The sequence below is a fragment of the Gopherus flavomarginatus genome, chromosome 5 (genome assembly GCF_025201925.1).
Source record: "Gopherus flavomarginatus isolate rGopFla2 chromosome 5, rGopFla2.mat.asm, whole genome shotgun sequence".
Classification (NCBI taxonomy): domain Eukaryota; kingdom Metazoa; phylum Chordata; order Testudines; family Testudinidae; genus Gopherus; species Gopherus flavomarginatus.
The window spans coordinates 26,131,469-26,200,839 of NC_066621.1; the positions used below are offsets into that span (position 1 = coordinate 26,131,469).

General features: G+C 49.6%; 1 protein-coding gene across 1 annotated transcript; it reads right to left on the reverse strand.

The window, feature by feature from the left end:
- Positions 1-4,161: 4,161 nt before the first annotated feature.
- Positions 4,162-24,245, reverse strand: PSMA5 (proteasome 20S subunit alpha 5). The gene is made up of 9 exons (XM_050956432.1): positions 24,081-24,245; positions 19,354-19,420; positions 15,920-16,046; positions 13,634-13,701; positions 12,474-12,581; positions 12,309-12,367; positions 11,238-11,340; positions 9,631-9,717; positions 4,162-4,610 (listed from the first exon to the last, which is right to left on the reverse strand). The coding sequence occupies exons 1-9, from the start codon at positions 24,107-24,109 to the stop codon at positions 4,533-4,535; spliced, it is 726 nt and encodes a 241-aa protein (XP_050812389.1). The 5' UTR covers positions 24,110-24,245; the 3' UTR covers positions 4,162-4,532.
- Between the last annotated feature and the right edge of the window lie 45,126 nt (positions 24,246-69,371).

Genomic DNA, 69,371 nt, shown 5'->3' on the forward strand with positions numbered 1-69,371 from the left:
ATCCAAGGTTCTTGGCTTTCTAAGGCAGAAATACCAAGACTGGTTCAATGAGAGTGACCATGAAATAGACCGGCTAGTGGAGACTATGCACACCACACACACATCCTACATTTTGGATAAAAAAAAAAATCAGCAAGGAAGGCCTGGTAGCATCAGGCCAAAGACTGCAAACCTGATGAAGAACCAGTGGTGGGAGCAGAAGGCTCTAGAACTGCAGGAAGCTGCTGACAAGCATGAAATGAAGACCTTCTATGAAGGTCTCCATGCTGTGTATGGCCCAAAATCCAGTGGTACAGTCACTGCCCTCACAGCCGATGGTAACCAGTTGCTCACAGACAAAGGCAATATTCTCTCGCTGAGCAAAGTACATTGATCGTTTCCTGAACTATGTCTGACAATGCCATTGACTCACTCCTGCAGTGTCCTGGCCTGGAGGAGCTGCCGTGTATCTTTCTTTAGACGAAGTTAAAGGCAGCTGTCCACAGGCAAGTCACCATGCCCTGATAGCGTCGCATCAACCTGAAATGTACAAATGTGGGAGGTGCCCACCTAATCAGGAAACCCACCAGCCTTTTCAAGGTTCTGTAGGAACAGGGTATGGTGCAACAGGCATATAAGGAAGCTTTCATAGTCCATCTCTACGAGAGGAAGGGAAGCACATCTAGCTGTGACAACTATCGCAGAATCTCACTGATGTCTGATCCTTGCTCAGGTTGTCCTCAACAGGCTTGTCTCTCACCTAGTTGACTCAGTCACAGTCTGGCTTTGGTGCTGGCTGTGACACCCTGGACATTTTTTCAGCCTGACAAACACAACAGAAGGCTAGTGAACAGAACAAGGACCTGTACATAGTGTTTGCTGGCCTGGCCATGGCCTTCAACACGGTGAATTGCGAGAGCCTATGGGAACGCCTTCTTAAATTTGGCTGCACAGAGAAGGTGATTGCTACCATCTTCTCATTTCACAGTGGCATGACGGCCAGGGTGATGGAGTGTGGTGACTCATCAGAAGCCTTCCCTGTCACCAATGGCACCAAACAAGGGTGAAGAATGGCTCTCATTCTCTGAGATTGTCTTTTCAGCCATGCTGTTGCTCGCATTCCAGGACTTTGATGGAGGGAGAAGTACACATCCAGTTCAGATTGGATGGGGGTGGAGGATGAGTCTATTCAATCTTAGTGACTCAGGGCCCGCATCAAGGTAATCAAACAGCTATTAGGACAGCTCCTGTTTGCTGACAACTGTGCCCTCATTGTCCTTGGGCATGTGTTCAATCAGCTTACCGCGAACTGCTTTGCTTATGCCTCAGCCTCAAAATGCTTTGTTTTTACGATCAGCCTGCACTCACCAGCACCAGATCATCAGCATCATGAGCATAAAGATCCCGGTGTCACAATTAACAATACATCCTTCAACTCAGGCAGGAAATTCTGCTACCTGGGTAGCACACTTTCCAGCAATGCCGTGTTGGATTATGAGATCACTCAGCACCTGGTGAAGGAAACTTGGCATTTGGCAGGCTCACCCACAGGCTCCTCCAAAGGGAGCATGGAGTCTACCTCAGAACCAAGATAATCTACCATGCTGTTGTACGCACCCAACTCTTCCATGTCTGCGACACATGGACATTGTACCGATGCCATATCAAACAAGCGGAGAGCGTCCACCTTCACTTCCTAAAATCCATCTGCAACAAAGGGCAGGACAGGAGCCCCAACACTTAAGTCCTTGAGAGGTGTCAAATCTCTGCCATTGACAGCATCCTCATCCAGGTTCAGCTTTGCTGGGTTTGGCACCTTGTCTGCGTGGAGGCTTCCTAGATACCAAAAGCAGTGCTCTACAGCCAGCGGAGCACAGGAACCCACTCTAAGAGTCGACCTATCCTTAGATATAAAGACACCCTGAAGGCCAACCTCAAAGCATGCTAGTCACTGAAACGTGGGAACTTGTTGCACTGGACAGATCTAGACGGAGAGGTCAGTGCCATGAGGCTCTCTCTACTTTTGAGGAGTAGAGTGAGAGATCTCTGCAGGAGAAGAGAGCAAGTCAGAAGTCCAATGCCTCAAACTCTCCCCTCAACAACCACTACACTTGCAAGACATGCAACCGTATTTTGCAAATCCAGGATCAAATTCACTTCCCATGTGTGAAGCCATAAAACCAAATAAACACAGCGCTTAAGTCAAAACCAGCTGAACACTTGTCCATCGAAGCAACAAGAGAATCCAACATACAATTACTCTAGTATCGGATATGAGGGAGCCTCCATGAACAGTAGGTACAGATACAAAGTAATAAAAATGATTAGGGTTATGGAATAGCTTCCATACAAAGAGAGCTTAGACTGGGACTGTTCAGGTTAGAAAAAAAGTCATGACTAAGGAGGGATATGATAGGGATCTATAAAATCATGACTGGTGTGGAGAAATTGCCCATTCCCTCTGAAGCATCTGGCACTGGACACGGTCAGAAGATAGGATACTTGGCAAGATGGCCCATTGGTCTGACCCACTATGGCTTTTAAAAAAAAAAAAAAAAAAAAAAAAAGGTCCACAGACAATTGGCTGGAAAATCCAGCCTCCCACTCTTGCTACTAGAAAGAGATGATGCTGTCTGGACATTGCTTTGGGGTTTACCTTATGTGTCTATTCGTGTTCGATTTGAAACTTTCATGCTCCCAGCAGCTGGAAGGATGAGTTTTCCCTCTGCCTAGCCTTCTGGAGGGCTCTGCTATTCTAACCTTACCCAGCCTCCATTATGAGGTCTTCCTCCTGCCTTCAACACCCCCTGCCTCCCTTTGCTGCTGCTCAGACCATTCCCAAGCAACAGCAAAAGAAAACTGACCCAATTCTTGGTGTTTGGACTTCCACAAGACAAGGAATAGCAACAGTGAAACTGATCAGTCTTGTCAATTTCACGCTGCCGCTCGAAAAAGCTAAAAGCAGCCATGAAATTAATGCTGGAGACAGAAACAGCTTTACTTCAGAGTCACAGTGGAAAGATTTTTTTCAGAGGCGTACGAATACTAGTTTTCTGTTTCAGTAAATGCTACAGAAATTGATGTCTTAAGCATTCCCATTTGCAAGAGCAAGTTTTCTTCTCTGCACTACTCAGAGTCTCTCAATGCCTGTATTAAAAATGCTACCTCAGTTGCTTATTTCACAAAACACAAAAGTTTTAATTTCTTCATTATGAAACTGTTTAATTTTTCAAAATAAGACAGACAAAGTGAAACTTCAGATAGGTCCACCCTCAATCATATGCAACGGTTTGAAGAGTCACCCACTCAACACAACTGTAGTCACAGGCCTTTACTGGCAGGAACCACCACCACAGCTAATTTCCTAAATTCTGAAATAGCATTAGTAAAATAAGACCTTGATTTCACAGGAACAAACATTTTTGGTTTGATGATTAAGAAGAGCTTCCTTTTACTTTTAACAATCCAACACACATTGATCTCAATCCCCAGTACCCAGATTGTGCAGCAGAAGGTACAGCTCCTCTGGTTAGAGAAACTAATGCTGTGTGTTACTCAACTGGGAACAAAAGTGAGACAAATAATGGGTTAAGATTCACTCTAGATAAGCAAAAAGGACACTGATCTAAATGACAACCACCAGAGATAAATGTCCTGTTAACAATCAGACTAGTGTCAATACTGCACCCATAAATCTCAATGCAATTTCACATCTGGGAAAAGTCGTTGCTCTCTGACAATTAACTATGAAAATAAAGTCACAGGACTTTGGTACATTAAAATTCATTTCCAGTTAAGGGTATAAGTATCCTACCATGCTCTTTGGTCCTACTTTTAAGGCTCCTGTTAAGAAAGAATGTCAAATCCAGTTATTGATTTCACAACCTTCTACAGAAGTCAAAACTACAGGCAAGCCTTGGACACATGAAGGAGAATGGGCGAGATGAATCTGGATTAGCAGGGGGTCTTTTTGACGCACTGGATACACAAAGGGCAATCCGTCTCAGGTAAGTGACATTGGATCAGATGTTTCATTACAGATAGTATGTTATTACAGCATTCTCCACAAGAGGGAGCTTTGCCATTGGAGTTGCCAGAAAGGATCTTCCCCAGAGTGGGTCCTGGAGGTCATGCCACGTCTGGGAACACCAGACCATACTGTTCAGAGAAGCAGTCTGCATAGCAGGGCAGGGAGAGCAGTTTTATTAGGGATGCCAGATTGCAGAACATACATTAGATGTAGGGCTTACTGTATTACCTTGCAGCAGTTTAACAGCAGAGGTCATTCTATATCTGTTCCGCATCTCCCCCCACCCCAGATCTTCAATACAAGAGAATCAAGATAGAGTAACAAAAGGATTTATTCTCATTTTCTTATTGTAGATTGTTTATGTACAGAACCTGTAAAAAAAACCATTAGAGCCTTCTACAAAGAGCAAGCACATAACGCTGCTGGAAATAAAATCACGGGCACTCAAAGCAAACTGACTTCAGTTCGCTTAGACCAGGGAATGAGGCTTTTGAGGGAGTCTCTCTCTCAAGCTCTGTGTTTTTCAGATATCCTTGATGACTTCTTCAAGCTCTTCTTTCGTGTACATGTGAAACTTCATTCCGGGTTCCACCGTTGCAAGCTGGAAGGAGAAGAAGAAAGGGTTCAGTGTAACTGTTTGCCTGCATACGTGAGGAAGTGACAGCACAGGGCATGGAACAGAGAAACTGCCAGAGACGGAGCAGCTGTTCCTTCTCGGCTGCCTGATCCGCCAGCCCAGCAAGATAATTCCAGCCTGTAACATGTTCTTTGATTCCCAAAAATAGCTGCCTGCTGCAGAAATAGCTTCTAATTGACTCAATCTCTTCATCGTAGCAGCAGCTCAGGGAGACATCTACTGGGAACGGCTCAGGTTCAGCTGCTTCTCCCTCTGCAGGGACAGACCGGTTAGCACTAATTCTTCAGCAGACACTACAGGAGCCAGGGGAAAGACAAGCTGCAGTTCAGCCCAGTCCCATTCTAATCAGATTCAGGTAAACATCTTTTGACCAACATCTTCAGGAGACAAGATTAGGGAGCCAGCTGCCCTCTTCTATAACAACCAGGGTTACGAGTCCTGTCCTGTTATATAGGCATTCTAAAATTGAGCCTATAACAAATCATATCATTAGGGGACAATTTGTTAATACTGAGCTTGAGTATCTTTGGGAAATTGGTAACCAAAGAGGCAATTTGCACCTAAGTCATTACTTCAAATACAGACCTGGTCAGTAGTGAACATCAGTCACTGCCATTTATCAATCAGTTGTTTAGTGGCTCACGTGGAGATAGCAAGAGGGCCAGGGATTCAAGGGTACCTGGGCTGAGAGGGAGTTCACTCTCTTGGAAGTGACCCCAGGAGAACAGGACAGAGGCACATTATCAAGATAAGGCAGAGCAAGGCAGGGCAGGGCATGGCATGGATCTCCTGATGCTGTTTGGATCAGAGGAATTCAGTTTCTAGGGCAGACTGCCTGGACCCTTCATGGATCAAGCACCAAAATATTAAGAAGAAATTGGAAAATAAGCAACAGAACATCTGAAAAGCCATTTAATGGGGCTGACATGGGAAGACAGCAGTAAAGAATAGAAGCAGTGGCAGCTGACAAGGGGGACTGGGGAGCACCCGTGGCTGCTAGTGTGTGTGGCACAGAATCTTCATTCCTTGGACCACTCTGGGATGTACTGAGTTCTGGAAGTGGGGCAGAAGTCTTCACTCTCTAGGGAACGAGGAGTATGCTGCTGCCACACATCAATGGAAGAGGAAGGACTGGGCACAGAAGTGCAGAACAAAAAGGGCCTAGGCCCTGCATGTCCTGGAGCTTCCATTGGTCCCCACTGGCGCTGCTTTGTGGTCACTCACAGACACCAGCAGGGGAGCAAAGAAAGTCCAAGATGTACAAGATGAAGAGTATAAAAATAGGTCAAGAACTTTTAAGGCCAGCATTTTCTAAATGATGAGTCCCAACACGGGACACCTTAACCAGGCCTGGCTTTCAGACAGCGGGCGGTTGGCACTTTCTGAAAGACAGCTCTGTTTAAGAAGTCTCATGTTGGGCACCTAAAAATCACTAACTGCTTTTGATAGTTTTGGCCTAAGATACTGGACCCACTTTGACTGGGTAACCCTTTAAGCATAACTCTACCCATGCCCCCAAACCACCATTCAAAGACACTAGTGAACGACTCAAATTTGTCTAAACTCTAGACCAGTGGTTCGCAACCTATTTACCGTTGTGGGCCGCATATGCCGCTCTGTGTGTTATGTGGGCCACAGCCACACAATATATATACTATCTGTATGGCCCTGAGGATGTCACATGGGCCGCAGCTGTGTGCTGACTGGGCCGCAAGCAGCCCATGGAACACATGTTGAGAACCACTGCTCTAGATTTTAAAATTTGTCTGTAAGGAAAGAGGTTAAATAAAGGGAAACAGTCACACTGAAAAAGTGAATTGAGAGACGTTTCAGGTGCTGCACTGGCTCCTGAACCCTGCTGTCAACGTATATTTTTACCTGTTCCTTTACCACATTTTCATGCTGTTTTTCTACACCCCACTTCTCTGTGAAAAAACCCAAACACCGTGGTGTCAAATGTAAAAAACCCCACCTCAAACCTTAACACTCTCTTCAGTTTGCCTTCTAGCCTTTCAGACATAGTAATTAAGTCAAACATTCTCAACTAGAAGGGTGATTTCAGTCTACAGTGCCCCTTTAATCCTCAGTACACTATTCTCACACTTAAACCTGATAGTGATTCCTCAATGCATACAGAGCTACGCTGAGGACAGTTAAGCCCTGTTAAATGAGGACCTGACATAAGTATACTGTATACATTACTCTGCATTGATTTCTTCACACACTGTACTACAAGTCAGTCATCCAGAAGAAAGCTTTACTGACCCAGATACTGGATTTGTAAGATAGTCATAATGAGCAAACATGCTTGTAAATGTGTGGCCCCTTACTGGGCACCCCACTGTAGCCTCATAGTAGCCCTGCAAGTGGTCTCTTGCCTCAGTTTCCCTCTATTCCTCAAATAAACTCAGTACAGCCTTTGGAATACATAAGTAGCCCTTGCTGCAGTTTTAGTTTATTACCAGAAGTCCTGCTACCTACCATAAACCAAGATGCCCCCAGCACAGTCCAAATAGCACATTTGTCACAACAGTCCAACACCAAGTACAGCTCTGGCTTTTCTCAACATGCGCCATCTCACTGCCTCTAGCTGGGGATTCTCTCCACCTTTGCTTCTTTTCAGGAATAGTGCCAGCTCTTGCCTGAGACATCAGCAGCCTCACCCATCTGTCCTTCAACCCCCTCTGGCTTTCCAGCTTCAGCTCTCCAGTTCAGAGGCATCACCCTCTGCCACTCTCAGCCATCAGCACTCTGGCCTGAGGAAGTTTGTAGGGGCCCCACCTCCAACTGCCTTCTTGCCTTCTGCTTTCCCCAGCCTGATCTGGCTTCAGGGGCATCTCCTCCCTGAGCTCTCAGCCCAGCTCTGCTCTTCCTCTGAGCTCCTTACTCTCAAGCCTCTGGACTCTCTTCCATTCTGAACAGGATCCTGAGGTACAGAGCTTTCGTTTATAACTCCTGGGCAGCCTCACCCTCATTACACTGAACTAGAGCACATCTGGACTGAAAAAGGATAGCCGAGTCCAACTTCATTTAAGGGGCTTGCAACCCTGTTAAAATGCTCATGACATAGTCCTTGCTAATTGAAACTTTTCTGGGTGTGGCACAAGATTGTGCTCTGAGTGTGCAAACTCAATCTGGCACGTCCTCTTCCATCTCTCCTCTGAGCCTCATCTCAGAAGGGCTCACTAGCAGCATTGACTATTAGACAAGCAGCACAGCTAGCGTCAGATGCCTATTGCTAGTAGCTTCTGTTGCTCAAACGGTTGCTAGTATCTAATGTACTCATTAAACTTCTCTCCTATTGCTGGTACTGTTCAGGAACAGCACTTAGGGAAGTTTACTGGACCTCAGAGCATTTATACTAGACCCAAAGTATTTCTGTGCTTTAGTAGGGTGTGCATACAAAAATGTAAAATCACATCATTCTGACCGTCATCTTGCTTCGCTTCCCCACCTCACGTCCGTTATAATTTCAGCAACTGATCCTTCACAGACTGCCAGAGTTAAGGCACCTGCAGCTCACAACTCTGAGAAGTCAGGCCCCAGGCATCTCAGGGTGGGCAGTCAAAAACAGAGGCACCCAAAATTAGAGTGTGTGCCTACTACTTTCCGCTTGAAAGTTACCAGCTAGAGACAGCAGCTGTTGAAATCACATCAGTAACTGAAGAGAGAGAAGAGCAAGTTAATAGTCAGAATGACATGATTTTAAGGTTCAGTTATCTTGGAAACTGCCAGAAATAGAGACAAATGTTATACACCAGCCTTGTTAAAAAGAAATCGATTCACCTACTCTTTACCCAGAGGGAAAACATTTTTATTTGCCCCCCAAAAAAGTATTAGCATGTCTGAACCAAATGACATCTGGCAAGGCTGCTGCTCATCACTAGGAAGTGGAGGTTAACAGACTCTACATCAGGGGTAGGCAACCTATAGCATGGGTGCTGAAGGCGCCACACAAGCTGATTTTCAGCAGCACTCACACTGCCTAGATCCTGGCCACCAGTCTGGGGGGCTCTGCATTTTAATTCAATTTTAAATGAAGCTTCTTAAACATTTAAAAAAATGTATTTACTTTACATACAACAATGGTTTAGTTATATATTATAGACTTATAGAAAGAGGCCTTCTAAAAACATTAAAATGTATCACTGACACGTGAAACCTTAAATCAGAGTGAATAAATGAAGACTCGGCACAGCACTTCCGAAAGGTTGCCGACCCCGATCTACATATTCATTCCCAGAGATTTGAAGTCTGGGAAACCCATCTCTTTGGTCTTGTTATCAAACAAGGATTTTTGCACTGATACAAGCCTAAAAATAGCAAGTCCTGAAGCTGTATAATTTTCATTCCTTGAAGTGCCAAGAAAGGATGGCAGTGGGAAAGACTAAAAAAATTGCCCTGCTGGCATGACATGTCCACTCTGGCAACTCTTGAGATCTTGTGTTAGTGCTCTCAGCAAGGCCCCCCCTTCAAGGTTTTGGAAAGCAATACAAAGTCAAGTCTAGTCACATTCAGGGAGTGTTTCAGGATTCAGATATTCACTCAGACAACCATTCTCCAATTAGCAGGGCAGAAGAGCCCACATGAAGAGAAAGACTGAGGATTTCATTCTTACCTCAGGTATGCCACACGGAGTTATGTGGCAACACATTGATATTATGCCAATGAGCACATTAGAAATATATAGATGTTGAAAGAAACAAGAATCACCACCTTAGAAAGAGACTGAAGTCTTAAGAGTTGCGGATTGGCCCTTGTTTTAAAGTCCCTTCATCCCAGTCATTGCTGTTCTGACAAATATCTAAAACCAGCCCTGACTTAGTATCAGGTGAGACACCATAAGGGGACACATTTGCTGTGCAACCACAGAGACTTGGACCAGGGAAGCAGAGAATATAAGCAGGATAGACTTTTCTTGTAGTCCAAATGCTGCAAACTCCTACAGCATTTATACAAGGAAGAATAGTACAGCAGCACGTACCTCAATGTTAGTTGCATTCAGTTTTTCTTCCATAACTTGCTTTAGGATGATGAGGGATGACTTGATTGCTTCTTTCAGTGTCATTGACTGTTAAATAAAACAAGCCACAAAAGTTAGCCACTCAGTTTCATTGCTTAGCTTCTCATGCACACCCCTCTAATCAGTCCTCTGCAAAAAAGAAAATCACATCCTCTCTAGACATCATGTCCTCCCTCTGTCCTGCTCCAAAATATATCAAGCTACCACTGGCAGCAAATTAAAATGTCACCAAATTATATATATATTACCAACACTGAAGTAGTGAGGAATGTAGTTCAGACAAGGTAATAAATTACTGCATACATGTTTTAACATGTATGAAAAATTGGCCTCCGTATTCACAGACGTCTTCATGCTCTAACATGTGAGGCCCCCCTATGAGCCAATGTCCAGAACCAATGATTTATGTGATAGCTAGTCATCCATTCTTGGGTGTTATCAGTTGTTGGCCGCATGTGTGTTGTACTGTACTGGCTCTGACCAGATCTATCAAGGTCTGCTGTATGGGTTAACTTCCCAAGAAGATCACAGACTCGGTTTAGTGGCAAAGGCGTTCGGCCAGGTTTATTGTTTATGAAGCGTGGTCCTAGCACCTGGTAGACTCTATGGCAGCGTTTCTCAAATGCTGCCACCAGCAGATTTTTCTTCAGCTACAACAGCCTCCAAAGCATACATGGAGAGTGGGAGGGCAAAGCAATGGCCTCTACCTGCAGCATCCAGCTGTTGCTCCTGAATAGCTGTTACCAAAAGCAGCGAGATGTGCTCCCTTGGTGTTTGTGCTGGTGCTGCCAGGATTCTGCGCCCTGCACCCTCCTCAGGGGCTCTGGGCAGCGCCTCTAGAGGCACATGGGGCTGGTGTGTATGGCATCTGAGGTGGCTGCAGTGTTCGTTTGCTGGGGTGCTCCCCTGGGTAGCTCCCCCGCTCCTACCCTGGCAAGACAAAGGGAGCCTGGGACTCTGCAAATGGCTGATGAGTTCCCGACCCACCTGCCTGAGGCAGGCTCTCGCTGAAGGGTTGTGGGAGACAAGGACAGAGAATCTGGTTTGTCAGAGCGGCCACCAGCAAGAGTTGGTGGTCACACTCTGAGGCCACCAAAATATTTGTTGTGAGAACCCCTGTTCTATGGGGACACTTAATACATGTATACCCATTACAATGGGCGCAGCTCAGTGAGCAGGCATGACCTTCTGCTCCCCACTAGTCCAGACAGACACACACCCTCAGCAATCCCTCTTTTATACACCGATATAAACAAGTTACGTATTGCCTCTCTGACATGGTTAGTTACCACCCTTTAACTTGTACCTGTTGGTTCGATCAAAACATCTCTATCCATCACGCTGTCATCCTGACCTTATCCTTAGGAGGGATCAGTGTGTCCCTATATCATCTTTGTGGAGTGTGTTTATACCATAATTTGGTACTGGGGTGTTCTGGTACTACCCTTCTGGATTTAGCCCCGTACCTAGTTTCCCCACCTATGAAGTGGGGGTAATACCTACTTCCCAGGGCACTGCAAACATGAGCTAGCTAATCAGCAGGTGTAATTCTGAACTCATTCCATTACCTTGTGATAAACCTCTTGCAGGGAGCTCTGTGCACCTTCCGAGGCAGACCCAATTGCTTTGGCATCGCACTGCACAAACGTCCCAGAAGGGTCCATGTGAAACCTGCCAGGAATACAGATAAGTGTCTTATGCCATTGCATTGCAAGGGGTTTCCCCAGAAGATTCACAATAATGAAACGTTCTCTGCAGAGCCAAATTTACAGCTGGAAGTTAAGGATTCATTGGGTGAAATTTAGAGAGTGGCAGCTTGCCTGACATCCTGAGGCAGAGGCTCAGTGTACATGATGTGGCTAAAGCCAGCATCATCCTGTATGGCAGATTTGAGGGGCTGCTGAGACAAGACACCCCAGCCGCAGGTAATTCCTGCTGGCATTTGGAGGGCAAGATGAAACTCAGACCAAGATTCCAAAGGGGCTGAAGGGTCAAGAAATGCCCTGATGCAAATGCCAAACCTAACAGACAACCAGGGTATCCAAATTAGAATTAGAGTTGCACCCCTTTCTGTCACTATCATTTGCAACCCTTGCAGAAGCATTTCACATGAACAGGATTTTTCATTATTCTGATAGGGACTGAGGCCACGGTTACCCAGAAAGACAGACCTTCAGCTAGAGATTCTTCTGACTGAGCTATTTCTCCTACTGCATTCATGGAGCTTCCATCCCCCAGTACTCCAGGAAGGTCTGGATCTTGGAAGCACATTGAGTTTCTGGTTACAAGTGCTCCAACCCCCTCCCTAAGGAATGGTATAGCAGGCTCCAGATATTATGTTACGAGTGGTTCTGCTAGTTCTCTGGGGAAAGGTAAGAAAGGTCTCCCCTTCTCACTTTATTCTCAACTTAAAAAAGACTTTAAAATCAGGATTTACTGCAAGCATCATATTCTGTTCAACACTGAACAGGCAACACTGCAGCTTGTTGCATCCCTAGACAGATACTGAGATAAGCCCAAGATGTTGATTTCTATGCAATTCCCTATTTCCTGTCTAATAAGACCATCTTATGGTGCTTCAGGTAGAAGCCCCACCTCTTCCCAAGCAGAGCATGAACCAGCGAGAGACTTGAACTTACAGTTGAGGTCCTTTTTCATCGACTCCTCCAAACAACAGTGCTACACCAAATGGACGAGACTGTAACAAAACCACAGGAGGGTTGAGAGAGACCAGGACTGTTAAGGCAGAGGAAATCCAATGGTTTTTACACTCAGGAAAATGTCCCGTTCCAGCACCTACTCACCATAGCACCAGGATCAGCATCCTCCTCTCCAAACTGCAGGGCTAGGTTGGATACGGCCTGTGTCACACTCTCTACAGTCATGATTTCATTGTATGTAAACCAGTGATTCTAGGAGAAGATAATACAAGGGCTTGAACTACCCATCCCTTTCCAAAAGCCAGTTCTTGCATGTGATCTTCATCAGGACACATGCACAAGCCAATGCTCTGATGGAATAAAAGGGTCTCAAAGATAATGGGCCTGCCATGCAGCCTTGTGATGGTGCTCTTCACTGCCATGCAGAAGACTCATAAGAACAGCCATACTGGGTCAGACCAAAGGTCCATCTAGCCCAGTATCCTGTCTTCCAACACTGGCCAATGCCAGATGCCCCAGAGGGAATGAACAGAACAGGTAATCACCAAGTGATCCACTCCCTGTCACCCATTCCCAGCTTCTGGACTCCAGTTCCATTTCCTAACCTGGCAGGGGCTTGGAGCATTCCAAGGGCAGTACGTTCAATTACAATATGGAGATAATGCAAGGAAGTGTGCAGAAGTGACATCCCAAACTAAAAGACAGGCCCATGTCAGAGACACATCTCAGCAGAAGGGCATCTTCATGGCCTGGTTTGGGATGGGAAAAACCCAGTAATTTGAAAATACCAATTCACAAGGACTTTTCAGAAGTAGTGGATTGGTCCTTAATTAGTTTGCTGCTCCCTTAGGAAAGTCGGAGACCCTGGGCCACTAACAGGGTGATTGCAAAGTCAGGGCATCTTAGAACTACACTCAGCTGAAAGGAGAGAAGGATTCATGTTAATCCAAAAGACGGGGAGGAGCAGTGCTGATGTGCCTTTATCCACCCATACCAGCTGTGAGTCCCCCAGGAAAAGCCCCTCTACAAGAGAAATTAATGCAGTTCCTTCTTCATACCAAGCTCTCACTACTAAAAAGACCAAAACAAACAACAAGTGAGAGCGAGAGAGTCAGTTCTGCCACACACCTGTGAAATTTCAGCTGCTGGGCTTAGCTCCAAGTTTCTCCTCCTACTCAGCATTGTTTGCCTTTGCTACCCAGGTCTGCAAGTGCCAGAACCATCCAACTGGCCACAAAAATAATCTGTTCTCAGAATCAGGTCATTGTTTTGGGGAGGGGGAACAACAACAGAGGAAGCTTTACCTGTGTCTCCACTCTTGCTTTATCAATTAAAGTCTTTGCATCAGCTATTAATCCGCTCATGGCACAGCCTGAAACAAAGGGGAGAGAGTGTGACAAATAACTTCATTTATTAAGTTATCTACCACTTTCATCCCCCAAATCCTCAAAGCACTGTACTAGTGACATAAGAACTCCTTCACCCACCGGGCCAAACGTGGCTGCTGTGTAACAGCATTCAGTAACACTGTACAATAGTTTAGGTCAGAAAGTGAAGAACGCTGGATGCAAATAGAATTGCCAGACAGGTGAGGTTCTACTACTCAGCTAGATGGCTAAAGCTATGGCTCACCAGGGCAAAAAAAAAAAAAAAAAAACGAAACACCACTGAAGTGAATTGACAAAGGAACTGAATCTGGAACCTTGGAAGAGAATCCAAGACACTAGCCAAACCTGCTGAAAAGAATAAAGTTATCCTCCCCTGAAAACAGGGCTGGCTGCTTCTCTATTAGCTGGCACTGGCACAGTAGGAGGTCTGAGACAGCAATCAGGCTCCACAGGGAGCCACTCACCAGCTTCCTGAACACAGGTGGCATAATGCAAGGGTGAATTAATTAGTGGCTGGGTAGCACAAAGCAGCCAGAATTCAGGCCGGGGACCTACTACACGTGTGAGTGTGAAGGGTTGGAGTGGGAGGACCCGTGGGGCTATTGACCAAAAATCTAAGTACTGGACGAGTCACCTTTCTGCTTGACAGTATTTGGTATATACACAAGTATCAGAGGGGCAGCTGTGTTAGTCTGGATCTGTAAAAAGCGACAAAGAGTCCTTATAGACTAACAGAAATATTGGAGCATGAGCTTTCGTGGGTGAATACCCACTTCGTCTGATGCATCTTGCTGATATATACACACACAATACCACCAAGTTGCACATTTGCAGCTGTGCAGTGAGGTGGCTGCCCCACTCCTGAAGAACAGGGGTTAAAAGCAGCCCTGAGAGGGCTGCAGCTGTGAAAGGCTGGGCTGACTGGGGAAGGAGCCACCGCTGGGGCCACACCCCAATCAGGCTACAGTTGGCCCTATAAAAGGGCTGTGAGCCAGGAACGCAAAGAGTTTCTCTCTAGCTGTAGAGAGAGAAGGACCTGGCTACCTGGGAGCTGAGCGGGGTACCTAGAGTGAAGCAGGGCTAGGGGAAGTCCAGAGGAGCTGGGGAGCTCCAGCCTGAAAACCCTCCAGGCTGCAAGCCTTGCTAAAGGCCAGGAAAGGTACTGGGGCTACAGAAGTGTAGCCTGGGAATAGGCAGAGGCAGCTGGTTGAACCCCTCCTTGCCAATGATGGGTGGTTTACAGACTGCAGTCTGCCCCAGTGAGCAGGGGCTAGATGGTGAATGGCAGTAGCCACTGAGGCAAGTTGGGGATAGAGGGTTGGGGGGTTTCCCTGGGTGGGGAGACCCAGATTGTGGGTTACTACTGGGGGCAGAACCATGACAGAGGGGAACGGGCCAGCGGCAGGCGAGACACTGGCCTGCAGAGGGCGCTCTGGGCTGGAAGAGCTAATTCTCAGGACAACCAGCAGGAGGCGCCACATCAGTGAAGCTTTGCCTTGCTATAAGCTGGCTGAAATAAGTGGCTATAAATAAATAGATTTGTTCAACCTGTAATACCACATGGCTGCTGGTAGCTGTGGAAAGGGCTGTATCATAAGAAAGCAGAGGAGAAAGTTTCTTTTCTGGGAATCTAGCCTGTCTCTTCACGAGCAGCACAGCTCACCCCAATTCTCATCACTTACAAGACTAGTGCTTTGGAGAGCTCTAAGTTTTTAAGCTGACATATTTGGCAATCAATCTTCCTTGGGCCCCCTGTAGCCACAGTAAGCTGCCTTTAGCACAGAGGAACAGGCTAACATTAGTGATCCAATCAGTGAGCTTCCAGCACAGACACTGGCCTGGGATCAAACCTTTACATTGCAATAATTCCGTGCCCTCCCAGATCTAAATTTGGGGATGAGCTTTCATTAGGGAGGTCAAACAGGAGGAGCATTTCAGCTGCTGCTTCCTGCTCCTGCAACTATGTCCTGCTGGCCTGGAGCCTGGAAAACCAGTAACCAGCACCCAGTATTTGCTGGGAGTTGCTTGTTTGTTCCCACCCAAGAAAGCCAGGTGAGGGCCTAACAGCTGACTTCAGAAGTCATGTTTCAAGACAAGTCTCTCATGAAACTCTTCTGAAGGAGAGGCTTTCATTACATGTCCAGGGCTGGAAGGATGCAACAGGCCTTACCATGAGAAGGAAAAAACCTGCATTACTCTTACCTATATGAGAATCTATTTCTACGATTTTCTCAATACTGCTGGGTTCCATAAGCGAGGAGGTGATTCTCTTCTCCACTGCCAGGCAAACACCTTCTGATGTCTGAATCCCAATGGCTGTGGAGCCAAGCTAAGAACACACACACAGTTACCACCATTACACATAATCTACAACATTACTAGGGCGCCTCCACTTTGGTATCTAATCTTCACAAAATGAGGATGCTCATCTTGACCTACATCATTTGTAATATCTCTACCCCCCAGAATGATGCCATTACAGTACTACATCAGTAGCAGAAAAAGATTCTGCATATACTAATGCAGGGGTTCTAAATTGTGGGTCAGGACCCCAAAGTGGGTTGCGACCCCGTTTTAATGGGATTGCCAGGGCTGGTGTTATACTTGCTGGGGCCAAAGCCAAAGCCCCATCGCTTGGGGCCAATGCCCGAGGGATGCAGCCCTGAGCAACTGAGCTCAGATTACAGGCCCCCTGCCCGGGGAGGGGCTTGGCCTTTGCTTTGCTCCCCTCCCCCAGCTGGGGCGGTAGGGCTCAGATTTCGGTCCCCGCTCCTGGGGTTGTGTAGTAATTTTTGTAGTCAGAAGGGAGTTGTAGTGCTATGAAGTTTGAGAACCGCTGCACTAATGTATCTACAATTATGTACCTTCACAACAAATACAAGATAACACATAGTGAGAGCTAAACTAAGAGGTCAGAATTTGATCTGGGAACCAGAGGAAGTTAAACAGCTCAGGATGTGCAGTCTGAAAGTTCATTGAGACCAAGAAACCCTCTTGCAGATTAGTAATTAATCTCTTCCCCAAACTATACCATAATCTCAGATTTCTTTTTTAATTTTACAGATTAAAAAGAGCCTTGTGAATTTTCTTTTTCAGAACAAAATTAAAGTCAGATGCATTAATTTCCATGGAGGCCTTAAAACAGGATATAACTAATATTTTCAGATTAATTTTATTAATTTAGTCACTTTTATTCCTTCCTTTGCTGTGAAATCCCCTACCACCTCAGAATTTACTTAGTGTACAAGTGAGAGGTACTTTGCACTCACACCACATACTGCTTTTCATGCCTTAATGACTGCATCCTCAACTCCCCTCCGAGATAATTAAGTATTACACTCCTCTCAGAGACAGGGAAATGATGAATAATGAAGTGAGGTGACCAACAAAGGCCACACAGGGCACCAAAACTAGGATTAAATACTTGGATATCAGTTGCTTATTCTTAACTTTAAGAGTTTACCTACACAAGGAAGTTTACTTGTATAACTATATCAGTAAATCTCCCCATGTAGATAAGCCCTAAATCATGCCACTGTCAAATGCACATAAGAATTCCCTAATTCTGGAAGTTACATCATCTTCACCTACATGTTTCTCAATGACTGAGCCACCTGGATCCCTTATTAAGTATTTATCTTGCCTGAACCATATTCAAAGCTTTGATTGTAATTATGAAACAAAATATTATTGTTTGAGGTACTGCAAAGATTGCATTACCAACTGCCCCAATTTATTTCCCTGTAAACTGAAGGACCCCCGTGTACTCCCGACATATGGAATAATGTACCAAGCATCTTTAAGGCAATATTTGAGCAGCATAAATTTAATTCATTTCCAGGCTTATTGGTGGAACTGACAATAAAGACAAGCAAGTTTATCCTATGGATTAGATTTCAGCTTTATTATATGTATTTTCTGAGCAATATGAATGCATCAACACGCTGACTACTAGGATGCATTTAAGGAGTTCTTGCTTCCAAAAACTCGATGAAAATGAATAGCTGCACCTTGCCTGCTCCTTGCGGCCAAAGTGTTTGAGTGGGCAATAGTAACAGAGAAGATATTCATCTGCGGGGACCCTTAACACTAATCCCTAAATAGAGGCCTTCAAGAAACCTATAAAAAACGGTTTCTTTCCTCAATGCCACTTATACTAAAACCCTCTGCATCAAATTTGGGGAGAAACTGTTGGTTTCTTTACATATTAGAAAAAATACATCTCTCAATTCATTTAAAACATATCTTGTGCGTGTGCAAGGAGACAACTGCATCACTTGCAACAGAAAGAACATTCCCAGCCATTATAAATAGGCACTGCCAAACTTCACAAGCCCGATTTCTTTGGCAATTAGCCAAAAAAATAAAAGGTCATCTAGTTAACATAGAATAGTGTAGTTATAAAATGGTAATCTTTGAGAGAGGCGGTACGTGGAAACTACACATCCCAGAATGCAATGCTCCATTAGCCCAAGAAGGTTCAGAGCATCAAGTGAATATTTTTAATTGAAGCTACCAGGGTGCATTTATGGAGGTAAAATGTAATTACTCACATTAGAATTTGGTTTGAATGTTGGCACTAATAAAAACTCTCAAAAATACCATGGGATCTTTAATAATCTCAAATTAGAACTAGGGGGTCCCAGTCACAACATTTGGCAGTATGTTAGCACTCAGTAGTTTCCCCAAACTTTTGCTGACTGTGTAGTTTTGGGGAAGAGGTCTTTCCCATCCCCCTACTCCAGGTTGTGGTGTTCCTAAGTGTTAACTAACATTCAATTCAATTGATTATACAATGGATTTTGCTTATTAGCAACCTCTTGGTTCCCAGTAAAAATTGCTGCTGTCCAGAAGTTGCCAATAAGCAGAAGGCACGTTTGTGGGGCTGCAGCCAGGGAACAAGCAGTAGGACAGCCTGAGCCCCCGGTGCCAGGACAGGACACAGCCAGGAAAGTGCAGGGAGAGGTATTGTGCAGCCTTGTTGGGCCTCAGCACCTATACTCTCCATGGAAAGCCCTACCATCTGGGCTGAAGTCTCCTTCTCTGTCGCTGCCCAGCCCACAGCCTCCCCTCCCAGCCCACAGAGCCAGGGACGTGGGCACCCCAAGGCACTATGGATATGGATGGCAGTTCCTGGTCACAGGCAGCTTTGTGGGGCTGCAGCCAGCGAAGGAAGCACTGGGGCGTGCTGAGCCCAGGTACTAGTGCTAAAGCAAGATAGCATAGAGACGTACTGTGCAGCCTCAAGTGCTTCCTTTCCTTGCTACAGGCCTGCAAACCGCCTGCAGCTGAGATCTTTCCTCCAGAAAAAGTTGTTAATAAGTGGCATGCCTGTTGCCAGTACCCGAAGCCCATGAACATCAATGGAACGGGATTGGCTCTCAACTGCAAGATGTCATCAGCATCACTGTATGAACATAAGCGCTCCACCAGGTGTGTGTACACAAAAAGGGAACAATAAATGATGATAGGGCACTGGTTCAGTCATCACTTCAAATGAAGAGTGTCAACTACTGAAATGAACAATGGGACTTTTCTTAAGAGCTCTCCCATCCTTAGTGACTAAACTCAATCACAATTAGAAGCATTTGGGCTACAGATTGCAACGTATCAACAATGGCTGAGGTTTGCAATACCTTGATAGCCTCGATTGCATATTCCACCTGGAACAACCGCCCCTCTGGAGAAAAGGTATTCACACCCCTGCAATGAAAAAAACAAAATCAGAGCTAGAGAAAAGGCCAAAAACTTGAGGACAATCATCAGAGAAAATAGTTCCTGTTTCAATTCCATAGAGGGACCTAATGGCACTAAGTCAAGTCAGCTGGTAATGCAGAAAGAGTGCATTAAAGTCAATGGCTAGATTAAGTTTATAGAGGTACATTCCTCATCTAGCAGCATGCCACCTGTATATTCAGAAAGCGAACACCAACATGGCAAATATTGACAAGAGCAGGTGTAGGCAACCTGTGACACGCGAGTTGATTTTCAGAGGCACTCACACTGCCTGGGTCCTGGCCACTGGTCCAGGGGGCTCTGCATTTTAATTTAATTTTAAATGAAGCTTCTTAAACATTTTAAAAACCTTATTTACTTTATATACAACAATAATTTAGTTATATATTACAGACTTATAGAAAGAGACCTAAAATGTTAAAATGTATTACTGGCATGCGAAATCTTAAATTAGAGTGAATACATGAAGACTTGGCATAGCACTTCTGAAAGGCTGCTGACCCCTGGACTAGAGGGATGTAGATCCACAAGTTTTAAATAGAGGAAGAAGTGAAAAAGCAGCAGGGACTGGACAAAGAAGCAGAAGATGCCCTAGAATTCCAGTGGGTCCAATTATAAATGTAGGGAGAAATGCTTCGAGGTATCTTCCACAAGCAGATGCTAGAATGGCCACTGGACTCTAAACAGTATATGCTCCTATTGGCTCAGGAAAGCTATTGCCTTGCTTATATTTAGCAAGAGTTTTTCCACCTACATAGCTACCACCTCTTGCGGAGGCAGGAGTTAACAACCCGACAGGAGAACTCTCTCCCGTTGGCTTAGAGCAGTGGTTTTCAAACTTTTTTCCGCATGACCCAGTTAAAGAAAATTGTTGACGCTCGTAACCCAACATAATTATATCTTTTGACTGGAGTTTTCATAAAATCATAATAATGCAAAACATTCCAGGTTAACCCACTTTACATAACGAACACTAGACACTAGCCTTAGTAAGCCCATGGTAAGGAGCGTGGGAATTGGCCCAGGGTAGGGCAGAGGGTGGCATGTTGGGGTGAGGGCTCTGTCTGGGGGTGAAGGCTCTAGGATAGAGCTGGGGATGAGGGGTTCAGGGTGCTGGAGGGGGCTCAGGGCTGGGGCAGAGGGTTGGGATGTAGGGGGTAAGGGCACTGGCTGGGGATGCGGGTCTGGGGTGGGGCCAGGGATGAGAAGCTTGGGGTGCAGCAGGCAGGCTGCTTCAGAGCTGGAGCCAGAGGACTCCCCTTAGCCCCGAGCTCTGGGGGAAGGGCCCCTCTCTCCCTCTGCATGGAGCTCCGGGGGAAGGGCCCTCTCTCCCGCCACAGCAGCAAGTTCCGGAGGGCCAGGGGAGATGCCTGCAGCAGTCCTGCAAGCCCCAACTTGCCCCCCTCTCCAGTTCCCACCCACCTCCTTCCTTTCTCCTCCCCAGGTACCTTTAGAGCTGCTGCGCAGTAACAATCATTATAATTTGAATCAGCAAGGTGACCCAGGGCCTGATCTGTACTTTGAAAAACACTGGCTTAGAGTGTCTCCACCACAAGCAATGCATCGGTGCAGCTGCACCACTGTAAGTGCTGTAGTGCAGATGTAGCCTAGGTGAATGCAATGTCACCACCAAATGCCCCACTAACATCCAGAAATCTGTGGGGACTCTGGGAGATTTCTTAACGTGCGACTTCTGCCTCACCTTGGAAGACAGTATCATTTTAAATATAACCGTACAAAACTTCATACTTGGTACAGCACAGTGCCCCATCTGACTGGTTCAGAAGCTGGTACCCAGGGTACAAACAGCCACTGGCATGTGCCAGGAACTCATTCCATGTCACCACCCGCTACCCACAAAAAATCTTGGACTACTCTAGCAATACTACATATAGCCCTTCTTCATAAAAGAGACTTAATTGATATTTTGGGTTGGGCAGTTAGAAATAGGAGCAACACCACACTAAAGAAATGAACCTATTGGTGGAAAGGGATGAAGGGAATATCTATGTAAGCCTTTGTAGGGGAGTGGGAAGGAGAAGGAAGTGCCATATTGATATGTGGAAAGGGGGGTGGAGGGAAGAGAAGAGACACTCCTGGAAATGTCCGAGAAGGAATCCAAGCAGCCTTGTCCCACCAACTACCCAAAACCTAGAGCTAGAAGGGCTGTGTGCCTGTACTATCTTGTTCTGGATCCACAATTTGCAGGCAAACTTACATTAGGAATTGCCATTGAATGAGCCCCCCAGCTGCTCCCATGAAGATGATCATCATGCAAGGGATGGGCAAAATAGAGGCTGGTTCCCACCCCCAAAAGAGATATTGAAGAGAGTAGAACAATCAAGCTGCTGACAACTGAAGAGACTTCAGATGGGAAGAAACAGCTAGATGGGACACCAAGAGAACTCGCAACAGCAGCAACAAGCTACATTTTGAGTTTACTCTCTTCCTAATTACCCCCACCACGCTGCCAGTTCGAAGTAGCCTTGCAGCACAAAGCTATTTTCCCCACAGTATTTTAATGACATAGAAATGTGAGATGTATATAGTATTGTTACAATACATCAAAGAAGTTGTAAATATCTTCCTGCTAACTCTCTTTCAGGGTCACTCAGATTTTTATTTTTAATTGCTGCAACAGAATTCCAGATTATACCCTACCATGCAAAAGGATCTACCCTGAGGCCTCAAATCTGCAATGAGTTCCAAATGGAAAGACTCTTGCACCTGCACAGGGCTCCGTGTGTGGATCACTGCACACACACAAAGCCTCAGTGACTTCAGTGGGGCTCAGCCCACACAAGTCTCCTTGCAGGCTCAGGACCTTATACATCTGAATTATATACACAACAAAACCATAAAAAGGTAGAAGCATTAGCTGCAACTCAGCCATTTACCAAAGTTAATTAACTTGGCATTTTTCTCAGCAACAAACCTCAAATCAATGAAAAACTGTCTTACCATGATTTCTATATTCCTGTGTTGTTTTTGTACCCAGTGACTTTGCTGTCATATCAGTATATATTGCAATCATTTTGGAATACAATTGCAAGTTTGTATTAGGATTTGTAACTGTATGAGAAACAATTAGCTATGTTTTTAATTGAAAAGTTATTATTTGAACAATTCCAAATACATTCAAAGTGCAAGGGTGCATATTTAAATTCACATTTGTCAGATCCCCACAAAATGCTTAGCTCATGATTACAGTCACCTAAACTTTCTGAGAGTAGTTTTTATTTATTTGCTTTGATGGCAGTTTAATAACCATGCAAAACATAGCATTCAGTCCAACTAAAAATGAAACCAGAAGCCTGAAAACTCGGAGTCACTCTGTGACTAACCCAGCCTGCTTCTTAGGCCCTGCCTACACTATAGTTTGAGCTGCAAGCCAGATAGTAGGAGGCCTAACATGAGTAGGCCTCATCTACTCAAGTCAGGGAAACTATATTAACACTTTGCTAACCACCACCATATTTAAAGCAACTTGAGCCATGGCATAGACAGGACCCAAGTATTCAAGAACAGCAGCTAAATTATAATACAAAGGCACAATATGTTGAATTAGGGACAAGGCTCCAACTACTCTACAACTACCTTTCTCCAATATGTCTAACAAACAAATTTGTTAGTCTCTAAGGTGTCACAAGTACTCTTGTTCTTTTTGCAGATACAGATTAACACGGCTGCTACTCTGAAACCCATCCAATGTGTCTCTTTCTTGTAATGAAGTCTACGGCCACCTGTAACTGTAGCGTGGATAGAGCCAAAATGACCTTGCTAACTTGAACTCCACTTGGTTACTGCTGCTTTACATCAGACTTTTAGTCATACTGTAGCACTTTTGGTATTTAATCTCAAGAGACTTCAGGGAGAGTTGGGTGCCATGAGTGGAAAAGGAAGATACTGTAGTGGGATAATCAGATGGTGTTCCTTTGACTTTAGTGCTTAACGTGGCTTGTGTAGTCATGACACAGCACTGGGAGAGAGCTCTCCGAGCACAATAAAAAACCACCCCAAAGAGGGGAGTAGCTCCCAGCGCTGGTGCACTGGCACTTTACAGCACTGAAACTTGCAGCGCTCGGGGCAGGGGGGGGTGTAAAGTGCCAGTATAAACAAACCCCAAGTTTCCTACTTCAGACACATTAAGGCTGGGTGGCTAAAGCATTCTTTCCCATTCCCCTGGGCCTCCACCAGAGGAGTAGTCTACAGACCCTTCCAGAGTGATGGTGTAGTGGGGACTGTACTCCCCCACTAAGGGGGCCCAGTTCAGGGCCAACATGAAAGTACTGGGAACACCCGAGGGGAATCACCGGAGGCCTCGTTCTCATCCCCACTGACAGCACCAGGGAAGAGGCCCAAGGACAGGGTCTGGGAGGGGGGATTCCCCCACCAAGAGACAGTGGGGAAGCTCGGGGAGGAAGGAGAAAAGGGAATTGGGAGGCTCATGGGGGCAGATTTCCCGAGGCGGCCGCTGGGGGGGGCTCAGCGGGAGAGGCTGCGCAGGGGTCTCGGAGGCTGGGCCGCCCCCGGCGTGACCCGGCCCCAGGCCCAGCCGGGCTCCATGACGAGGCAGATCCTGGGCCTGGACCGAGGCCCGCGCTCGGGCGAGCCCGCCCTCGCTCACCTGTCGTATTCGGAGCGGGTGAGGAACATGGCGGCGACCGGCGCGAGGCTGAAGGCCGGTGCGTGCGGGGCAGGGAAACGCCGAGTTCGGATCCAAGTCTCACGCCAGGCCCGATACCTGCGGCGAGCGGCCCTGTCAGCAACCGGCTCCGTACTGCGCCTGCGCGGACCCACCCCTATCGCTACCCAATTGGTGAATCACCCTAATACGTCACCGTGCTCTCGCCAATAGGCTTCCCAGGCGGGATCCAGTCTTGCCTCTTTGCTATTGGTCAAAAGCTACCTTGCCAAGTCTTGATTGGCTGCTGGTTGCCAGTGTCTAAAGTGTATGAGGATCCCGCCCCCCTCTTCAATCCTTCCGATGGGGGAAGAACCCAGAAGGTAATGAGGGGGGAGGGGCAGCAGGTGTGAGGGGCGGGTCGGCACAGGCCGCGCGGGGGAGGCTGGGCCCAGCCGGGAGAAAGAGGCGGGATGTGGGAGGAGTGGGCCCAGCAGGGAGGTGCAGTAGAAGGGCCTGAGGCTAGCAGATCCTGAGTGCTGTTGCTCCTGCTCCCAGTGGGGCACCAGGTCCAGAGTAACCAGACCAGGGTGACAGTAACCTTTGCCCCGACCACTCACTACTGGCCCCGGGGTGGGTCACTGGGCACAACTGGTGACTTCATGACGAGTCTCACAACCGTTGTGGTTTTTTGTTAAAGCCCCACCTACAGAGATCAGGAGATTGCATGAGGCTCTCAGCTTTCATATTAAAAAAAGATCCCCCCCCCCCCCCTTTGCTGGAGCAAAAATTTTCAAATCACAAAGTGAATGCACCCTAGCAGCTCTAAAAGCAGAAGGCAAAGAAAAATACTCCAAAATGTATAATTTTTTACAATATTTTTAAAAATATGATTTTTACATGCTGTACACAATAAATAATGAAGTACAAATCACAAATTCTGAATTACCAGCACTGCTGGTAAACCACCTTCAGACCTCTAAAAGCAGCAAAGAATCCTGTGGCACCTTATAGATTAACAGACGTTTTGGGGCATGAGCTTTCGTGGGTGAATACGAATCTCAGTAAATCTCAGACTTGCTGTTTTGCAAAAACTCAATAAAGAATTTTTTTTTCCGCTGCTTGGGCCAGCTCCAGTGTTTTTGCTGACGCAAGTAGCGGAAAAAAAAAAGCCGCGATTGGCTTCATTCTTAGGCAGCAAATTGGCAGCAAGTCCTTCCCTCCGAGAGGGACCTGCCACTGAATTGCTGCCGAACAGCCGGATGTGCCGCCCTTCTCCGTTGGCTGTCCCAAGCGCCTGCTCACTGCACTGGTGCCTGGAGCCGGCCCTGGCTCCCAGCCAGTAGCCACGGAGCTTCCTGCAACTGGGGTAAGTTCCCGGAGGTTGGTCTGACAGAGCCCTGGGAGCAGCCCATGCAGGATAAGAGGAAGTCCCAGCCCTAGGGAGGGCTGGAGCCTGGTGCATGGTAGGATCCCCCAGCTGGGCACCCTCATCTCTGCCCCTCCCACGCTCTGAGTACATGAGCTAAAGGGGCCTTGGACTGGCTGTGTGCATGTGGGGGGGATGACAGCACCACCCTGACCAAGTGGCCCTGGGCAGTCGCCCACTCACCCACCCATAAGGCTGGCCCTGTCCTCTCCAAAAGTGATGACCCCACCATATGATGTGACTCTCACTTCTGCGCTGCTGCTGGCAGCGGCGCTGCCTTCTGAGCTGGATGCCCAGGCAGCAGCCACCGCTCTCCAGCTGCCAGCTCTGAAGGCAGCGCTGCTACCACCAGCAGCGCAGAAGTAAGGGTGCCATTGTATAGTATTGCCACCCTTACTTCTGCGTGCTGCTTGCAGTGGTCCTGCCTTCAGAGCTCTGGAGATTCCTGCAGCTGGGGAAGGTTCCTGGAGGTGGCTCTGACCCAGCCCTGGAAGCAGCCCGTGCAGGGGAAGAGGAAGTCCTGTCCCTCCCCAGCCTATCCGGGACTAGCAGCTGAAGCTTGGTGCACAGTAGAAGCAGGACCAGCGCTAGGGTTTCTCGCGCCCTAGGCGCACGGCCATTTCGCTGCCCCCCACACTGATCTAGCGGCTCTGGTGGAGCTGCAGTCATGCCTGCGGAGGGTCCGTTGGTTTGTGGCTCCGGTGGAGCTGCCGCAGTCATGCCCGCAGCAGGTCAACCGGAGCTGCCTGCCGCCCCCCTGGCAAAATGCCGCCCCCCGAATAATCCTGGCGCCCTAGGTGACTGCCTAGCTGCCTAAACAGTAGCGCCGGCCCTGAGTAGGAGCCCCAATCCAGCCCCTCCCCTACAATAGACAGATTTCACGGGGTAGATCAGATTTCATGGTCCATGATGGGTTTTTCATGGTCATGAATTTGATAGGGCCCTACTTATGGTTTGTGTTATATCAGGGCCCTCCAGCACAACTGAGTCAGCATCTTTTCTTATTTTCAGAGGGTCTTAGTCCATGATCTTTAATGCTAGACATAAAATCCCCCTTCCCCTTTAAGTCTGGACTATCCTGAGGCCTCTTCTTTTACTCCAGATTATTTTTGTATGTGGTACTGTGGACCTAAATTCCCTCTAAGCTGTGTGGCCATGCGGCTGCACAGCAGCCTATTAAGCGCTGCGCAGGTGCTCAGGGCTGTGGTGGGGGAGATACCCCTCCCCCAGTTCCAGCCCTGCCACGGCAGGGAGTGATGCCCCTCCCCCGGCCCTAAACCAGTACTGAGTTTATAATGGTGGCAGGCCCACGCTCAGCAGGGGGTCCTGGTGGCCCGTCCTGTCCTCTCCTCTCCTTCTTCTAGGCCCACCAGCCCAGGGCTTCTCTCCTCCCCACCCTCCGCCCACTCGCTCCTCTCTCCACCCCTGCCCTCTGTCACTGGCAGACAGGAGCCGCCAGCTGCCTGCCAGTGACGGCGTGGAGGGAGGAGGAGGGGGTGGAAAGGAGACCACAGCCGTTGTTGCTCCTCCAGGCTGCTGGTGATGGACAGTCTGCCACTTTGGGCTTCCCTGGGGAGCCCGAAGCTGCAGACTGTCACCGGCGGCGCAGACTGCTGCAGTTGGGAGAGAGGTGTACCTCCTCAAGCACCAGCCTGGCCTGGCCTGGACCTGCCACAGCCGGAGAGAGGCACTTCTCCCACGGCCCAGCCCCAGAGATGCTACAGCGGAAAGAGGCACCTCTCCCCAACCAGCCCAGGTGCTGCTGCGGGGGGAGAGAGCTGCGGGGAGTCCTCTCTCCCTGCTGTAGCCCTGGGGCAGCCTGCACCCCAAACCCCTAATCCTCAGCCCCACCCCAGATCCCACATGATCCATGATCCTCATCCCCCTGCACCCCAACCCTCTGTCCCAGCCTTGAGCCCCCTCCTACATGCCGAACCCCTCGGTCCCACCCCTGCCACATGATTTTTGTTATGTATACCAGTGTGGAGGTGATGTGTCGCACATCACCTCCATATTGGTGCACATAACAAAATTCTTTCCACACATGCATGGGACAAATTAGAAGGAACACTGCTGTGGACTGTACTTTTGGGGCCAAATTCAACTCAGATTTATGCTGGATTTTGTCAACAGAAATGCAGGCGTAGGGTCCCCAAAGTCAATGGCAAATCCACTGGGGAGGAGATTGCCATGGCAGAAAGTGGCCCCAACCTCTCCTCCTCCATTGCAACCCAAAGAGTGAGGAGTATTGGTTGGGAAGGGGACATGTGCAAGGAACCTGAGGGATGCACAGAAATAGCTTCTGTAAGCAAATATCCTTTGGAGCCTCTGGCTGGAATCAAAACTGCAGTGATGCGTGGAATTAATCCAGTGGGTAAATTCCTCCCAGGGCTGGGGGAGGAGGTACAGGTTGGTGCAGAGAGCTGTCATTTGCATCTTCCTAAGCCAGCTTCAGTGAATCTGCCCCTTGGTGTTTTACATATAATTAGAATATTATAATTTGATATATTTAAATATTATAATTAGAGGTAACTGTGATGATTAAAAAAATATTTGCTCACACCTTCTGCTAAGGAGTTTCATGTGTCTACACCAGCAGTTTGCACCACTCTCAGCTTGTGTTGTTTTATTTATAAAGCTACAGTAGATCAGAAACAGGGGAACAGTTGGACTTTAGGCAGAAAGATGCCTTTGAATGGAAATCCATCCCCGGGTGTTTATCTGAGGCATCACTGCCTTCCCAAAGTAGTTATTTTGTTCCGTCTCAACGTCTCAACAAAGGGGAAGGGGTAAATCCAATCAGCAGGGTTTATCTCAGCAGAGACTTAGCACTTCCAAAGCCAGTGGAGTATCTCTTGCATGCCAGGACCGTCTGCCTGCATCTGCAAAGCGCCCGGCAATTCAACAATCACACAGATAAGTCAGAGATGGAAAAGGCCCTTGAGATTATCTAGCCTCAAGCCGCCACACCCAGACAATGCAAGAGTTTTCCCCTACAATATATTCTACACTATACAGATGTGTTGTATTCTGCAAACATAATTGGGTGAAATTTAAGCAACCAGCCGCTATAGTTTTAGATGCAGCACTAGAGCGGCATAATAAATAGTACGGAGAGCGGGGTATAGAGCAGGAATCTCAAACTCAAATCACCACAAGGGCCACACGAGGACTAGTATATTGGCACGAGGGTCGCATCATTGAAAGATACAAAAGCCCCCACCTCTTCCCCCAGCCCCACCCCCACCCTCACCCCACCCGCACCCTCACTCCACCCCCACCCTCATTCCACCCCCACTCCACCCCACCCCTTCCATGAGGCCTCACCCCTGCCCCATCTCTTCCCACCCCTTCCCCACCCCCATTCTAACCCCTTCCCCAAAGTCCCTGCCCCAACTCTGCCCCCTCCCTACCCCTATCCCAACCCCTTCCCCAAATCCCCACCCCAGCCCCACCTCTTCTCTGCCTCTTCCCCAGAGCGTGCCGTCCCCGCTCCTCCCCCCTCCCTCCTGGAAAGTCCTAAGTGCCGCCAAACAGCTGTTTGGCGGCGGGAAGCCCTGAGAGGTAGGCAGAGGAGTGGGGATGTGGCACACTCAGAGGGACAAAGGCAGGGGGATGAGGGGAGATATGGCAAGTCACAGGAAATAATTCCACAGGCCATTTGTTTGAGACCCCTGGTATTTAGACACAGGTTGAAAATTGAGAAGGACTTTATGGCTTGCCATCCGTGGCCATCCAGCTCTTCACGTTTGTCATTCTACGGTGCACTGCAACCCCTTTACTGGTTCAGCATTGTTAGAACTCAAACCTTTCTGCTCCAAAAGCAAAGACCCCCCCTAACAAGTGAGATAAGGGAAAAGCTTCATAAACTATTCCATCTTTCAGCCTAGTAAATGCATAGTTGAGCAGTTCTGATCCTGTCCAGCAGAAGGCAACGATTAGACATTCTACACAGTTATTCTGTTTCAGTATGATTGACTAGGCAAGACATCATCAGCGAAAACCAGGCAATGTGAGTTAAAATCAAGGCCCTACAATACCATGTCTACACTTATATTAGGCTGCTGCTGTTGCCATAAGAAGAGGAAAATGATAATCTTGCTGGCTTCCTAGAATCTATTCACTTTCAAAATCTTGCCCAACAGAGACGCTGATGTTTAAAAGGGAATTTTTCATGTTAAGGCTGAGGTCACTTCGCAGCAATGCAGCTGTCAGGGGCCAGCCTGCAGCAAAGCCAGTCTCCTGCCAAACTGAGCGCAGTTGGCCCTGATAGTAGTTGTCTGATTGACTGAGCCACCTGATAGGCTACGGGAGTCAGCAGGCTGATACTTAAGCTCAGTAGTAGCAACCTTCTAGTGCAGGAGTAGGCAACCTATGGCACACGAACTGATTTTCAGTGGCACTCACACTGCCCGGGTCCTGGCCACCGGTCCGGGGGGCTCTGCATTTTAATTTTAAATGAAGCTTCTTAAACATTTTAAAAACCTTATTTAATTTACGTACAACAACAGTTTAGTTACATATTATAGGCTTATAGAAAGAGACCTTCTAAAAAGGTTTAAATGTATCACTGGCACGTGAAACCTTAAATCAGAGTGAATAAATGAAGACTCGGCACAGCACTTCTGAAAGGTTGCCAACCCCTGTTCTAGTGGCTGCTCCCCGTGCTCCTTGCCTGTGGCTGCACTTGGTCCTGTCCCTTTCTGCAGTCCTGTTCCTTCCCCAGCACCCCACTCCATCCTAGCTTCTGAGTCCTGGCTCTGATCCTCGGCTACAACTCTTGGCTGTGACTCTAGCTAATCCTTCAGCTTTTGCTTCTAGCTCCAACTCTTGGCTATGCCTTCTGACTATGACTTTGGCTTATTCTTTGGCTTAGGGTTTGGCATCTGACTCCTGGCTCTGACTTTTGGCTTCACTCCAGCACCCTGTCCCAGCTGAATTCAGCTTTATCTGGTAGGCTGGACTGTTGCTCCAACCATTAGGCCTGCAACTCAGTCATTGAGAGTTTGAGCAGCCCAAAAGACTGAACAAGGGTAGGCAAGGGGCCGGACTGCCATTCAGATGGATTCCATCAGGGCAGCCCTGCAGGACATTGTGGGAATTCTGCAAACCCCACAGGCTCAGGTTATGGTCCTGCAGGTACAAATTGAAGTCCTATAGGTTCCAGCCATCCCACCTGTGTTTGCTGCCCCAGCTTCAAGGGAGCCAGAGATTCCAGTGCTGGATAAGTTTGGTGTGGACCTTGGGAAGTTCTGTAGTTTCATGAACCTGTGCCAGCCCCCGTTCATGCTATGGCCCCAATCATTCTGTGCTGATCAGACCTGAGTAGGACTTTGTATTAGTCTACTAAGTGTGTAGGCCCTGGTCCTGGGCATCTCCTGTCCAAGAGACTTCCAGCCCCCTAATGGGGTAATTTGAAGCGTTCATCTGAGCCATGGTGATTGTGTTTGACTATCCAAATTGGGTGAAGTCTTCCAAGAATGCGCTTCAGGGGCTGCGTCAGGGAAACAGGTCAGTCGCTAACTTTGCTGCAGAGTTCCGGCGCCCAGCAGCCAACGCTGATAGAAACGAGGCAATGCAGTGCTACTGCTTCTGACATGCCCTGAGCAAGGAAATCAAGGATGAGCTGGCATGGCTGGAGTTGCTGTCTGTCCTGGACGTGTTGATCAAGCTGTGTATCAGCATTGACAACTGCCTGACTGAACGCTGCCTGGGGAGCGTTCCTGGCATGTTCCACATTCTCATCACAGGAGCCGAGTTTGGCCTTGCCTCTCTGACATTGTGAAGGGCTGGTGTCATGCTTCAGGCTTATGCCTGTACTGTAGGGAATCTGGACACCATGACATGGGATGCTATCGTAAGTATCGGGCCGTATTTTGACCAGAAAGACTCCATGCCTCAGCCTCAATAAGACCGTCTGGACTGAGACTGTATTCCCCACCTTACTCCAAATCTTAACCCCCCTCTGTTTATTGGTACCTTGGCTATGGATGGACACCATGCCAGCACCCTCCAACTGCCACTATGGCTGCAGCATTCCACCATGGCAAAGGGTAGAGCTGAGGGCACTCAGACTCAGGGCCTCCAACAATTTCATGGACTTAGACTTTGCCCAGATTCACAATATTCCATCTCAGCACAAGAGCAGCCCTGGTTTGGTGGAGTCTCTTGATGGATTCTCCCCTCTCCTCCAGCCTGGTTACTCATTAAATGGCATCCTTGATGGTTACCATGCTCCAGAATACCAGGGGGGGTTCTACAGTTTGGTCTGATCTGTACACCTCACTCCCCCATCATCCTTAGCTCACCACCCATGAGCCAGTCATCTGCTGGGTTCCAGGAACGATATGCTTCACATCAAGACTTTGTCGTCAGCTTTGCCTCCCAAAACCATGTTCCTGACTAGAAATGCCCTGTAATCTCCACCATCTACCTGTGAATTCAGAGACCGCAGGAGATACTCTGAGTGCAACTGCTGCTGTTCCTTTGACTCCTTCAGTAGCTTTAGGAATCCTGGTGAAATATTGGGATTATGCTAATGTTTTCGATAAAAAGGGAACTGATACCTTGTCATGCTCCAATCTTTCAGGGTGAACAAGGATGGTTCCTTGAGTCTCTGTATTGACTATTGAGCTCTGAATAAAGTGACAGTCTGAAATTGCTACCCCCTTCCACTTATTAAATTCTTTGAGTCCACTCAGCCAATATTTTTATTGTTGGACCTTCATGGGGCCTACAACCTGGTCTGAATCAGAGAGGGTGATGAGTGAAAGACTATTTTCTTTATTTGATATGGACATTTTGTATATCTAGTTATGCCTTTTGGATTTGTAATGCTGCAGTGACATTTCAGCGTTTTGTCAACAATATCTTCTGGGACATATTGGACTGGTTTGTGGTTATTTATTTGGATGATATTCTTGTTTTTTCTGAAAACTAGACCCTGCACAAGCAACATGTATGCCATGTTCTCAACAGGTTCTGCCTAAACCATCTCTATTCTACACTGGAGAAATGTGAGTTCAACAAAGGCGCAGTTGAGTTCCTCAGGTATATCATTTCCCCCAAAGAGCTAACAATGGTCACCCAAAAGATTTCTGCCATCTCTGGGTGGAATACCCTGAAGGATATAGGTGGTGATCTGTGGTTTCTCAGTTTTGCCAGTTTCTACATGCATTTTATCAAAGGATTCTCTCACATAGTAATCCCGATAACTGTGCTTCTCCAAAAGGGGGTCCACTTCTTCTAGTCAGTAAATGCAAACTGTGCATCTGATCAGCTAAAGAATGTGTACACCCAGTTCTTGCCAAGCTCTTCACCAGAGGCAGATGCTTCAAGCTTTATTGTTGGAGCAATTCTGTCACAACATATGAATCTTTGCAACCAACTCCATCCCTGAAACTTCTATTCAAGAAACCTAACCCCTGCTGAGAAGAATTATGATATCTGGGATAAGGATTTACTTGCAATAAAAGTAGCATTCAAAGAGTGGAGACATGTACTAGAGGGAGCTCAGTTCCCAGTCCAGGTTCTTACTGATCACAAGAATCTGGAATATCTCTGAACTGCTCATAACCTTAACCAGCTGGTTGCTTTTCTTTGCGAGTTTTGACTTATCAACTACCATCCTGGATCACAGAATGGGAAGGCAGATGCCCTGTTGTGCAAGGACGAATACGCCAAGTCAGACATGACTCCCTTAGCTACCATTTTATGCCCATCTAATTTTATTAGAGGGACACAGATGTGATGCCCCTGGTTCCCCAAGACCTCCAGGCTACTAAGATCTGTCAGACCCTAAATGCTGCTAGTAGTCTGTCCAGTTTGGGGTTTCATTTGAAGGAGGGTCTACTTTATCACAGAAGGTATCCTTTACATCTCAGAGGGCCATCCCTGACTCAAGGTGTTAAAGATGGTTCCTTGAGTATTCTTGGATTTCACCATAGAGTTACCTCACTCCCAGGATTGCACTGTCATCCTTGTCCCCATTTAGCTCCTCACTAATACGGTGCACTTCATTTCCATTTGTTCTTTCCCAACCACGCCACCCTTTTTCTACATTATATTTTTCAGCTCCATCGGATGTTGACTGGAATAGTCTCAGATGGAGGTCCAAAATTCACTTCCCATTTTTGGTGCAAACTCATGGGAATGGAACTGCTTACCTCCTCAACCTATCGCTCACAGAAAAAGGGGCTGACAGAACAGTTGGACCAGGCCCTCGAACAATACCTCCATTGTTTTCTCAATTCTTCTCAAGATGATTGGGTCACTTTCCTGCTATACACAGCATTTGCATACAACAGCTACACCCATGCATCCACCCGACATAGTCCATTCTATGTAAACTATGGTTTTCACCCTTGCTTTCATTCAGCCACACCTACAGTCTCCCCAATCCCCACAGCAAGCAGATCTAGTTGCCCATTTTCATTGGGTCCATCAAGAGCATACTGAACACCCGGAAGCTACCAAGCAGGTATACAAACATCATGCAGAGCAAAACCGCCAAGCCACACTAACTGTCTGGCTGACCTCCAAACACCTCAAATCCACCTGTCTCTCAGCCAAACCGGACCACCAGTTTCACCTATTTAAGATCACGGAACCAATAAACCCTGAAGCAGGGTGGCTCTTGTTGCCAGAATCCTTGAAGGTCCACTCACTTTTTTGTGTCCCTTCTCAAACCCTAGGTGGGAAATTCCTGTCCTGGCTGCTCTGCACCAACCCCACCTCCCATAGATGTCCTGGGCCAAGAGGAGTATGAGGGTCCATGAGATCCTATACTCCAAACAAGTTTGAGGCAAACCCTATTATCTGGTGGATTGGGAGGGTTTTGGATCAGAAGAGTGATCATGGAAGCTGGTAGAAAACATCCAGGCTCGAGAACTCATGTGTCTTTGACCAGAAATACCCTCTGCAACCAGATCCCATGGCCTCTAGGAGGCACTCTTGAAGGAGGATACTGTCAGAGGCCTGCAGCTGAGCCATTTTCCTGACAATCTAATGAGTGTAACTTGCCCTGATAGAAGCTGTCTGAGCCACCTGATTGGCAGTAGGAGTCAGCAGGATGATACTTAAGGTCATTAGAAGCAGCAGCACTCCAGTAGCTGCTCAATGTGCTCCTTGTCTGCAGCTGCCCTTGGTCCTGTCTCTCTTTCAGGGCTGCCCAGAGGATTCAGGAGGCCTGGGGCAAAGCAATTTTGAGGGCTCCTTCCATAAAAAAAGTTGCAAAACTATGAGTACTATATTCTCATGGGGGCCCCTGAGGGGCCTGGGGCAAATTGCCCCACTTGCCCCCCCACCCTGGGCAGCCCTGCTCTCTCTCTCTAGCCCTGCCCTAATTCCAGCAAGTACCTGCTTCTGCCTCAGCACCCCACTCCATCCTAACTCTGATCCTCAGCTATTCCTTCTGACCGTGACTCCAGCATACCATTTGGCTTAGGCATTGGCTTCTGACTCTTGGCTTTGACCTTTGACTTCAGTCCAGGACTCTCCCTGGCTGGATTCAGCTCTAAATAGTAGGCTGGACTGTTGCTCCAACTATTAGGCTAGACTGCCCATGACTTGGTTGCTGACAGCACTTTCTGCCTTGGGGATGCTGCATCTAGATATTAACACTGAGCTGAATCTGGCTTTAAAACAGCCATCTACAAAAACTTATCTGGAACAGGACAAAAATCTCAGCACATTCCAAATGTTGAGCTAGATTCTGAGCCATGCTTCTCAGGAGCCATACCTCAGGAGGTGCAGCAAGTACTTATACACCTCCTAAATTCTGGGCTAGGCTGAGGGCCTGCCTGGGATGTAGCATCAATTAGAGTAGCCCCAGACCCTGTTAACATCTCTGGCTAGCTGCACCTTCCATTTCAGTGATCAGTGCTTGTGATATTTGAAAGCTACCTTTGGGAGGTTATAGACTTGCAACCAGCAAGAAGGCGCACCAGATCAGCCAGCGTGTGGGACATGGATATACCCCAGAAGAACATGATTTTCCTTTCATGTCACCCCACCAATTAATGAAAGTTCTGAGTTCACTTTCCCATTATCCAGCCCTGAACAATGGCAGCAGCATCAGAACCAGCTGCTTCCTCATCTCCACTCCAGGAAGGATTCTGTAGGGACACTGAATGAGCCAGCCCAAGGCTTCTACCCTGCACCATTCTTCACCATCCTCAGAGTGAGTTTGCCATAAATATAATGGGGTAGAAGGCCTGGCCAAGGGAGGAGGTCCCATGCTTTGGGGGTAACAAGTTTAGCTGGATTCAAACTGGCAACCTAGGTATGAAAGCCTCCAGAGTCTGCTAACAATTCCCTGCACCATCCAGACCTCCTTTTTGTAATGAATCTTGTAGGAAGAGAGCTGTTAGGAGCCCACAGACAACTCGGCCAAAACCCAGCAGACAGAAGAGCTGTCATAGCCCCACTTTCAGAGCTTAGCTGCAGCAGGTTTGTCTACACTAGGAAATTAACCTCTTGCTGAACATGGACTGCCTTGGTAGATGCAACTGAACAGTATTTAATCCTGTTTATGCTGGCAGTTAAATTGTGTTCAGCACCAGTTCTGCTGTACCATTATCAATAGCAGGTAAATTTCCCAGTGTAAACAAGACTTAGGAGAAGGTACTGCAAGCAGAGAGACAGGATGGAACTGCTATTTAAGGAGCCTGATGACTCTTTTTCACAGCTTATGCCTGTTAAAAATTGCCTTCATAAAAAAGAAAACTGGGAAGATGAGTGTCTTATTTCTCACTAGATAGTATTGTTGGTGAAACCTGCTGATAAGAACAAGCAGGTTTAATATGGTGCCATTCATCTCAAAGCACTGTACAAACCATGTACATACACCATTGAAAAGCAGCCATCTAGGGTTGCCAGGCATCCGGTTTTTGGCCTGGTCGAAAAGGGACACTGGCGGTTCCGGCCAGCACCACTGACTGGGCTGTTAAAAGTTGGGTCAGCAGGACAGTGGGGTTAAGGCAGGCTTCCTGCCTGCCTTGGCTCCATGTGATTCCCAGAAGTGGCCAATGGGAGCTGCGGTGGTGGCATCTGTGGGAGTGACCAGTGCACAGAGCCCCCTGGTCCCTCCACCTAGGAGCGGGACATGCAGGCTGCTTCTGGGAGTTGCCTGAGGTAAGCGCTGCCAGGCCAGAGCCCGCACCCTGAACCCCCTCCTGCATCCCAACCCCCTCCCTCACCCAAACCCCATCCTGGAACCTGCAATGTCTCCTACACCCCAACCCTCTCCTACACCCCAAACCCCTTATCTCCGGCCACACCCCAAAGCCTGCACCCCCAGCTGGAGCCTTCACCCCTTTCCACAGCCAACCCCCTGCCCCAGCCTTGTGAAAGTAAGTGAGGATGGAGGGGAGAGAGCGACAGAGGGAGAGGGGATGGAATAAGCAGGAGGCGGCTCAGAGAAGGGACGGGGCCTCGGGGTAAGGGCGTTCAGTTGTGTGATTAGAAAGTTGGCAACCCTACAACCATCTCTAGTGTGGAGAACCACCACCAGCCAGTAGGCAGCATCCCAGAAGAGCAAGGGAAAATTTTAATTGAGGCTGGCAGGCCAATCCCCTATTCTTCCAATCAGTGGAATATATTATTGTCACTGACACAGACCAGACAAGGTCAGAGAATCAAAAGTCTCATCTAAAACACAGCATAACTCCGTTCGAAGGAATGAGTTATTTGCGCTGGACTTTGACCCTGTAGCTTCTAGGAATGTTGATAGGCCCTATGCACTGCTTAGCCCACTCTCCTAGTATAAAGCCTGCACCTGGTAGGAAAGTGGGTTGATGGGACGCCTATGTTTGAGGAAGGATATAGTCCAGCATTTAGTCCTAAAGCCTAGGGTGTAGCAGGCCTTTAGAGTTCCTGCTCTGTCAGAGACTTCTTGTCTGACCACGGGCAAGTCATTTACCCACTCTGTGCCTCAGTTTCCCATTGTAAAATGTCACTTCTATACCTCACAAGGGATGCTATAAAGATTATAAAGTGCTCACATATTACAGGAATGGGGGCTATATAAGCTTGACCTTAGAGGGATCAAACAACCACAGTGACATTCACACCTAGGCAGAGGACCAATGCAAGGCCTATGTATTATTTAAATCTTTCTCATGCCCTCAAAAGACTTTACATATGCTAGTCCTTCTGATGGCCCTCTACACAGGGGTGGCTTTCACCCTACAGTAAGAAGTGACATTTCAGAAAGTGAGCTGAATCCAGAGACCAGATCACCAACTGGAGTTCTGGATTCATAGCCTCACAGTCTATGGCTGAATTTCTGAGACAGCAACCAGACCAGATATAGATAAAGGCTTCTCTAACGATGATTGTCTTTACTTTCCCTCACAATTGGCAATCTGTGCTCTGCTTGTGCTAGTTGGTGTCTTGAGACTGCATCTATTAATGAGTCAATCTGAAATGCATCCAGAAAGGCACCAGCACTCAGGGCCGGCTCTAGGCACCAGCGCTCCAAGCATGTGCTTGGGATGGCACTTTCCAAGGGGTGGCACTCTGGTTCCCTTTTCTTTTTTTTGTTGTTGCTTGGGGCGCAAAAAGCCAGGAGCTGGTCCTGAGCGGAGGTGAGCTGCGGTGGTTGGGGGGCGCAGGGAGGGCTTCAGGAAGTAACCCAGGGCGGGGGGCAGAGGAACTGCTCCCCCTCAGCTCACCTCCGCTCCACTGCCGCCTGCTCCCCTGAGCACACCGCCGCTCCACTTCTCCCCACTTCCTTCCAGGCTTGCAGCGCGAATCAACTGTTTTGTGGCAAGTCTGGGAGGGAGCAGAGAGAAGCGGAGCGGCAGCTGCACGCTCAGGGGAGCGGGCGAAGCAGAGGTGAGCTGCAGGGCTGCAGGAAATAACCTGGGGGTGGGGCAGAGGAACCACTCCCACCCGCTCACCTCCACCTCCTCCCCCGAGTGCACCACCACTCCACTTCTCCCCCCTCCCTCCTAGGCAAGCCTGGGAGGGAGGGGTAGGAGGGGAAATGCAGTGCGCCTGGGGGAGGAGGTGGGGCCAGGGGTTTGGGAAAGGGGTTAGAATGGGGCAGGGAAGGGGCAGAGTTGGGGCGGGGCCAGGGGGGTGCAGAAAAATGTTTTTGCCTGGGGCGGCAAAAAACTTGGAACCGGCCCTGCCAGCACTGAAACACCAGTTCCTGATCTGCTTATCGTTCCTTAGAGAAGATGAGTGGTTAGCTAGTTACTGTTCAGATGTGTGGCTGCTTTACTGGCATGGAATGAACACGGCCAGACAGAGTGCAGGGATGCGCTGCTGTTAAACTTTGGATGGTAGCGTCTGCTAAAGGCAAGTCCCAGAACTCTGACTACTGCTTTGGAAATATATCAGTCACACGGGTGCCTACAACCAACATGATTGCCTCCGGATCTCTCATTTCACCCAACTGACAAAACAAGGGAAAATTACTAGAGCCAAAGTCAGCCTTGGCATGGGCAGGAACAGTTTTGATTGACTTCATTTGGAGTTGGGGATGCTCAGCACCTCCAAAAATCAGGGCAAAAATCTCAGGTGAGCACCCAAAATCAGTGGCCCCATAGGCAAATGAACAAGTCACTATGATTAAGTGTGTGTCTGTCATGGAAGTCACTGATTCCGTGACTTTCCTGTGACCTCTGTGACTCTTGCAGCAGCCGGGCAGCCCCTGAGCTGGCAGCAGCAGTTTGGGTGGGTAGCAGGGGGCTGGGGCAGGAAGTTGGGGTGTGGGGCAGCGTTTACCTTGGGGGGGCGCTCCCCAGCTCCCACTGGCATGTCGCTGTAGCTCCTAGGTGGAGGAGCCGGGGGCCTCTGCGCACTGCTTGTACCTTCAGGCACCACCTCCACAGCTTCCATTGGCTGTGGTTCCCAGCCAATGGGAGCTGCGGAGCTGGTGCCTGTGGCCAGAACAGCGTGTGGAGCCCCCCTTGTTGCCCCTCCCTCTAGGAGCTCCAGGGACATGCTGGTTGGAGCCGAGTAGGGAGCCTGCCCGCCCCTCCCCCTTACCACAGTGGTCCTGGGCTGCCTTCCCAGAGCACCCCCAACCCCAGTTTTAGTTAGGTGAATACAGTAAAAGTCATACACAGGTCACAGGCTGTGAATTTTTGTTTACTGCCCATGAATTTTACTAAAAATGTAACTAAAACGTAACCTTAACTATGACCAACAAGGTCACACAGCAACTGGCCCAATTAGAATTAGAACTCAGAATTTCTGGTTCTCCAAGTATCAGAGGGGTAGCCGTGTTAGTCTGGATCTGTGAAAGCAGCAAAGAATCTTGTGGCACCTTGTAGACTAACAGATGTTTTCGAGCATGAGCTTTCGTGGGTTAATACCCACTTCGTCGGATGCATGTAGTGGAAATTTCCAGGGCCAGGTATATATATTGTGACAGACCCAGGCCAGTGGGGTGCAAGAGTCTGGTCCTATTGGCATCCAGCGGGGGTGGGCGGGCGAAGCCCGCCCACTTCTAAAGGGCCTCCTCCCAGCCTAAGGGGAGGACCCACAGGTCTGGGACACCAAGTAATTACGGGGGACAACTAATGAAAAAAACAGGATCGGGAGTGAGGTCATAGGGCTAAATGAAGGGAACCCGATGGGGACACCGAGCAGAGAACCCCGGACAACGCCCACTGCTCCTCGAAGGCGTCAAGGGAGCCAGTGGATGCCGCCCAGAGGAACTCTGCCCAGATGCGTGAGCAGACGGAGGAACGGAAATAGGCCCTACAGTCGCAGGAAATCCCGTCGGCCAACCTCCTCTCCCTGGTGTTGTAGATGGCCAGTTTGGCCAGGGCCAAGCAGAGGTTGAGAAGGAGATCCCGCGACTTCGTGGGGCCACGGATGGGGAGCGTGTAGATAAAAAGGTGAGGGGAAAAGTGCAACCAAAAACGCAGGAAAATATTCAGGAGGAGCCGGAACAGGGGCTGCAACCTGGCGCACTCCAAATAAACGTGCGCCAAGGTCTCCTTCTCACCACAGAAAGGGCAGGTGCTAGGGACAGATGTGAACCGCGACAAGTACATGCCCGTGCTCACGGCTCCGTGAAGGAGCCGCCAACTGATATCCCCGGCGGGCCTCGGAACCAGGGCAGAGTACAAGCTGGCCCACCGGGGCTCCTCATCCTCGAGAGGCGGCAGGAGGTCCCGCCATTTGGTATCGGGGCGGGACGCGAGGGTGAGGTAGTGAAGGGTATGGAGCACGAGCGAGTACAGATGTTTCCGTGGCGCGGTCTGGAATAAAACCGGCTGCAGATCATGCAGCCGGCTGGCAGTGAAAGGGTGAGGGGGCCGATTGGGTCCACGGGGCAGGGGCCCGATAAAAATGTCCACGGGGCCTGGGGTGGAGGGTGGGCAGGGCGTGCCCTCTCACAGGACCCGGTCGAGGTAAGCCCGAGCAGCAGGCAGTAAAGCGGCCTTCACCTCCTGAAGTACGCGCTGGGGAGTACGAGATCTGGAGAGCCCCATGCGCTGAGCAAGCGTCAGGGGATCCAGCCAGTCTCCCCGATCGTAGTCCAGGAGGTCTCCGACCCTGGTGACTCCCGCCGAGACCAACCTCTGGCACACCGTGGGGGACTCCGCCACCTGCACACGAAGCTGGGGATTGTGTAGCAGGGGCTCCGCGAGGAGGTCAACCCCCACGGTGGCCGCCACGGACCTGGTTGTTGAAAAGAGCTTCCAGGTCCGGAGGAGGTCTTGGTAGAAGACCAGCAGCCCGGAGAGGTCTCGCGGAAGACCTCTCGGATGGAGGTAAAAGAGCTGCCGGTTGTATCGGAGCCCTCAGAAGCGGCGGAGGAAGGCGTGCGCCAATACACCCCAAGCCGGACTACCTGCACCAAACAGGAGCCTCTGCAGGGCCTGGAGGCGGAAGTCAGGGACCTGCGCGCGTAAGCACTTCAGGCCCTGTCCCCCCTCCTCCAGGGGCAGGTGGAGGACCCCTGCAGAGACCCAGTGCGTCCCTGGCCAAAAGAACTCCAGAATCGCCGTCCGGAGGTTGGCCAGGAAACCCGGGGCCGGGACCAGAGTGTTGAGCCGGTACCAGAGCATGGACAGGACCAGTTGATTAAGCACCAGTGCCCTCCCCCGAAGGGAGAGGCACCGGAGTAGTCCTGTCCATTTCCGGAGCCGCTCCGTCACCCTGCCCTGCAAATCCTGCCAGTTCTCCGGCGGAGACGGATTCGTGGCAGAAAGGTAAACGCCGAGATGGAGCGCAGGTCCGCTGCTCTACCGGATGGCCTGAAGCGCGGGTGGGAGGGAGCTCGCCTGCCACCCGTCCCCGACCACCAGGCCAGAGCTCTTGACCCAGTTGACCCGGGCGGAGGAGGCCACCGAGTACACAGCCTGGCAAGCCTCCACCCGCGCCAAGTCGCCCGGGTCCTGGACCACGAGGAGTACATCGTCAGCGTATGCCGACAGGACCAGCCGCAGCCCCAGCTCCTGAAGCACCAAACCCGTCAACCTCTTGCGGAGGAGACAGAGGAACGGCTCGATCGCCAGAGCGTACAGCTGGCCCGAGAGGGGGCACCCCTGCCGCACTCCCCGCCCGAAGCTGACCGGCTCGGTCAGGGTCCAGTTGAGCCTGACCAGACACTCCACAGAAGCGTACAGCACCTGGAGAAAACCCACAAACAGGGGTCCGAAGCTGAACGCTCGCAGAGTGCCCAGGAGATACCCGTGATCCATCCGGTCGAACGCCTTCTCCTGATCGAGGGACAAGAGGGCGAACGACAGACCATCCCTACACCCCAATTCCAGAAGGTCCCGGACCAGATACAAGTTATCAAAGATGGTGCGGCCCGAGACGGTGTAGGTCTGGTCTGGATGGACCACGTACACCAGCACGGACCCTAGCCGCATCGAGATGGCCTTCGCAACAATTTTGTAGTCCGTGCTGAGGAGCGAGACGGGACGCCAATTCCGTAAGTCGTGGAGGTCCCCCCTCTTCGGCAATAAGGCCAGCACGGCTCGCCTGCACGAGAGAGGGAGGACCCCGCTCTGCAAAGCCTCGGCCCAGACGGTGACCAGGTCTGGGCCGAGGACGTCCCAGAACACGCGGTAGAACTCCACGGTCAGCCCGTCCAAGGCTGGAGATTTATTGGTGGGCATGCGACGGAGGGCCTCCGAGAACTCGGCCAGAGTGAGAGGCAGCTCTAGCCGGTCCCGGTCACCCGTGCTGACCGTCGGGAGCCCGTCCCAGAGCACTCTGCAAGCGTTAGGATCAGTCGGATCCGGGGAGAAAAGAGTAGTGTAGAAAGCCCTGGCCCTCTGGCACATCTCCGCCAGATCCGTGAGGGGGGTGCCGTCCTCCGCCAGGAGGCAGGTGACGTGCTTCTTGGCCCCCCTCCTTTTCTCCAGGGCGTAGAAGAAGCAGGAGCCGCGATCCATCTCCCGAAGGAGGTGGATGCGGGATCGAACAAAAACACCCCGGGCCCGATGGTCTTCGAGGGCCTGGAGCTCCTCCCGCTTCTCCCGGCACGCTCCGCAGAGGGATGGATCCTTGGGGTTGACAGCCAGACACCTCTCCAGCTCCAAGACCTCCCGCTCCAACTGCCCTATCGCCGCATCCCTCCGTCGGCTGGCACCCCGAGTGTAGTCATGGCAGAAGAGCCGGGCGCGCACCTTCCCCAGATCCCACCACCGCCGCGCCGAGGAAAAGGCGCGCCTCTGCCCTCGCCAGGCCAGCCAGAACTCCCGGAAGGACGCCACGAAGCCCGCATCCTCCAGCAAACTATTATTAAAGTGCCAATAGGCCGGCCCCGGCCTCTCCGCGCAGAGAGAGGCCGTCACGGTGGCAAGGTGGTAATCCGAAAAGGGGGCCGGCCGAACGCTGGAGGAGTGGGCCCGTGAAAGGTGGAAACATGACAGGTAAATACGGTCCAGCCGGGAGTGGCACGACCGATGGGCCTCCACCTGGACGAAGGTGAACGTCGAGACGTCGTCCGGGTGGTGGTCGCGCCAGACGTCCACCAGGGAGTGGCGGTCGACAATCTCCCGGAGGACGTCTGCAGCTGCCGGGCACTGCTCGGTCCCCGAGCGGTCCCGTTCCTCGAGGGTGGTGTTAAAATCCCCTCCCAGGACCAGGCACTCACGAGGATCCAGGGAGCCGAGGAAGGCGGACGCCTGCTGATAAAAACGTAGCCTCTCCGGGCCTGATGTCAGGGCGTAAACGTTGACGAGATTAACCACAAGCCCCTCCATGCGGACCCGGAGGTGCAGCAGGCGACCCGGCACAGCCTCGGCGACCCCCAGCACCTCGAGCCGTAGGTCGGGGGAGAACAGGGTCGCCACTCCAGCCGCGCAGACCGAGAAGTGGCTAAAGTAGGCCCCGTCCCCCCACTCCAGCCACCAGCTAGCTTCAGCGGCCGGATCCGTATGGGTCTCCTGCAGGAAAACCACAGAGTACCCCCCCTCCCGGAGGAAGGAGAGCACCTGGCTCCTGCGGAGACCCATCCTACAGCCTTGGGTGTTTAAGGTGGCAAGGACGATCGGCGCCATGAGGAGGGCTGGGGGGGATCCTCGCTGGCAGACACGCCCACGGCCTCCGGCAGGCCGCGCAGCAATCCGTGACCAACCCCGAAGGTGAGTTAGGAGTCACGGATGACACGGACCCGCCGGTAGGCCGCGGCGGCCTGCTTCCCGGTCCTCTTACCCTCCCCCATGAGGGCCCTCGCAGCCCGGAGGACCTGATGGAAATCCCCCCACCGCTGGAGCGCAAGATGGACTTTGTTCCGGGATCCACGGACGTCCTCGAGGAACTCCCGCAGCTCCTCCCTCAGCGCATGGGGGGTGGGGTCACTGATCGATGACTGGCCCCCAGTGGGGCCCCCATCACAGCCCCGTGGCCCACTGAGGCGGGTAGGCAGGGGGCAGACCCCCAACGTGGCAGCAGATGGACCGACGCCACACGACCCGCCCCGCTCCCAGAGTCAAGAAGGGGCGGTGGAAGGAGAACAGCAGCCCCTGGGGGGTCGGGACAGGAAAGAACTAGTGAACCCGCTCCCTGGGAGGTATTGCCAGGGGCGGCACTGGCATCACAGGAAGTGGGGGGGACAAGGACAGAGCCAACAGCAGCAGGGCGGGGATCAGGGAGAGAATCCGGGAAGGAGGTAGAGGCAGGATCCGGAGCCTCCATAGGTGAGACGCCGGAAGGTGGCTCCTCCTGGCCAGGCTCAAGGATCTGGGAAGTGGGCAGGGGACCCCTATCGATGCCGGGCTCATCCACTGTGGCACGTGTGGCAGCCTCGGCATCCAGAGAGAGATGTTGGTCAATGGGGTCCCCGCTGAGGAAGGAGGGCGAGTCCTCCACACCCAAGAGGGACACCCCCTGGGAAGCGGGGCTCGGCAGCGGGGCACTGGCCATCACCCCAAGGGGCTCGACGGTCGTCAACAGAGTGCCACCCGCAGCCAGGTCGATAGAAGATTCCAGGGGACCCTCAGAGGTGGGAGCAGAAACAGCGGGTAGGGGAAGGGAACCCGGGGACAGGGGGGATGTAGTGAGGTCGCCCAGATCGAGGCCCGCCAGCAGAGGGTCGTCCTCCCCCTGCGTGACCGGGGTCAAACCCAGGGCCTCGATCTCCGCGTAGATGGGAGGGAGATCACCATCCACCACCCCAGGGCCCTCCTCGCCAGCATCCGAGGCGATACCCACCGCGGTGCTCTCAGAGGCGTCAAGTGGGAAGGGGGCGAGAGAGACTCCCTCGGGGGCTTCCACGGGAAGGGACCCCGGAGGAGGGGCGGTGTTACCTTCCGGTGCTGCCACAGCATCCCCAGCCGGCTCCACACAACGGGAGTCATCAGGGGACAAGGCAGAAGACTCGTCATCGGTGCCCCCCTTCCTGCTCTTCCGGGGGGCCTCCGAATCCGAAGAATGTAAGCAAACTCGAGCCTTCCGCTTGCCCCGCTTCCCCTGCACTAAGGACCAGCCCTCCATGGCATCATCCGGGGGCCGGCTAACAGGGGTCGGCTCGGGGGGCAAGGGCAATGGCTCAGGGACTCGGGGAGGCAGTGGTGGGACAGCAGAAACCGGGGAGGATTCCCCCTGGGATGAGCCCTCTCCCATGTCTGGCGGTAGCCCCGCCACACCCTCCTCACAGAGGTGGATCGAGAAGGAGGAGGAGGGGCAGCTTCGGGTGCTGGGCAGCCAGGGGCACCGGCGATGACAGGGCCAGCGCCTTGCCGGGGCTCGGGGTCCCGGACGCTCCTCCGTGCTGGGCCAAGGGACAGTCCCTCCGGACGTGCCCCATCGCCCTGGAGAGGTAGCACCGGGCCTCCCCCGTTGAGTAATGCACCCGGTAGTGGGCTCCCTGGTAGGGGACCAGAAAGGACCCCTCGAGCGCCTTTCCGCCATGCGCCGCCGGTGGCAGTTGAAGCTGCACTTGCCGGCGGAACGAGAGAACATGGCGGAGGGCGGGGTCCTTGCAGCCCAAGGGGAGAGGGCTGATGACAGAGATGGGGCGTCCCAGGGCAGAAAGGGCGGGCAGCAGGGCGGCATTGGGCAGGAAGGGAGGGACGGAGGTCAAGATTAAGCGGACCCCCAGGTCTTCCAACGGCTCCAGGGGGACGAACACGCCCCCCACCGCCAGGCCCGTCTCTACCGCCTCCTGGGCGGCGGCCTCCGATGTCAGGAAGAAGACCACCTTCCTGTACATTTTGGAGGCCGCCACGATGGCCGTGGGCCCCAACACCCTCGCCAACACCCGCACGTAGGTCTCCACGTGGGGCGAGGCGGGCACCAGGAGGCAACGGACGCCGTGCTTCCTGGTCAAAGTGGGAAAGGGGCCCCGGCCGCTGTAGATGTTGGCGGAAGCAGCGGTCAGAGGAGCAGCAGCAGGCGGGGGGGCCGCCGCCACCTGGGCGTACGCCCTGGGGGCCGGGGGAGGGACACCTGCAGAACTGGTGGAGGGAATAGCGGGGAGGGACGCCGCAGCCGGTAGCGGGGCTGCGGCAGCGGGGGCAGTCTCCGCCATGGAGGGCCTGGCCTTTCTAGCGGGGCCCTTACCCTTCTTCCCACCCCGACCCTTCCCACCGGCTGGGGGGGCTCCCCCCGAATCAGAAGGGGCGAGAGACGTGGCAGCAACGGAGGTCTCCCCAGTACTCGCCGCCACTGGTGCCCCAGCAGGGGCGGTGGTAGGTGGATCGGCAGCGGCGGTCGAGGTAGAGGCTTGGGCAGTGGACATGGGGGCAGGTGGAGGAGGGGCAGTGGGAGCATCGCGAGGGGTCTCCCCCGCCGCGTCCCCCGCCATAACGAGAGCAAGGAGGGAGACAAACAGCGAGGGGAGGGGAAGGAGAGGAGGCGGCCACCCTTCCCTGCTAGGCTGCAGGCAGGGGAGGAGGGCGCCAGAAGGGGAAGGCTAAAGGGGTGTAGGGAGCAACCAAGGACCTAAGGGTGGGAGGGTGTCAGGGCACCAACTCAGAGGGGGGTTCCGGCTCCTCCAGTTGCAGTAGGGGAGCGGGGGGGCAACGGCAGAGGGGGGAGTGCAGTGAACAAGGGGAAACCAAATGGGGAAGGGCACAATCGCCTGGGAGGGGGCGTGGGCGCATGGGGGGGGACCGAGCAGGGCTGGGGGAGCACAGAGTGGGGGGAAAGGGTGAGCTGGGATTGGGGTAGAGGATCCACAGGGACAGCTGCAGGGCTGGGGCAGAGCTATCAGGCGGCAGAGGGAAATAGGTGGGGTGGACAAATGTGGCAATGGGCAGGGGATCAGTCCAGGAGGAGGGGGGAGGTGGTGCACCCACAGGCACTTGTGCCAAAAAGTCAATGGTTGGCTGCTGCTGCTGCTGCAGGCCCAAATGGTGGAAGTGGGCGTGGTGAGCCAGGCGAGCAGCTCAGACCCAGAGGCAGGAGTCCAAAGCAGAAGGAAAACAGCCAGCGGGGGTGGTGGAGGGGGCAACGATGGTGGTGGGGGCAAATGGGGACACGGATGGATCGGGGGCAGGCTCCACGCCACACCCCTGGTGCCCCAGCTAACACAGTCCAAACCCCCACCACAAGAGCACAGTTCGAAAAAGACTCAGTCCAGAAAAGCCCCCTCCACAGTGGTCTTCGCACAGTCTCCAGCAGCAGGCGGTCCTCTTCTCCTTCCTCTCCTCCTCTGGGCACCAACAGCTCCCCAGCAACAGCCCCAGCAGCTCCAGGTGGTGGTGGTCTGGTGTCCAGGCAGGAGTGACCCCGCTCAGATGGTGGTGGTCTCAGCAACAAGAGCCGGGGTCCCTCACTCTCCTCCTCTCTGGGAAGCAGGCCAGCAGCCCCCCCGGGGCTGTAGGTGGAGGAACAGCAGTAACTGAGGTGGGGGGGAACCACTAGCCAGCCAGCAAACAGACAGCAGAGAGAGGGGTGGGTGGTGGTGTCTAGCCCAGCCAGGGGAGCAGCAGGAGCAGGAACAACAGCAGCAGCAGAAGCAGCCAGGGCCCAGCGCCCAGCAGGAACAGCAGCAGCAGCAACAGCAGAGCAGCCCTCTCCCTCCTTCCTCTACAGCAGAGCGGTCGAAGGGAAATCTGCTACTGACCCCAGAAAAAGCAAGCATCTGCTCCCTGAGGGACCAGAGCAGGGGCTGCTTTAGAGTAGTCAGGAACTTGCTAGGACCAATTAAGGCAGACAGACTGATTAGAACACCTGCAGCCAATCAAGGCAGGCTAATCAGGGCACTTGGGTTTTAAAAGGAGCTCTCTCCAGTCAGATAGGGAGGAGCCCGAGGAGAGGAAGTGTGTGTGAGGAGCTGGGAGTAAGAGACACAAGGAGCTGAGAGTGAGAAGGTGTGCTCCTGGAGAACTAAGTCGTACAAGCGTTATCAGACACCAGGAGGAAGGTCCTGTGGTGAGGATAAAGAAGGTGTTTGGAGGAGGCCTTGGGGAAGTAGCCCAGGGAGGTGTAGCTGTCACACAGCTGTTATAAGAGGCACTATAGACAGCTACAAATCCATAGGGCCCTGGGCTGGAACCTGGAGTAGAGGGCGGGCCTGGGTTCCCCCCAAATCTCCCAACTCCTGATCAGACAAAGGAGGAGCTGATCCACACTGTGGGGGAGATCACTGAGGTGAGCAAATCTGCCAATAAGCACAGGACCTACCAAGGTAGAGGAGGAACTTTGTCACAATATGCAAGCAAGAAGCAAGCTAGAGATAACGAGGTTAGCTCAATCAGGGAGGATGAGGCCCTGTTCTAGCAGTTGAGGTGTGAAAACCAAGGGAGGAGAAACTGGTTTTGTAGTTGGCAAGCCATTCACAGTCTTGGTTTAATCCTGAGCTGATGGTGTCAAACTTGCAGATGAACTGAAGCTCAGCAGCTTTTCTTTGAAGTCTGGTCCTGAAGTTTTTTTGATGCAGGATAGCCACCTTAAGGTCTGCTATAGTGTGGCCAGGGAGGTTGAAGTGTTCTCCTACAGGATTTTGTATATTGCCATTCCTAATATCTGATTTGTGTCCATTTATCCTTTTCTGTAGTGACTGTCCAGTTTGGCCGATGTACATAGCAGAGGGGCTTTGCTGGCATATGTTGGCGTATATTACATTGGTGGACATGCAGGTGAATGAACCGGTGATGGTGTGGCTGATCTGGTTAGGTCCTGTGATGGTGTCGCTGGTGTAGATATGTGGGCAGAGTTGGCATCGAGGTTTGTTGCATTGATTGGTTCCTGAGCTAGAGTTACTATGGTGTGGTGTGCAGTTACTGGTAAGAATATGCTTCAGGTTGGCAGGTTGTCTGTGAGCGAGGACTGGCCTGCCAACCAAGGCCTGTGAAAGTGTGGGATCGTTGTCCAGGATGGGTTGTAGATCCCTGATGATGTGTTGGAGGGGTTTTAGCTGGGGACTGTATGTGATGGCCAGTGGAGTCCTGTTGGTTTCTTTCTTGGGTTTGTCTTGCAGTAGGAGGCTTCTGGGTACACGTCTGGCTCTGTTGATCTGCCACAGGATTCTTTGCTGCTTTTTCAGATCCAGACTAACATGGCTATCCCTCTGATACATGATACCATGCAAGGCACTGCATTTAGCTGTATGGAGTGGAAATCCATCAACCTCATGAAGAAACTTGCACGAATACAGACAGATATCATCTTCCTTTCCAAATGCAAACGGATGGACATCATACCAAATGGACTAAAGGTAAAAAATCCACTGCTATCTACATACTACACAGACCACAGTGAGAGATTATGCCATACTCTATCAAAGAAACTGAGGAACCACCTGATCAGCATCCTATACAGCAAACATCAAAAAAGAGCTCTCCAACCTGGAGACTCATTAATAACCAAACTTCCATACAAACGGACTTCACTAAAATAAGACAGGAGATCTACATTACTCACTTCACCTCTCTACAAAGGAAAAAAGGACTGTAAGCTGTCTAAACTCCTACCTGCCACAGGGGGCCACAACCGTGGTACCCTTAACCCACCCAGCAATATTGTCAATCTATCCAACCACACACTCAGGACAGACTTTTCTTCTGGGCTATCTCGGGGACTCTCTTTCTGCCCTTCCACCCCCACCAACATGATACAGTTCTGCAGCGATCTGGAAGCCTACTTTCGCCATCTCCGACTCAAAGAATACTTTCAGGACAACACTGAACAGCGCACTGATACACAGGTACCCTCCCACCAACAGCACAAGAAGAACTCCACATGAACTCCTCCTGAGGGTTGAAAACGACAGTCTGGACCTATACATTGAATGTTTCCGCCAACATGCACAGGCAGAAATTGTGGAAAAACAACATCGCTTGCCTCATAACCTAAGTCGCGCAGAACGCAATGCCATCCACAGCCTCATAAATCACCCTGACATTATAATCAAAGAGGCTGATAAAGGAGGTGCTGTTGTCATCATGAACAGGTCTGACTACCAAAAGGAGGCCGCCAGACAACTCTCCAGTACCAAATTCTACAGGCCACTTCCCTCAGATCCCACTGAGGAATACACTAAGCAACTGCACTATCTACTCAGGACACTCCCTACACTAACACCAGAACAAATCAACATACCCTTAGAGCCACGGCTGGCGCTTCCACTTAGGCAGCCTAGGCAATTGCCTAGGGCGCCAGGATTATTGCGGGGCAGCATTTTGCTGGGGGGGGGGCAGCAGGCAGCTCCGGTGGACCTGCCACAGTCATCCCTGCGGATGGTCCGTTGCTCCGGTGGACCTCCCGCAGGCACGGCTGCGGCAGCTCCACCGGAGCCGTGGACCAGCGGACCGTCTCCGCAGGCACGACTGCGGCAGCTCCACCGGAGCCGCGGGACCAGCGCGCGGGGCGCCGAAATGGCCGAGTGCCTAGGGCGCTGAAAACACTAGTGCCAGTGCTGCTTAGGGCCCCGACCAGGGTTATTCTATCTACTACCCAAGATCCACAAACCCGGAAACCCTGGACACCCCATCATCTCGGGCATTGGCACTCTCACTGAAGGACTGTCTGGATATGTGGACTCTCTACTCAGACTCTATGCCACCAGCACTCCCAGCTATCTCTGTGACACCACTGATTTCCTAAGGAAACTACAGTGACCTTCCAGAAAACACCATCCTAGCCACCATGGATGTAGAGGCTCTCTAGACAAACATCCCTCACACAGATGGAATAAAGCTGTCAGTAACAGTATCCCTGATGATGCCACAGCACAACTGGTTGCTGAGCTCTGTGCCTTTGTCCTCACACACAATTATTTCAAATTTGATGACAATATATATCTCCAGATCAGTGGCACCACTATGGGCACCCGCATGGCCCCACAATATGCCAATATTTTTATGGCCGACCTGGAACAGCGCTTCCTCAGCTCTCATCCACTCACGCCCCTTCTCTACCTACGGTACATTGGTGACATCTTCATCATCTGGACCCTGGGAAGGAGACTCTCGAAAAATTCCACCACGATTTCAACAGCTTCCACCCCACCATGAACCTCAGCCTGGACCAATCTACACGGGAGGTCCACTTCCTAGAGACCACGGTGCAAATAAGTGATGGTCATATTAACACCACCCTATACCGAAAACCTACCGACCACTATCTTCATGCCTCCAGCTTCCATCCCGGGCACACCACACGATCCCTTGTCTACAGCCAAGCACTGAGGTACAACCGCATCTGCTCTAACCCCTCAGACAGAGACCAACACCTACAAAATCTCCACTAAGCATTCTCAAAACTACAATACCCGCACAAGGAAATAAGGAAACAGATCAACAGAGCCAGACATGTACCCAGAAGCCTCCTACTGCAAGACAAACTCAAGAAAGAAACCAACAGGACTCCACTGGCCATCACATACAGTCCCCAGCTAAAACCCCTCCAACGCATCATCAGGGATCTACAACCCATCCTGGATAATGGCCCCACACTTTCACAGGCCTTGGGTGGCAGGCCAGTCCTCGCTCACAGACAACCTGCCAACCTGACGCATATTCTTACCAGTAACTGCACACCACACCATAGTAACTCTAGCTCAGGAACCAATCAATGCAACAAACCTCGATGCCAACTCTGCCCAAATATCTACACCAGCGACACCATCATAGGACCTAACCAGATCAGCCACACCATCACCGGTTCATTCACCTGCACGTCCACCAATGTAATATATGCCAGCAATGCCCCTCTGCTATGTACATCGGCCAAACTGGACAGTCTCTACGGAAAAGGATAAATGGACACAAATCAGATATTAGGAATAGCAATATACAAAACCCTGTAGGAGAACACTTCAACCTCCCTGGCCACACAATAGCAGATCTTAAGGTGGCTATCCTGCAGCAAAAAAACTTCAGGACCAGACTTCAAAGAGAAACTGCTGAGCTTCAGTTCATCTGCAAATTTGACACCATCAGCTCAGGATTAAACCAAGACTGTGAATGGCTTGCCAACTACAAAACCAGTTTCTCCTCCCTTGGTTTTCACACCTCAACTGCCAGAACAGGGCCTCATCCTCCCTGATTGAACTAACCTTGTTATCTCTAGCTTGCTTCTTGCTTGCATATATATGCCTGGCCCTGGAAATTTCCACTACATGCATCCGACGAAGTGGGTATTCATCCATGAAAGCTCATGCTCCAAAACGTCTGTTAGTCTACAAGGTGCCACAGGATTCTTTGCTGGTTCCCCAAGGAGTTTGACACAGTACAGAAGCTTTAATAAGAAGCCTGGGAGGTGACTGGATCACAATCTCCAAGGCCCTAAATGTGGAGAAGTGGAGGACTCTTTAATCTAACTGACAAAGACGTGACAAGAACCGGTGGCTGGAAGCTGAAGCTAGACGAATTCAGACTGGTAACAACTGACCTACAGATGTGGTGGTTTCTCTATCGTTTGAGTCTTTGGATCAAATAGGAGATCCTAATAGATCTGGTCCAGCCCAGCCAGAAGTTATTGGGCTAGATGCAGGATCTATCTGCTGAAATTCTCTAGCCTGTGTTGTGTAGCAGGGCAGACTAGATCATAATTGTCTCTTCTGGCTTTCAGATCTATAACTCTGATAGGATTGCTTCCTGTTGTAGGCATGAAAACTGGATCCTGGAGTAGCCTTTGGCCTCAGAACTTTTTGGTCCAGAATACAGTTATTAATAAGTTTAATCCGACACAGCTTTGTTTTTACTTATTATTGCAATGGGCTTTCATCCTGTCACCTCAGGGCTCTGATTGTGTTGCATGGAAGGCAGTAGCCAATCAGAGTACAAAGATTTGCATAGTCTGAGTATAATTACAGTCTTATTTTCTGGCTCATAGAAGGATGCTGGATGCTTCACAGACACATAGTAAGTCCCACCACAAAGAGAGTGTGATTAAAATTCTAGATGTGACACAGTGAGCGGGGGTGACAAACCCTGGAGAGATGATGAGGTGAGGAAGGTTTTGGCAGCTTGTTGCCATTGGTGCCAGAGTGGGCACTGGCATGTTCTGTTGGTCTATTCAGATGGTTCTTTTGTGACCAGAACCACCCAGATAGATAGTTATTGAAAAATACGTGTATAGGTGTTCCCCAAATACCTCTACTCTGATTAGCTGAGGACCACAGTGAGGATTTCTATGCTGCATGACTGCTGAAAAATAAGTGACATAATTATACAAATCAGAATCTCTCTGCCACTCAGACTCCCAGGAACTACATAATTGAGAAGTGTGCAATTATGTGCTAGTTACTACACAGCATCCTTGCACTCTGGCTGGCTGAGAAAATTCTCAATTCTTTATGGTACCCCATACATAGGAAGCATTTTTTTAATTATGGGAGGAGAGTTTTAAAATACAGACTTATCCTGGCTATGCCACTGATTTGTGTATGACATTGCTGATTCACTTCACATTTTTGTACCTTGGTTTGCCCATCTGTAAGACTTACCTTATCAGGGAATTGTGAAGCTTATAGAGCCTGGAGATCTTTGGACAGAAGGTGCTATAGGAACAGAACATATTATTCTTTAAGTAACTGTTTGGGGTTATATAGTGCTGACACTTCACACAGCATGACATTTACCAGAGCACAAGGCTTACAGCCCCCTAAATCCCATATAAGCAACTGTGACAGTGCAGGACTCACCCCTGCGGTGCCTCTTGCTGGTGTCCTGGGAATTAGCTCATTTTCCAGCCTTGGAGCACTCTCTGCAGGTCAGTGTCCCACTGCCACTGGGCCCCCACATGCCTTCCAGGACTCCAGAGCCCCATTATCTGGGGCACTTCCCCCTGCAAGTAACACCTCACTCTCAGGGTCTCCCCTCCCTGGGGAACCCCCACCCTCTATCCCCACCACACCTCAGTCATAGGCTACTGCCAGTCACCAACTAGCCCCCACTCCCTGGGGCAGACTGCAGTATAAGCCACTCATCACAGGCAAGGTTGGGTTTGGACCTGCTGCCTCTGCCTAGCCTTGGGCTGTCCCCAGCAACCCCAGTACCTGTTTGGCCTTATACTAGGCCGCAGCCAGGGTGGTTTCCAGGCCAGAACTCCCCAGCTCCCTTGGCCGTCCCCCAGCCCTGCTCCACTCCAGGTACCTTGTATAACTCCCCAGCAGCCAAGCCAGTCTCCCTCCACAGCTAGAGGAGACTGTGTCTGCTTCTGACTTCCCTGGCCTTTATAGGGCCAGCTGGGTCTGTTTGGGGCATGGCCACAGCTGAGGCTACCTCCCCAATCAACTCAACCTAAGGGTCCCAGCCCCAGCCCTCTCCAAGGGCTGGCTTTTAACCCTTTTCAGACCAGGAGCCGGTGACCACCCCGCTACAGCAACCCTGCTTAAATGGGAATCAATGGATTTAAAGCCAGAAGGGACCATTATCATCATCCGCATAGGGGTAAATTTTAGTGACACACAATAAGAGTCACTTGGGATAAGTGGATGAACCAGCTTTCAGATATGATGAAACTCCTAAACATGGCTTCCTGTGAATGAGGGAGGCATGTAACCTTCTCTCTCAAAATATTATGTTTGATCTCGTCTACTCAGTTGACACATGTTTATGTTGCTCAGGGCTGCCCAGAGGATTCAGGGGGCCTGGGACAAAGCAATTTAGGGGCCCCTTACAAAAAAAATACTATATTCTTGTGGGGAGCCCTGGGGGACCCAAGGCAAATTGCCCCATTTGCCTCCCCCCGCTACCCCAGGGCAGCCCTGGGAAAAATAAACATTTAAAAACCTTCCACATCTCGACACAAACCCAGTTTTGAGAACTTCTTTTCAAGTCACCTTTACAAGGTATCACTGGGTCTCAGCATCAGCTAGTGCTAAAAGGCACTAAAGCTCATTAAAAGGGTTGGACAAATATTTTCCATCAAAACTTTTTTTGGATTGAAAACTAGGGGTTTTTAAAAAGCAGAAAAAATCACGGACAATGTCTGCTTTCCATCAAAATTTGTTGTGGTTTTTTTAATTGAAAAGCTGAAATTAGTCTGCCAAAACCTGAACATGGTTTGGGGTTTCAGAAGTGTGTGGCCAAATATTTGCTGCTTGCTGTGTTTGTTTAAAGAAACAATAAGAAATCTGCTTAAAAAAAATCCAAAACTTTTGAACCACCTCAGCTTGTGACCAAATGCCTGAGCCTATCCAGTCAGAGATTTTTCCAAGTTTTTGATACTCTGCTGGCTTCCTTGACTCATATCTGTCTCCATAACTTTGGGCTCATTTAGCTTAGAACATAAGAATGGCCAGCCCATCCAGCCCAATATCCTGTCTACTGACAGTGGCCAATGCCAAATGCCCTAGAGGGAGTGAACCTAACAGGTAATGATCAAGTGATCTCTCTACTGCAATCCGTCTCCACCCTCTGACAAACACAGGCTAGGGATACCATTCCTTACCTATCCTGGCTAATAGCCATTAATGGACTTAACCTCCGTGAATGTATCTATTTCCTAGAGACTGGCTCCATGGGGTCCTTCATAGATTGGAGACGGTTACTGTGGGTTTATCTTTAGTATAGCTTATGTACATACTCCACAAACTGAGCATTTGAGCTTGTTCCAGAATCTGGGTTGAGCTTATACTGTGAAAACTGAAATGCTCAAAATAGCACATGCATGTGAATGGACACAGGGTGCTAAAATTAAATTAACCCAGAGGTTCTCAAACTGGGGGGTGGGACCCCTTGGGGGTCACGATGTTGTTACTGGGGGTCATGAGCTGTCAGCCTCCACCTCAAACCCTGCTTGGCTTCCAGCATTTATAATATAAATATATAAAAAAGTGTTTTTAATTTGTAAGAGGGGGTCACACTTGGAGGTTTGTATGTGAAAGGGGTCACCAGTACAAAAGTTTGAGAACCACTGAATTAACCCCTCTGGAGCCTCGGGTAATCCAGGGGAGGGAGGACTCCTTGGTAGGGTTGGGAAGGAGGTAGGTGGTGTAGGATATTGCTATTCTCACGTGATCCCTCCCCCATGGAAAAGATAACAGCTTGTCTGTTTGTGTTAAATAGCTGTCTGCAAGCCTCAAACTGCTAAATGAGCTTTAGGGTAGGGAAGGCTGTGCCTCACCAAACAGCCTGGCCCTGCCCCCTATCTGACCCCCATCCACTTCCTGCCTCACAACTGTCCCCCTCAGAATTCCTGACCCACCTTGCTCCTTGTCCCCTCACCTCTCCCCCCAAGACCTCCTCCCCAACCACACCCCTGGGACCCCACCAACCCCTTGGTTCCCTGTCCTATGACTGCCCCAACCCCTATCCACCCTGCCCCGCTGAGTCCCGACAGACCCCCGGAATGCCCACGATCCAACAGTTCCCTGTCCCCTGACTGCCCCCCCGAACCTCTGCCCCCTCCCTTTCCCCAGGACTCTCTGCCCCTTATCCAACACCCCCCGGCCCCAGCCCTGGCCCTGGCCCCTTGCCATGCTGCTTACCCCGCCTCCCCCCTCTCCCGGAGCCTCAATGCTCTGCGTCCAGCAGTGGCCCTGGCCCCTGGACAGTGCTGCAGCAGCGAGGCTGCAGCATCACTGGACCTCGCAGCCCCGCCCCCTTACCACGTAGCTCCGAGTGGGAGGACCTCAGGCCTCGCCTGAGCCACGGCACTTTAGCTCTGTCCAGGGCTGCTCCTGAATGCAGCGCACTGAGGTGCCAGGGGAAGGGGGAAGGTGGAGGCAGGGCTGGGGCTAGAGCATTCACGTTGGGGCCCCTGCAGGGCCCGGGGCCTGGGGCAAATTGCCCCACTAGCTCCTCTCAGGTGGCCCTGATGTTGCTACATTCTGATCTCGTCCCCCTGCCCCCCAGACCCAGCGGAAGGTGGATTTATATGTCATATCTGGATGTGGCTCTTGTTGTCACACTTGTCTGTGAAATGACATATTTTTCATCGTGCCTGATCCAAAGCCCAACTGAAGTCAATAGAAAGACTCTCATTGACTTTAGTGAACTTTGAATCAGGCCCTTACACATGTGATCCTCAGACCACTACCTCCACTAGTAATAACTACTGAATAAATCTGCATTCCCGAACTTTTAAACAAGGCAAAGTTATTCAAAAACAGTGGATACATGCTGATTCTAACCTTATCACCGGAACCTTCCTATAAATATTTATTTATTACCCTCCAGACCCAAATTCAGCTGGACCACAAACTCAACCATATTTAATATTAAGGGACGATTGTGTATTCTTCATGCACCCAACATTCTCGTAAGAATGGCCAGACTGGGTCAGACCAAAGGTCCATCTAGCCCTGTACCCTGTCTTCCGACAGTGGTCAAAGCCAGGTGCCCCAAAGGGAATGAACAGAACAGGTAATCATCAAGTGATCCATCCCCTGTTGTCCATTCCCAGCTTCTGGCAAACAGAGGCTAAGGACACCATCCCTGCCCATCCTGGCTAATAGCCATTGATGGACCTAACTTCATGAATTTATCTAGTTCTTTTTTGAACCCTCTGGCAAGGAGTTCCACAGGTTGACTGTGCATTGTATGAAGAAATACTTCCTTTTTTGTTTGTTTTAAACCTGCTGCCTATTAATTTAATCAGGTCACCCCTTGTTCTTTTGTTATGTGAAGGCATAAATAACACTTCTTTATTTACTTTCTCCACATGTCATGATTTTATAGACCTCCATCATATCTCCCCTTCGTTGTCTCTTTTCCAAGCTGAAAGGTCCCAGTCTTATTAATCTCTTCTCATATGGAAGCCGTTCCATAACCCTAATCATTTTTGTTGCCCTTTTCTGAACCTTTTCCAGTTCCAATACAATGCTTCAATGGGAGATTAGGGCATGCCAGAATTGGACGATCTGGCCCTGAATGATTGTTTTTATTTTGGCTACCCACTTGTTCTTCATAGTCATTTTTTGTCTATCTTTTTGTTATTGTTTTAAAAGGACATCACAGTACTTTCACGAATATTTATTTAATAATTTTCCCCCACCCTTCCATTATTATTATTATTATTATTATTATTGTCACCATTTTACAAATGGGGTAAACTGAAGTGCAGAGAAGGGAAGAGACTTACATGAAGTCAGAGAGCAAGATTCAGGAAGAGAACCTAAAAATCTTAACTCCAAGTTCCCTGCTCTAACCACTAGACCCCATGGAGGGTAGAGCCCAGGACTCCTATTGCTAGAGCACTGCTCTACCCACTGGGCCACACTCCAGCCTGGATGAGTTTAATGCTCTAAGGTGACATTGGTTAAGCTATAGAGAGTGAGTTGTCTGATTATAACAGCATTTAAAAGAGAACTAGATAACTTCATGGTGGTGAAGTCCATAAATGGCTATTAGCCAGGAGGGGTAAGGAATGGTGTCCCTAGCCTCTGTTTGTCAGAGGGTGGAGATGGATGGCAGGAGAGAGATCACTTGATCATTGCCTGTTAGGTTCACTCCCTCTGGGGCACCTGGCATTGGTCACTGTCAGTAGACAGATACTGGGCTAGATGGACCTTTGGTCTGACCCGGCACAGCTGTTCTTATGTTATGTTATTTGATCAAAGACTCCATTCCTTACTCCTGACAGCACCATTGAGGCTTTTAAGTTCTATTTCACCCCCAGCTGTGCAGTATATGTAGCAAGAGAACGTCATAAAAAAACTCTTTCCCTCTCATCAGTTTCTGCTTGTATAGACTGCTGAGCCCACCGTCCCCATTTGATTCATGCCAGCTCAAAACTAGTAGACACCTTACCCTGTTGAAGATCCTAGCTTCATCTGCTTAGCTATTCTAAAGCTGCTAGTGAAACAGTACATTCCAAAATGCTATATATGACAGATGCACGTGTCCACCTTTGCATTCATGAAAATTTTATGGCTAACAAACTATAACTACATCCCAGGCGCTCAGATATCAAGATGATGAGCGTGGTATAAAGCCTCCATAGATAGATTAGTCTAGACAACATGAGTATTTCATAAAACCAAATATATTTTAACTGCCCATGAGGTGTACAGGTGCAACTTTTTGCCATTCCATTTGGCTACAGTGTGGAAGCCACCTGCATTCAAAGCTAGCCTTATGCCTCCCACACAGATGGCTTTAACAAGTGTGTGGGGAGGAAGGGGGGAGGTCCGATGCTGTGATAAGTATTTAATTAGCATACCAAAATATTAAGCTCTATTTTTTATGCAATGGATTTAAAAGCAGGAGCAAAGACACAGAGCTAGTTAAATATAAGCACACTTGTGGAATGACTGTGCAATATTACCACTCATTCGAGATATAATACAACTCCATTATAGACTCTGAGACCTTTCTACCTAATGAACGTATGAACTGGCTTGGATAGTTTATCCTCTCTGGAGAAGGGTTTGGGATTCAGGACTTGGCCTAACCTCTCACTTGCACCAGTTTTACACCAACAAGGGAGATCAGAGTGAGTCCCAGCAGGTGGTGAGAGATCAGGTATTCAGATCACCCTATCATTATGTACAGAACAGCTAATTTAGAGCATGTTTAGAGATCTGTTCACTCACTAGTTAGCTCTAAGATACAATTGCATTTGCTCCAATCCCTCAGACAGAGACAAACACCTACAGAATCTCTATCAAGCATTCTTAAAACTGCAATACTCACCTGGTGAAGTGAAGATACAGATTGACAGAGCCAGAAGGGTACCGAGAAGTCACCTACTACAAGACAGGCCCAACAAAGAAAGTAACAGAACGCCACTAGCCGTCACCTACAGCCCCCAACTAAAACCTCTCCAGTGCATCATCAAGGATCTACAACCTATCCTGAAGGATGATCCTTCACTCTCAGACTTTGGGAGACAGGCCAGTCCTCGCTTACAGACAGCCCCCCAACCTGAAACAAATACTCACTAGCAACTACACACCACACAACAAAAACACCAACCCAGGAACCAAACCCTACTACAAACCCTGGTGCCAACTCTGTCCACATATCTTATCAAGGGACACCATCATAGTACCTAACCACATCAGCCATACCATCAGGGGTTCATTCACCTGCACATCTACCGATGTGATATATGCCATCATGTGCCAACAATGCCCCTCTGCCATGTATATTGACCAAACCGGACAGTCTCTACGCAAAAGAATAAATGGACACAAATCTGACATCAGGAATCATAACATTCAAAAACCAGTAGGAGAACACTTCAATCTCTCTAGTCACTCAATAACAGACCTAAAAGTGGCAATTCTTCGACAACAAAAAAACTTCAAAAACAGACTCCAAGGTGAAGCTGCAGAACTGGAATTAATTTGCAAGCTGGATACCATCAGATTAGGCCTGAATAAAGACTGGGAGTGGTTGGTTCATTACAAAACCTAAACTTAATTTCCCCAACATTAATTTCTCCCTACTGTTACCCACACATTCTTGTCAACTGTCTGTAACGGGCCATTCTCTTACCACTTCAAACGTTATTTTTCCTCCCTTGGTATTAGAGTGATCAGATGTCCCAATTTTATAGGGACAGTCCTGAAATTTGGGGCTTATTTTTATATGGGCTCCTATTACCCCCCACCCCCTGTCCCGATTTTTCACGCTTGCTATCTGGTCACCCTATTTGGTATCCTGCTGTTAACTGATTTATCTCGTTAGACTGACCTCACACTTGGTAAAGCAACCCCCATCCTTTCATGTATTTATACCTGCTCCTGTTTTTTTCACTTCATGCATCCATTAGAGTGGGTTCTAGCCCATGAAAGCTTATGCCCAAATAAATTTGTTAGTCTCTAAGGTGCCACAAGGACTCCTCGTTGTTTTCACCAGTTTGAATTGCTCTCTGCTTTTTCCGCAGGAAATACACACAAATGATAGCATCATCCGGAAGTTTCAAGTTATTTTGTATTTCCCAGTAATACACAGTGGACTAATCTGAAGATTTAATTAATGAGAGAATAACATTCATTCCCCAAAGTGAATCTGAGACCACCTCACTCCCACTTCATGACTCCATGCCTTTCTCAATGTCTCCTCTGACTCTCCTCTCTCTGATCACCTTTTTCCCATTTGCTTGGAAACTCCATTGAAGTCACTCTTTGGAGAGCTCCTACTTCATTTTAAAACAGCTGATCCACTGGGACGCTGATACCAGCTGCCTGGTTTTTTAATCTTTCCCTTCCTCCCACCAGCAATTGCAACTGCAATTTCTGAACTCCACTATTCCAGCTGCTTCCTCATATCCCCTTGGCTCCACCCCCTCACCACAGTCACACTTTGGGGAACGTGGAACAGGGAAATAGCAAGCAGAAACAAATATCGATAGTATTTAGGAAGTGCCTATCACTGTATAGAACCTAGGCACTGCTGGAGACAGCAGAATGATTGGTTGGCTTAGAAATCATGACATTAAGACCCACACTTGCAAAAGCGGCCTCTCATTTTGGGTGCATCATTTTTGGGAGCCCAGTTTGACACTTAGAGTTGAATTTTCAGATATGCTGGGTTCCCATAGCTCTTACTGACTTCATCTGGAGTTGTGGAGCTTGGGCAGCTCTGAAAATTAGGTTCATAGGATGAAAGCCTCACCCCATCAAAGTAAATGGGAGTTTGCCATTGATTTCAATAGGGCCAGGATTTCACCAGAGGTATCTAAAGTTGAACATTGGAGATCACTAGCTCTAATTGCCTTTTAAATTTCAGCTCCTGGATTTTGTGAAATCATTTCCCCAAATCTTTGTAGATCTCTACTTTTCACTTCCTGTCCCTAACTTTTTAACAAATCAGATCGCAGATTAGATTTAAACAAAGAAGCCAGGCCTTTTCTGTGTGGCAGATAGGGGAAGTTATTCTATATCAGCAGTGAGAAATGAACTCTCTGAGACAGACTAAGCACAGATCTGCCAAGTCTCACTGATTGGGGGGAATCTAATTCTAGCTGGTTTTAATTTTTCCTTTGTATGTCTCATTGGATTTTAGTTATTTGCAGCCACGTGTTCAAATCCGTTTGTGTGCAAATCCCCATGGGCTAGATTGTATCAGCAGGAAGAGGGGGAAAACCCTTTTCTGAGAGGCTGTCGGAAGGGGACGTGTTGTCTTTGTGGCACTGTGTTGTTCCCAATACCTCAGGCTTTGGTGAAGCCCCCATTGCAAGAATTTGGATTTGCAGCTGGGGAGGTGGCAGGGGTAGGAAATGAACTTTCCCTATGCCTTGTCCCCCATGCATAATCTAATCTAATTTTTCATGTCACCATAATCCCACATCAGTTATGCTACCACCAATTAATGCAGGCGCTGCACTTCTCCATGCCATGGGGTCAAGGCCTGCTCCAGCTTTTTTGCTGCCCCAAGCAGTGAAAAAAACAATAGAAAAAAGCCCGATTGAGCTCCCGCCAAAGTGCCACTGAAGAAGAGACGGAGTGAAGGACCTGCCGCCGAACTGCTGCTGAAAAGTAACGTGGAGCACTTGATAAGCCACTGAGGTGCCGCCGAAGACCTGGACATGCCGCCCCAGCAATGCACGGAGTGCTGCCCCTTTCTATTGGCTACCCCAGATACCTGCTTCCTTTGCTGGTGCCTGGAGCCGGCCCTGCATGGAGCTCCCTTTAGAGGAACCTCTGAGAGTGCATATTGACAGGAAAGTATTCTATTGGACCCATGTTGCTCTTTAGCCAGGAGATGACCAGAAGGGTCTAAGAGTCAGAGCAGTGGTTTTCAAACTTTTTGTACTGGTGACCCCTTGCACACAGCAAGCCTCTGAGTGCGACCCCCCCCCCTTAAAAATTAAAAACACATTTTTTATATTTAACACTAAGTTTAAATGCTAGATTTATAACTTCATGATTTAAAATGAATTTACCTTTTCTCTTTTAAATTAAGACTACACACATTTTTATCAAATTATTGTTATAAGCAGAAAAGTTATTTTTGAAAATTGTTACTGTTTAATACTGGAGTATGCGAAGAAACTTTGTCAATATCACTTTTCACAGCAGACTTAGCGTCCCATTGCCACCCTTACTTCTGCACAGCTGCATGTGCAACCCCAGTTTGAGAACCCCTGGTGTAGAGGGCACAGGGCCTTGGGGAGGCTGGATCTGCTTTGGGGAGGATGGCATTGCACTAGTGAAGATCTGTTTCTGAAAACCTAGGAAGTCACCCCCATGCCGACAGCCAGACTATTTTGAAGAGTTAAGTGATGCATAGTCCTGGCTTGTACTGGCCCTGCATTTCACTCTGAGACTAACCCGTTATGCCATGCTGGGCCTCCCCAGCTCACAAAGGGAAGCTTGGACAAGCCTTAAGGGGATGACGACATTCTTGAATGAAAGACAAAGAGCTGGGCTTGGCTTAGAACAGCCTTTCCTAGCAACAGGGGAGATGGATTCTGGGGCAAGCAGCAGAGGCTGTCGGCTCCACAGCCAAGTAGGAACTGGGACGCTGGGACTGGCACATAAAGAAACCACTACTGGCCTCCACCCTTTGTGACCTCCATTTCCCATCCCATGGTAGCATAGCTTCCTGTTGCTGGGTCTGCATGAGCACTAGTGTCAATCTTTTATTCTCATCTGTCTCTCTCTTTCTCAAACCAGCTCTAGTCTGACTTTGCCTCTCAGCCAGATCTGTTACTAGTGAGGGAACAAGTTCAGATCCACCACCCTGGGAGATAACAAAGCCTCTACACTGGGGAGAAGAATGGCCAAGAGGGGCCCACCACCCCAGCAGTGCCAAGGCAGGCTCAGTAGGGATTGCAGGCCATGGGATTCTCTGCTGGTACAGAAGAAACCTTCTGGTGTTCAATTAACTGGGGCATAGTGACCTGCCATTAGAGGGGGCAATTCCCTATCATTCCATGGGGGAGGAGAACAGCCCACCAGAGAAACAAGGCTGGCAAAACTCCATGAGGTTCTAGTCCCCTGTGCAGCATATTCATATGTAGAGGACAGTCGGATCGCCAGCATAAATCAGGGAACTGGGAAATGAGCAAAAAAGGAAGCAAAGTATAGTGGTTAAATCAGGGACCTGGGAAGCAGCAGAGTGCTGAATGGGTTATTAACCTGGAGCTCACAAACAGGTTTGATGGGGTCACACCCATCTGTGCTTTCTTTATGGATAAATGGGAGGAGCATCTTGAAAATATTTTCTGAGGTAACATGGGTCCCAGTATGGAAGAGCCTGAGTACTACTGGTCTCTCTAATCTGGCTTCCATGCCCATTCCCATAGTATCAGGGCACCTGACTGTTCTTGGCTGTACAGATTTGCTGAGTGATGTTGGGCAAGTCATTTCCTCCCTTCCTGTCTCAGTTTCCTCATGTGTAAAAACAGGGATAACAATGGTCCTGACTCCACTCAGGGAGGTAAAAATATATAGACAAGAGGGTTCATTTGTTAATTCGCTGACAAAAAACTTTGTTAACACAGAGTTCAGAGAGACGTTCCCCTGGTGTTATCTGGACCAGTGATCTGCTAGGTCACTCCAATCCTCAACTCTGGGAGCCAGCCTTACCCTGCTCTGCTGTGAGAATCCCCACTCCCAGTCTGTTCATGCACAGCCTCTAGCATGTAAACTGCTCTTAGCTACCTGACTGAGCATTTTCAGCCAGCCGCTGCTTGGAGTGTGCAACCGAATGATATTAGCCAATATCTCTGGTCATAGACACAACCCTAGGAACCTCCGGCTTGCAGTGCGCAGTTACAGTGGTGGCTCTAAGTATTTTGCTGCCCCAAGCATGGAAGGCAGGCTGCCTTCGGCGGCTTGCCTGCAGGAGGCCCCCGGTCCCGTGGATTCGGCAGCACGCCTGCGGGAGGTCCGCCGAAGCCGCAGGACCAGTGGACCCTCTGCAGGCATGCCACCGAAGGCAGCCTGCCTGCTGCCTTTGCGGCGACTGGCAGAGCGCCCCCCGTGGCTTGCCGCTCCAGGCATGCGCTTGGCATGCTGGTGCCTGAAGCCGCCTCTGCCCAGTTATGCCTGCTGGAAGCTGCAAGCTTATACGAGTTTGTCAATTTAACAAAGAAATTGATATGCACCAGGCTTGTTATCCCAAAGGGAGTTTCTGACATGCTTCAGACCAAACACACTGCTTCAGGTATTTATTTACTACAAAAGATAGATTTTAAGTGATTATAAGTCAAAGTACAACAAGTCAGATTTGGTCAAATGAAATAAAAGCAAAACGCATTCTAAGCTGATCTTAACACTTTCAATGCCCTTACAAACGTAGATGCTTCTCACCACAAGCTAGCTGATTGCCCTTCAGCCAGGCTCTCCGCTTTCTCTCAGCACTTCAGTTTCTTGGTGGTGATATCTGTAGATAGAAGTGGAAGAGAGAGGAAGAGCATGGCAAACGTGTCTCCCTTTTATCATGTTGTTTCTTCCCTCTTGGCTTTGCCCCCACCTTCGGTATCAGGTAATCACAGGGGCGGCTCTAGACATTACGCTGCCCCAAGCACAGCGGCATGCTGCGGGGAGCGCTCTGCCAGTCCCGCAGCTCCGGTGGACCTCCCGCAGCTTTGGTGGAGCCATGGAACCAGCAGACCCTCCGCAGACACGCCTGAGGGAGGTCCACCGGAGCCCTGCCTGCCGCCCTCCCAGCAATTGGCAGAGCGCCCCCCGCGGCATGCCGCCCCAAGCACGCGCTTGGTGTGCTGGGGCCTCAAGCCGCCCCAGGGTAAGCATTACCTCATTATAGTCCCAAACTGACCAAAGGAAGTGGGATGACTCACTCGAGAGTCTAGCAGATCCTTTGTTGCTGCCTAGGCCAATGAGACTGGGCTGGGTTTGTCCCATACATGCCCTGATGAGGTGTGAACTGCCCCTCTGCTCCTGGAGTGTTTTGCCTGGGCTTGTTTTAAGCCATAAGGACACATTTTCAACCTCATAACTATATACATGAAATTACAACCTATAACTTTACTATAACAACAATGCTCAGTGCATCATTGAGCCTTCCAAAGACACCTGACATGACAAAATTTTCATTACATACCATATAATCATATTTTAAGGATGAACATGGGATTTCAGGGGCTTCTCCCGAGGTACAGAGCATCACATTCAGGTTGTTGGGTTCCAGAATGTCAAATTCAGTGACACTCAACCCTCTGAAACCCAGGAAATGAAGAGTTGAGGTATACACCAACACAACCTTAACTCTGCCCTCTTGGAGCTGGCAAAAGCCACTGGGAATTACCTGTTTGGCCTACAGCTGCATTCCCTGTTTGAAGTGTAGCTGTACTGAATGGTGGAAGCATTAGTTGGAGCAACTTGACTGAGCTCTGATTGTGATATGAGGAGATCAGGGAGGCCTAAGCTCCTCCCACCCCCGTGTGTGTGACAAAAGGGAAGAGGTGAATGTGTGCCTTAAGGCAGGGGTTCTCAACCTTTTTCTCTCTGAGGCTCTGCCAACAAACTGTACAAACTCCACAGCCCACCTCTGCCAGAACAACTGGTTTTCTGCATATAAAAGCCAGGGCCAGCTTTGGGGGGTAGCAAGCAGGGCAACTGGCTGGGCCCCTTGCCATATGGGGCCCTGAAAAGCTACGTTGACCAGGCTTCAGCTTCAGCCCTGGGTTGCAGGGCTCAGGGCCCCGGGCTTCAGCCCCATGAGGTGAGCCTTCAGCTTTCTGCTCTGGTCCCCAGTAAATCTAATGCTGGCCCTGCTTGGCAGCCCTCCTGAAACCTGCTCATAGACCCCCAGGGGCCCTCATACCCGTGGCTGAGAACCACTGCCTTAAGGGATCCAGTATAGCTCATGTCAGCACACACTTCTGTAGGTTATGTTAGTAGTAGTGCACAAGGGTCTTCTTGCCATGGGACTGTAAGCAGCGAGGAGGAATATGAGAGTGGTCTGTGGGTTTAATGATGGATAACTGAAATACAGCATTAGATGGACTCCTGGGAGTACAGGTGAATGGACTGTAAAAGAAAGTGAAGGGGCTGTAAAACTTAACAAGTATGGGGTTGTTTCTGGGGAGTAGGCTTGGCGTTTGAGTGTAGAACGGTCGTAGGTAGCTCCTGATCAGCACTGCTCACCTAAACTCAAGTTTTGCCTTAGCAAAGAGAAGGTGCTTGACTCTGTGCTACAGCTGTGCCCTTATTCCCTGAATGACATGCACTATCTGCAAAGGCAGAGTACAAATATAGTACAAATATGGCTGTTAGGGGCATACTCATCATCATTCAAGGAGGGTAGCATTAAGGTTGTGTGGACATGTGCCTCAAAGCCTGTATTTCCTGGTTTTCAGAAGTTTATACTTCAAATACATTAATTCTTGAGTTACTGGTTTTGAGAGGTTTGAGTTTTGCAGAACTCAATGTTCTGGAAGGCCTACAGAGCAATATGAACTCTGTATTAATGATGTTTTTGTCAGTGAATTTGCTAGGTTTTTTAATAGAAAGAGAAATGTTTGTTGTAGGAGTCATTTAGGTAGTTGTAGTTATCAGGTAGGTTTGTAGTTGGTATGCTTCTGTGGCTAGGTAATAATTATACCCAGCTCTTATATAGCACTTTTCATCAGTAGATCTGAAAGCATTTTACATCATTATCCCTATTTTACAGATGGGGAAGCTGAGGAACAGAGAGGTGAAGTGACAGGAATAGTCCCAGTCCAGTGGTCTCTCCAGTAGGCCATAGCTGCTGTGTGAGCCCTAAGTGCTCCCCCCTACTCCCATATATGTACACTTTTTTATAGTGCATTGAGGAGAATGATCATTCTTTTAAATGTTTGCAGTGTATAGTTGCGGAGAGAAATCACAGATATGGTCTATGTCCTACATTCTTGAGAGTTTGATTATGTGGTGGTTATTGTAACTTTAAGCCTGTGAGAGGAAAGTGGAGCATTTCTTCTTTACTATCCCTTCCTCCCCCCTTCTCCTCTTCTCCTGCCCATTCCCATTTATCCCTCTCCCTTTCTGCAGCCCCCAAACCCCTTTTCCCACCCACTCTTCTGCATCTAGTTCCCACTTCCCTCCACCAACCATTCCCATAGTCTGAGTGCCTGCTGAATTATCTCAGCTGCTCAGATTACATTTCCCCAAAACAATAATAATGATTAAAAAACAAAGGAACCAATCTGGAGAGATGTGAGTTTCACTCTCAGATTTCTAAGAGTAGGTTTCAAACTTAAAGTGCCCGCATGTTGGTCAGTTTTCAATGACCATGCTCGCTGAGGCTATGCGAAGGCTAGCAGCTCGCTTGGCTAGTCTTTCTTCACATGTGCACTGTAATCTGTTCAGCATGTGAGTGTTAGGCTCTTGCCTATACGGGGAGTTTTACTCCTTTTTTGAATAATATTTTCAATATTGCTTCCCCAAAGGGGCTGTGAATGCCATGCACTAGTTGGGATGAATGTTGGTCCTGAGCTCATTTTGGGGCATGATCAGAAACAGGTTTTGAGCCCCAGGTCTGAGCAAAAAAAATAAAAATAAAAAATGGCAGAATATGTCAACCTCAAGAAAGACTTTTGTGTAGGGGGTGCTGTATCTTGGGAACCACATTCTCAAATGAGCCCAATTTCGGAACAGTGATTCTACCCTGCGGTCCCATGATGCACGCCAAATTACTAGGCAATGCGACTAAGCATGCAGATTTTAGAGCATTTAGATGAGTTGTCTTTTAAACAGTAAGGGCTCCTAAACCTGAACAATGGCAGAGCTGGCGCTTGGCCCTATGTAAAGGCACTGGAGACCCTCCCCTGGAACTTCAAAGGTGCTCAGACTGAAATGGTAGGGTAGGCATGGAGCAGGCAGATAGATGAGCAATACAGGAAAGAGGGAAAGTACTGCTAACTGGTATTAATGAATTTAGAATTACTGTAAAAAGCAACAAAGAGTCTTGTGGCACCTTGTATCAGAGGGGCAGCCGTGTTAGTCTGGATCTGTAAAAGCAGCAGTATTCACCCACGAAAGCTCATGCTCCAAAACGTCTGTTAGTCTATAAGGTGCCACAGGATTCTTTGCTGCTGTTGTGGCACCTCATAGACTAACAGAGCATAAGCTTTCCTGGGTGAATATCCACTTAATCAGACACATGGGACGACATGGATATTCTTACAAAGTGGGTATTCACCCA

Excerpts from the sequence above, each read along its gene's own strand:
- PSMA5 (XM_050956432.1), bottom strand. The coding sequence starts at position 24,109 with ATGTTCCTCACCCGCTCCGAATACGACAG. Across the intron at positions 12,368-12,473 it reads ATGCTGATCCTGGTGCTATG|TCTCGTCCATTTGGTGTAGC; the intron begins GTGAGTAGGTGC and ends GTTTTGTTACAG. Across the intron at positions 11,341-12,308 it reads GATGAAAAAGGACCTCAACT|GTTTCACATGGACCCTTCTG; the intron begins GTAAGTTCAAGT and ends TATTCCTGGCAG.